Source organism: Haemaphysalis longicornis, unplaced genomic scaffold, assembly GCF_048455015.1.
Source record: "Haemaphysalis longicornis isolate Haplotype H1 unplaced genomic scaffold, Haemaphysalis longicornis Haplotype H1 scaffold_7, whole genome shotgun sequence".
NCBI lineage: Eukaryota > Metazoa > Arthropoda > Arachnida > Ixodida > Ixodidae > Haemaphysalis > Haemaphysalis longicornis.
In genome coordinates this window covers 70,586,096-70,657,212 of record NW_027526422.1, presented here as the reverse complement: position 1 = coordinate 70,657,212, position 71,117 = coordinate 70,586,096, and the positions used below count along the sequence as shown (strand labels likewise).

The 71,117-nt window shown below is 46.4% G+C and overlaps 3 protein-coding genes across 5 annotated transcripts; all 3 read right to left on the bottom strand.

The window, feature by feature from the left end:
• Positions 1-1,096: 1,096 nt before the first annotated feature.
• LOC144145905 (uncharacterized) lies at positions 1,097-27,453 on the bottom strand. Its single transcript, XM_077677738.1, has 6 exons — positions 27,029-27,453; positions 26,441-26,632; positions 22,582-22,815; positions 11,719-11,823; positions 11,574-11,651; positions 1,097-6,141 (listed from the first exon to the last, which is right to left on the bottom strand). Exons 1-4 carry the CDS (start codon positions 27,330-27,332, stop codon positions 11,783-11,785), a joined length of 771 nt encoding a protein of 256 aa, XP_077533864.1. The 5' UTR covers positions 27,333-27,453; the 3' UTR covers positions 1,097-6,141; positions 11,574-11,651; positions 11,719-11,782.
• Positions 27,454-30,095: 2,642 nt separating this feature from the next.
• On the bottom strand, positions 30,096-43,601 carry LOC144145904 (uncharacterized). 3 transcript variants are annotated; one of them, XM_077677737.1, is made up of 8 exons: positions 43,254-43,601; positions 41,900-42,109; positions 37,946-38,140; positions 35,726-35,779; positions 35,602-35,655; positions 34,688-34,782; positions 34,523-34,624; positions 30,096-32,134 (listed from the first exon to the last, which is right to left on the bottom strand). In XM_077677737.1, exons 1-6 carry the CDS (start codon positions 43,468-43,470, stop codon positions 34,742-34,744), a joined length of 771 nt encoding a protein of 256 aa, XP_077533863.1. In that variant the 5' UTR covers positions 43,471-43,601; the 3' UTR covers positions 30,096-32,134; positions 34,523-34,624; positions 34,688-34,741. The 3 variants fall into 3 exon arrangements, with proteins under 3 accessions (XP_077533863.1, XP_077533861.1, XP_077533862.1); XM_077677735.1 differs by lacking the exon at positions 43,254-43,601 and adding an exon at positions 42,502-43,163; XM_077677736.1 differs by lacking the exons at positions 35,726-35,779; positions 43,254-43,601 and adding an exon at positions 42,502-43,167.
• A 2,212-nt stretch (positions 43,602-45,813) lies between these two features.
• LOC144145901 (uncharacterized) lies at positions 45,814-67,491 on the bottom strand. The gene is made up of 5 exons (XM_077677732.1): positions 66,688-67,491; positions 64,834-65,016; positions 60,868-61,059; positions 58,041-58,232; positions 45,814-55,619 (listed from the first exon to the last, which is right to left on the bottom strand). The coding sequence occupies exons 1-5, from the start codon at positions 66,953-66,955 to the stop codon at positions 55,579-55,581; spliced, it is 876 nt and encodes a 291-aa protein (XP_077533858.1). The 5' UTR covers positions 66,956-67,491; the 3' UTR covers positions 45,814-55,578.
• Between the last annotated feature and the right edge of the window lie 3,626 nt (positions 67,492-71,117).

Sequence of the window (71,117 nt, the reverse complement as noted above, 5' to 3'; positions counted from 1 at the left end):
GTAATTACCTCCTTCAAGAATTTTGTCAAAGCGACGAGTATTAGTGGAGTTATTGCAAATCGAAACATCGCAGTTTCTCCCTCGTCACAATTGTCCATCGTTTCACCCACGTCCTCGCACCGCGCAAGCGTGATTGCCCATGATGCCTCGCTTCCCGGTGATGTCTGCAAGAACATCCGGTTGCCGACGTCGTCTGCTGCTGTGATATTCTGCGCCGCAGCATCGCTCAGGGACGGGGCCGTCTGACTTCTGCGTTCCGTTTGGGCCATTCTGTTACCATATTGCTTATTAATCATGCACCGAACTCACGGCAGGAAAAGTTAATAGAAGAAATGGGGACGGGATTTTTACACTTCCAAACCACGCCAAAAGATCACGTGAAAAGAGAACGACCATGTCACCGCGCGTTCGCAGTGACGACATGTCTTGGCACATGTGGGAGTCCAAAATATGTGAGCGAATGACTATGGCCTCAAAATTTGTTGGAGTGAGCACGTACATGCGTTACGAACCGACATCGGTTTATATATCGCCGAACTGTCCCCTCGTTCGTTTCAAGGTTGAGCTTGGCCGTGTTATGGCGCTCAGAACAAATCAGCAGCAGAATGGATGGCGGATGCCCTTAATAGGAATGTCAACAAAATGAAGGAATGAATTACTTTATTCAGAAGCGGATGCCTTATGTTGGGGAATAGGAGGGGGAGGGAGGAGAAACAAACAAACAAACAAAACAAACAAACAAAAAACGCTATAAGATCACTTGACACTTGAAACGGTATAAGATCACTTGACACATCCCAAACCAGCCAGCGGGTCTCTTGGTGATGTCCTTATGTCCACCCCGCACGTGGATTATCTCAAGTCAACTCAAGAACAGGGCTAGCATCGTTTAACAGCAGATCCGTTTTGCAAATCGTTCAAGTTACGAGTCCGTAATTAGAAATAGCAAGAGAATGCCGAGCACACGTGAACAGGTGCCCTGCGGCGAACGCCGGCAGCTAGAAAAAACAAAAAAATGCTCAGCACTTATGTGTGCGTGCCATGTGGCGGCTGCCCAGCGTCCCCGGCGCACGTGTGTCAAGCCAAACATACCCACTTAGGGACATTCAGTTTCAGTTTATTGTTTCAGTTGAAATGGTATACAGCGCATAAATAACTCTAGGAGGTCCCATAGTCATAGACTGGGGAGGGAGCTCCTACCAACAAGTACAAACAAAAAGTACACGTAATGCGGTTAACAGCAGTAACAATCTTAAAAAACGCAAAGAAAGAACATGTTTACACAGGCCAAATATTGTTATTAACAATCAAAAGTATTACACAAAAAAGGCACTTAAAGGGGATATTCGTCCACATACCACATCATCATCCATCATCATCACCGGCCTATCTACGCCCACTACTGCAGGGCAAAGGCCTCTCCCATTAATCTCCAATTGTGTCCCGGCCCTGTGCTAACTGCGACCAATTTATTCCCGCGAACTTCTTGATCTCATCTGCCCATCTAACTTTCTGCCGCCCTCTGCCACGCTTGCCTTCTCTAGGGATCCACTCTGACCAGCGTTTATCTTGCCTTCGCATTACATGCCCTGCCCACGTCCATTTCTTTTTCTTAATTTCTACTAATATGTCCTTAACACGTGTTTGTTCCCTGACCCACTCCGCTCTCTTCTTGTCCCTTAATGTTACACCTATCATTTTCCGCTCCATTGCACGCTGAGTCATTCTCAATTTAAGTTGAACCCTCTTAGTGAGCCTCCCCCCGTAGGTGAGTACCGGTAAGACGCAGCTGTCATACACTTTCTTCTTCAGCGACAATGGTAGGCTGCCATTCATTACCTGAGAATGCCTGCCGAATGCACTCCACCCCATTCTTATCCTTCTAATTATCTCTGCCTCATGTTTGGGATCCGGGGTCATAACTTGGCCTAAGTAGATATATTTGCTTACCACTTCCACTGCCTCGCCACCTATCTCAAATCACTGTGCTGTCCCGAGGTTATTGATCATTACTTTAGTTTTCAGCATATTAATTTTCAGGCCCACGGTTCTACTCTGTCCAGTGTGGTAAGCATGCTTTGCAATTCCCCCCCCCCCCCGAGTTACTTAGCAAGGCAACGTCATGAGTAAATCTGAGGTTACTGAGGTATTCTCTATTAACCCTTACTCCCATCCGTTCCAATCCAATGTTCTGAATACCTCTTGTAAACATGCTGTGAATAACATTGAAGAGATTGTGTCCCCTTGTGTGACGCCCTTCCTCATAGGTATGTTATGGCTCTCCTTATGGAGGATAGCTGAGGACCCATTGTAAATATCCTCCAGTATTCTTACGTAATGATCGTCTACACCCTGGTTCCGTAATGCCTGAATGACTGCTGAGGTTTCGACCGAGTCCAGCGCTTTCCCATAATCTATGAAGGCTACATATAGGAGTTCAGTATACTCCGCACACTTCTCTATCACCTGACTGATCGTATGAATATGGTCCATTGTCGAATAGCCTTTACGGAACCCTGCTTGTTCTTTAGGTTGACGGTTAATCTAAGGTGGCAGAAATTCTGTTACCGATTACCTTGGTAAGTACCTTGTAGACGACTGACAGTAAGCTGATTGGCCTGTAATCTTCAAGTCCTTCATGTCACCTTTCTTATGGGTTAGGATGATGTTCGTGTTCTTCCAAGATTCCGGTACACTCGCAGTCATTAGGCATTGCGTGTACAGGTTTGCCAGTTTTACTAGCACAATTTGCCCGCCATCCTTCAAGAGGTCTGCTAAGTACATAATAACACTCGTTAGGCCAAAATGATCCGATGAAGCTGCCTCTTAAAAGAATGAATTGAAGGAGATGATTTAATGGTTGGGAGTATTGAATTCCAGAATGATGTCACAAAAAGTTTGCAGTTAATTTGCCGCAGTTAGTCTCAGATTTTGGCAAAAGATAGTTATTGTGGTGTCAGAAGAGTGGCGTCGAAATGTTGGATTTGGTCTTTAGATATTAACTAAACAGGTAAAGTTCCTTGATGGAATTTATAGGTTAAGACGCAAAGAGAATATGCTTAAATCACCAATTGACAAAATATTAGAACGTGCAGAGTAATGTCAACACATTACATGAAAAATGGCTGTAAGTGATTATCCTTAAAGCTTGGTTTTGTGTTTGCTGTAAATGTGCCAAGTGAATTTGATATGTGTTGCCCCATGAAGAAATGCAATACGAGATATGGCTGTGAAGGAATGCATAGTAAAGTGAAACTAATACGTGCTCATTAAAATGTGGATAGACTCTAATTAGTATTCTCAGGCCATGGGCCGTTTTAAGGGTTAATAAGGATATGTGACCGGTAAATTTCAAAAGTGGTAAATTAGCCACTGGTAAATTGGCCACAATTGTTAAAAAAAAAATAACTCCAGCGTTTGCCGTAGTTGTGGCAACACTTTTGCTATCACAATTACACTGCTCACATCACTCGCTAGTTATGGCTCCACCCACCCATAATATGTCCAATGATTTAACTTTAAAAAAAATGAAGGAAGCTCACACTTATAGCAACAAAGATGAAGTAAATGTCATTGCCGCAGCGAAGAAGAAGCAAATAGTCTCCAATCGGGGACTTAACCGTCGTGATGGTCGTGAAGGTTGCATACACCTTTGATATCTTCAAGTCTTACGCGTAACTGTGAGCTTCCTCCATTTTTTGCGAAAGTCCAGAAGGACATTTGTATGCTTCCTTTTGGTTCTGTTGTGGTTAAATTCAATTATCGTATGTGCGAACATAGCGCGGTTTGTATCTTCTCCTTTCTTCGTCCAGCACATAGTCAGCCAATTATAGCATTCACCTACGTGGAGTTTCCATAGTAAGTTAATCAGCAAAGCAGGGTGCTTTCAAGCTGCAAGCCAAATCGATGATCTTGCTACATTTTTACTCCGCCGAATACTAGTAAGGTATGCAAAGAACAATTTAAAATCACAATCAGTTTCATATTACAGCACATACTCTGTTATACAAAAAGACAGCAAAGAAGACTGTAGGAAGAGGGAGGAGGCTAGGGAAGGGATCTTGGGCATTATCAGCTGATTGGGAAGTGGAACTGCTTGGCCCATACAGAAGGCTGGAGCCAGAACGGACCCATTTTTGGAGGGGTTCCGCATCAGTAGATGGATTACACATCATTTCAAAGAAAAATTCTAGGGGTCTAGCTTAGGGATAAGAGAACAGCTGCGTGGATTAGGGAACAGATTTGTCTGGAGGACATTCTAGCGCAAACTACCCGGCGAAAATGGGTGGGACACGTCAAGTGCAATAGGGACAACAGGTGGAACATACTGCACTCAAAATTTCGACCTCTCGGAAACACCATTTCCGTATAGTCGGCTGAAAAAGAAAGCAAGATGCAAAATACAACAGCTGAAACATGCGCGTGGACACCGCAAGCGGTCAGCAAAAATCGGCGATTTTAAAGGCCAACTGCACTCAAAATTTCGACCTCTTGAAAACCCTATTTTCGTATAGTCTGCTTAAAAAGAAAGCAACATGCAAAATACAACAGCTGAAATATGCGCGTGGACGCCGCAAGCGGCCAGCAAAAATCGGCGATTTTGAAACCGAAACCGAGCAGAGCGCGGCCATCGCAGTGACGTTGCAGCCGTCCAGCGAGCGGCTGGACGGTCACCAGCTCGGGAGAAGGTCTGCGCGCAAGCTCTACGCGCGCACGTGCGCAGCCGAGCTCGACCGGTTCTCCGGCTGCGTGGCTGAGCAGAGGAAAAAGCCCCCGTCGGCTGGAACGTCACAGGCGCGTCATGGCTGTTTACGCGATCCGCCGGCAGGTGCAGCGTGGTCTGCGGCGGAGCTTTTTTAAACGCTTACGGCTGATTAACGAGGCGTTTTACGGGGCTGCCACTTGTGTCACAGCTGATTTGGGGGTACTTACTACACATTAAAAATAAATTTGGTCGAGGTGAAATTTGAGTGCAGTTGGCCTTTAAAACCGAAATCGAGACGAGCGCGGCCACTGAAGTGACGTTGCAGCCGACCAGCGAGCGGCGGGATGGTCAGCAGCTTGGGAGCAAGACAGCGCGCAAGCTCTACGTGCGCACGGGGCAGCAAATGGGTGAAACATTCGCAGCACAGTTCGACCGGTTCTCCAGCTGCATGGCTGGCCAGAGGAAGAAGCCCTCGCCGGTCGGAGCGTCACAGGCGCGTCACAGCTGTTTACGTGATCCGCCGGCAGGTGCAGTGTGGTCTGCGGCGGAGCTTTTTTAAACGCTTCTGACTGATTAACGAAGCGTTTCACGGGGCTACCACTCGTGTCCCAGGTGATTTGGTGGTACTTACTACACATTAAAAATAAATCTGGTTAAAGGTGAAATTTGAGTGCAGTTGGCCGTTAAAATGGAGTGGCTGCCTTATGAGCCAGCCAAGGACTAGATGCTGGGATGAACTACGAAAATTTGGGGGCAAGAGGTGGACTCAGCTAGCACTCGACAGACGTAGCTGGAGATCCTTGGGAGAGGCCTTCATCCGGCAGTGGACACAACCAGGCTGATGATGGTGATGATGATGACACATCAGACCACACTGAATGTTGTTGTATGCACGCACGGGCATGACGGTGTCCACACAGTCCTCATTTCCTCGTCTCAGGCTCTCCAAGGTTGGTAGTCCAGTTTGCTCTCACCTAGAGCCGTCCCAATCACACATTTAGGTCCTCCGTTGCGATGAAAGCAGCCCGCGCCTTCGTGACGAGCACTTGGCTGCCTTGTTGGGAGTATCCGACAGTACGGGTGGGCTGACCAGCAGCCACTCAATCGGCAGGAACCAGTATATGGACAGTCAGTTCGACCAAGGTTGGTGGGACCCGGCAATGATTTCTGCCGACCTCGGTCAGTTGGCCGACTGACTCCCCCTCATCACCGCTCTGCCTCAGATCCCTCGTGCCGTGGTGTCCACCCCAACCAAATCCAAGCGAGAAACGGTCCTGCAGCCACTACCTCAGGGCTGAAATGTCATTGATTGATTGATTGATTGTATGGTTTAACGCGCCAATGCAATGCAGGCGATGAGGCGCGCCGTAGTGGAGGGCTCCGGATTAATTTTGTCCACCTGGGAGGGCTGAAATGTCGCGAACTGGTTCGTCATGCTGCAAGAGAGAGAGAGAGAGAGAGAGAGAGAGAGGAAATGCATGGAAATTTTCTTACTCTCCACTTGCAACCGCAGATAAAGTTCTGTGTGCATGCCTGTGCTTCTGCCCTGCAGTTAAACATTCACGTTCTGTGCTCATTCACCAACAGCAGGAAAACAGGGCAGATTAACCATTATGTGTGCATACTTCTACATGAAAATGGCAATATGGTATAACCTCATTACAATGGCCATTAAAGTGATCAAAATTCCAGCCTGCAGTAAAATAAGTATGAAAAATACAAATACTGTCACTACAGACTTTGATGGAATAATGGATGGGGTCTGTTATGACAAGAGTGCAGACTTTTCAACTACTCAGAACAAAACAGAGACACTAAAAGTATGGTGGTCATTTTTGAAGATTCAGTTACAACTGATACACATAAGTATTTAAGGCAATGAACCCTCAGGACGACTTGAGTTTTTCACCAGTTTCATTTTCCTGTGAAGCCATGAAGCTTGTCACAAAATCACATGCACGAATTTTTTTGTTTGTTGTGCTTGTATTGAATCCCACCTTAACCATGTTTTCATTAAACTCCTACTATTTTTGCTAGTCTTTCACTTCTTAAACCTCTTACACTTGCGTTGCTACTGATTCACATGGACAAAAGCAAAGTGCAGGCAAAGGTCTTGTTGCTAAGCCTGGAGATAAGGAAAAGCTTCCTTTCCACTAATTCACAATTATTTTCAGTTGTTTCAAATTGTTTTCATTTCATCACCACTGTAAATCGGAAGCACAAATCATTTCATTTCATTTCATGCACCAAATGTATGAAATGAAAGGTTATCTGAACTCTGAAGTCTACTGCAGAGGTGCAAAAATGGACTCGCTAACCATTTAAAGAGGCCAATGCAGACAAAATGCAAGCTTTTTTTATTCGAAAGATTTGATGTTTCATAGTGCCCCCAGCACCTGTTTGGTCAAAAAATATCAATTCTCCCGCTAAATCGTACATTTTGATTGATTGACTGTAGGGTTTAAAGCGCCGAAGGAACGTAAGTGATGAGGTGCGCCATAGTGGAGGGCTCCGGATTAATTTTGACCACCTGGGAATCTTTAAGCGTGCGCTGAAATCTCATACACACGGGCGTTTTTGCTTTTCGCCTCCATCAGAAAAGCGGCCTCGGTGGTTGGGAATTGAGCCCACGTCCTCGTGTTAAGCAGTGCAACACCTTAGCCACTGAGCCACCGCGGTGGGTAAAATCGTACATTTTGGGAAATCAGCGATGGCATACCCAGGGAAAATGTTAAGAAGCTGCTGCAGACGTTGAATTGTACGTCTTTTTGCTTGCCGTCTCCTTTCCCAAATGGCGCCACAATACACACAGAGAGGCCACCGTTCACACATGAAAAAATTCACTGAGATTGTGTAATAGCCCATGAATTATTGCGTATCGCCCACAAATAGGACTTCTTATGGCCTTTTTGATGTAATGGAAGGCATCGGGAGTTGCGCAAAACCGACCTCTAAAGGGGCAGGGGAGCAGCCGTTGACTCATTACCGGACTTAAAATAACAATTTTATTGCCTATAATGTGAGAACTATTATTGCTTTAATACATTTATCTAATACAAAATTATCCGAATTAAATACCACTATGAGGCCACTGTTCACACATGCCCCGTTTCAGACCGCACTGTACTTAGTTTACTCTTGTTATGGTTGAAAGTAATTGCCTGTGAAATTTTGGGCATGCTCGACAAATAGGGTCACGCAAGTAGCAATGTCACTTATGTCAGTTAGCCAGTGTCAGACAAGCCCAACGCCTGTGCAGCTTCGACTGTAAAAGTGCACGCCGTACGCACCAGTGCTTTTATGCTTACACGTTCGTAAGTTCCCTTGTTCACTCAACCATTCTGACTAGTATGAAAAGAATGTGCCCTAAATTTAAGCACAAACAGCTCGTTTTGCAAGCTTATATAAGCCCTGCTTAGCTTGCGTGTGCTTTTGCCGGCCCCAGCCAATCACACAGCTGTCTAAATACGTTACAGGTTCTAGTGCGGGTGATGACCTAGTGGATCACATGGCCATTCTATTTTTTTCATAATTATATGGCTTATTTGAGGGAGGTTTGCGCTGCAAGTGGTGTCAGTACGATTCTAGCGAGGCAATATTTCGAATGAACCAAACTTGCATTTCATTGGCATGGCCCCTTTCGAATGCATTTTGCAACAGAATCTGCAGTAAATGAAGTTTGATCAATGCCACAGATAGGAATACGAACAAAAAAAATATGCTGTATGTACCTAAGTATATGTTGTAATCAGATTCGTTGCAACAAGGTTACACTGTACCACATTTGTAAAAAAAAAAGAAAAAAAAAAAAAGAAAGATGTGCATCCCTAACAAGTCACGAAAGCGGCTCCTTAGCACGTGTAAAGCCTGGCATCTTTTTGTTATCTCAATAAAGTGAGCAAACGTATCATGCCGAAAGCCCCGTTCGTCTCTTTATTCCCAATCTGATTGTTCCCGCCCACTTGGTCACCCTCGCTCTGCCAAGTTGCAGTCCCAAAAGGCTATTCTCTCCCCGTGCGTTTCAGCCATGACTGGCTTTATAGACATCGACCTGCCCATGCTTGCTGATTCAGCATGCCGAACTCATTATTGCTTGTTTGTTTTCTTTTTTCAGTTCTTTCCGACGCCACTGCACCAGCTGGCGCTGCATTCGATCTACATTTCGCCGCTGCATACACATTTCATTAGAATGCCATCGTTAGTTCATCCTTTTCTCAGCCTGTTCTGCTCAAGCTTTGCTGATTCACACTGGGGGAAGTGCACACATTCTGCAAGATTGGCGGTGCACCCAAATAAGTTTTTCAATGCGGAATTCACACTTGGCTAGAGAGGCGAAATCACGCTCCTGGCCGGACTCCACCGAACGCACACCCACCCGGATATCGTCCACAACAAAGAGTCCACAGCTGCTAACCCTTTGCTGACGTGTTCCATGGCACTCCGCGCGTTTGATAGTGTGGATGCATCCAAAAGAATGAAGCCTCAAAAAATATTCAGCGCATTTTGTTCTGTAGCATTGATCAGAAGAAAATGAATAGGAAGAAGCACTCGGCACGCACTGTTTGATATCTTGCGTCAAAAGAAAAAAGAAAAACAGGAAGAAACACTCGGTGTGCAGTCAGTTCCTACTGGCTTACTAGGCATAGCACAAGTATAACTAAAAATACAAACGTGCATAACAAATTTCCTGTACAGCCTTGATCGGCACTCAGCTTCTGTGGAGGCAGTGTAGCAGCAGCACAAATAGTGATTCTTGAAAAAAAAAAAAAAAAACCTGCAGTGAGCCTGATGCTGAGGTTGTAGATTATAGTCGACTTACACCGCAGGCTCGGCGTAAAAATTTGCGAAAAGAAATGCTTTTCTGAAGGAATATGTTGAAAGATCCTGCAACATTTTTACCTCACAGTTTCAGTGAACATACTGTGCGCAGTGGCATTTGTTGTGTACAACTGAGCAAGACTGGCAGCCACACGGTAAAGGCAGTTTCTTTTGACTAAGTTTCCATTGCTTTGGTAGGGGGGCAGTGGCTCAAAAAGATATTTTGAAGATAACTGTGGTCGTTACCGCAAGCACTGGCCGGGGACGGCTCTCACGCCGAACTTTGCAATTTGTTCAACTTGCAAGCCACCCCGACGGAGCTCCTACAAGTGCGGTTCCAGTAAAAGCCATATCAGTTATGAAAGTTCCAGGCGATAAGTGCTCCACGCTAGAAAAACATTGTTTTCGCGCAAGAATAGCAGCACTTCTACACACACAGAGTGGCCCTGTTGGAGCTTCTTTACACAAATTCAAGCCCACCCTTTGAACTTTCTCAGCGCAGAGGACCTTCACGTCAAAAGACGTGAAGCGAAAGACAACAAAGTTGTTTAAACCAACGAGAATGCTCAAAAATAAAGAATGCAAGTAGTGCAGGCAGTGTGGTTCACTTGTTGGTGTATTTAAGAAACAGGTCTAGACTTCAACGTGAATTTCCCTAGCAAGCCGGTATTACAGTCTAATCCCGCTACAACGAAGTCCGCTTCAACGAAATATTTCCAATTCCCAGTCAGCTGGCCATAGGAGTCAATGCAACAAAGTCCTCGAACCATTTGTCTGGCTTGCTTTCGCTTTAACGAAATTTTCGACGATTTCGGCTGGATTTGAACAATATTTTACAATAAAATAAGCATAGCGCTAGCTATCTGTAACTTTTTATACATTCAGGACGCTTAGTTTCACTGAAAACAAGCGTGGTGCAGCCACACTGCCATCCAAAACAAAAACTCATAGGTGGACGCCATTTTTTGATGGTGATAACGATGTGGCAGGCCATTTTTACATGAGGCACAAGCCAGGTTCGTCAAGCCGGAGCTATAGCCAATCCGTATCCAGTTGAAATCGTGCGAATGTGCTCTGCTGCTGGCGCAGCACCGTCATGCATGTGTTGTGAGCAGCTGTCCTTGCAGTTTTCCTTCTACAATTCTTCAAAGTCCAAAAAGTAATTTTTTCGTGTTTCGTCTTGAACCCGCGTCATCCTATCTGAGTCGTGAGCGCGCGGAAGCTTTAAATGCAAGCGCGGGCGGCTTGCCTGCCAAGGTTAGTTGCTGCAGTTGCCTAGTCAAAAGTAAGATAACAGCGCTGTTCCTGCCACAAGCGAGAGGGGGGGCTTCCAACAGCCTAGCAGCTATCTGCAAGTAATCAGCTCGGTGGAAACGCCTTGTTGTACAGCAATATGCTTTGCGCCTGCATTTCTTAATTTTTTTCCCCTCAGTATCGTGTTGTTTGCATGCTGGTAAAAAAAAAAAACAGATAACCATTGGTATGTTTGTTATCTGAATAAACGCGGCGTTACTGTGCATCACTCTTTTTTCTAAACATTGTATTATGCTGCCAATAATGCGGAAATATACGGTGCTATTTTTCTTGCCCTTCCGTGCTGTGTTGGGGCAGATTTCGCCTCAGCGAATTTTCCCTTCAACGAAATTGTTTGCACGTCCCATCAATTTTGTTGTAGCGGGATTCGACTGTATAGGTACTAATCGCTACAATTGGCATTGACTGGTACGACCACTACTTCTTATGGGAGCAGCCGCAAGCCCCACTGGAAGCGAAGCTGGCGAGTTTTGGGATTAAACTTAGCTCCACCTGACAGAGCGCAGCGTCCCTACGCGGAAAGTCTTTGGCACGCCGGCTCCCACTGTCGGCGGCTGAAACGGGCAGGTCGCTATCTATAAAGCCGGTCACGGTTTCAGCATCCTGTTTCCACGAAGAAAGCAACCCCCACTGGGAACTTCGTTCTGTCTCCCATTTTCCTGTGCTGCTTGCAGCTATGCTGTGCTATTTCTGGGTACGAAAGCAAGAATATGAAGAGAATCAAAATCTCAAAAACCTTCTTTGTGGTCGTGGCGGGGGTGTCTTGGCAGATGCGATGGAGTCCTCGCTAGGAGCCAGCGTCTTGACAGAGCAGCTGCATAGAAAAAGAGTCGGAATGAGTTATCTTTCCGCATTTTTTCCAGAGAAGAGAGTGGACAAACCTTTGTGAGGTCCTGCTGCTGGCATTTTGTCTCTCCACGGTAGAAGTCTGGGTCCGTGAGTCGTTCACGGCACCCCAAAATGGTGGCCACCAGATGCCTGGTCACCTGCACACGGAGAAAATGCAATGCACCGACATTCTGTGCAAATAGTCAACCTTACACACTGGCACTAAAATAGGCAAAAAAAAAAAAAAATCTATGACGAAAGTGCATTCTCATTGCAAAAAAGCATCTAGTACAAGGGACATGTCAGGGAAGCCGGCAGCCTACTCCTCGACAAGAGTTGCAGGAGGAGGGGGAATAAACGTTCATTGCTCCCAGAAAATGTGCTCAACAAGAGAAAATAGGAATAGAAAATTACAAGGACACCCAGGCATTCATCACAATGTATTGAATGCAAAAACATCAAGTCCAATTAGCGAGTCCTCTCATCATCACCATTATAATTTTTCCTGTTTTTTTTATTTTATTCTGCGTTACTACCATATTTACTCAAATCTAGGCCAGTCCCGATTCTGAACTGACCCACGATACTTTGAAGATCAGAAAATGGACAAGAACTTTCCTCGAATGAAAGTTGGCCAATATAGGCAAGGACGACAACAGCAACGAAACCAAAAGGACACTTATTAGCAACAAACAAGCTTGAATTTCCTCAAGACAGTCATTGTCACTAACTTTGTCCTCTTTGTAGCTCTCACCATCATACCGTAAAATCCCGAGCAAGCGCCCCTACCCGGACAAGCGCCCCCCCTCCATTCTCGAGCGATTTGAAATTTGCGCCAAATCCCGAGCAAGCGCCCCCTGCCTTTTTTTAACCTTGTCCGGCGCTTCACCCATTTTCACAAAACCTCTTACCTAGTTGTTTAGTATTTTCTTTTCTTTTTTTGCTAAACATTTGCATGTTAAATTATAGAATGATGCAATTTTTTGGTAAATGGCAGCGTCTTCTGCCACGCGCGTGGCAGCAGCCACGCCCCCCTGGCAACGGCTGCTGCCACGCGTGACGTCAGAATGACGTCATAACATTATTAATTGTCATTATTTTGTGTAGTGTAGTCCGAAATACACATTTTTTTTATTTGCAGTACAAAATAACGCACCATTGAACTGCTAAAACTTTTCTAAACAAATAATTTTTGTTCTTGCGGGAGCAGCCGGCGATGCTGCTGCTGCTGCCAGCTGCCGTATCGCGTACATGGAGTCGCCTATCCGAAAGCGGGACGAAGCTCCGATTTTCTCGGGCCGACAACGTAGATAAACCGGAGTTCATATTGTTGGAAGCACTATCTGAAAACGTGAGAAAGTTGCTTGTGATTATGTATTGCGTGGGGACCCAGCCAGCCTTTCCAGACCGCAGCAAAATAGCCGCTCTCGAGTAATGTTGACCTGTGACCGCTTGGTTATGCTTGGTGTACGCCGATGGTACCTGCGTACAGTTTCAGCGTACGTGAGACGACATCGCACAGCCGACTGGCCCCGTTCGAACAAGCTACGTTCCACACAAGAAAAGACATCGTCCGAGCGTAATTCTGTGAACCTTCCGACGCATGCCGGCGCGGCGGCATCTGCTATCAACAGTTTGCACCACGGCAAGTTCAGAATGCTTAAATGGGCGACCTGAAATCGCGGTGTGTGTTCTCGAAATGAAGACAACTTAGCAGCTCCAAAAGATAATCAGAATGTACAGTGCCGAGAACGAAGGGTAGTGGCGGCAACTGTTTTTTACAAGGCACATGTGCGCATTACAATTACAGACAATTGCGTCAAGAATAGGAAAGGTAATATTTGGTGTCCCCACACATGTACCACGTACGTACGTACCACTACAGTAGATCTCCTCTTCTGAAATATTAGCAAGGAAAACTTCCGAAAATCGGGAAGTTCTTATTTTCTAGTTTGCGAAATTGTAGCTTAAATTTTGTTTTACACCCACGATACGTTTTATGAGCAGAAAAGTCTTGTGAGCATGCGCCACAAGCATCATAATTGCGTGATATTCAGCGCTTAAAAAGATTTCCTAGTAGAAACCAAAGATTTCGTAGTAGAATACATGATTCTACGACAGTTTAGGACCTGCGACCTTCAAAAGGTAGACTAGCTAGACGCTTCATCTCATAGCTACTGCACTGGTATAACTTTCACGTCTCACTGTACCGTGGTGTACGCTATGTTGGCCAGACTTGACTGAGTGCCTCATGCAAAGGAAGTTAATACAGGACACCCAGATGATAGGGTCAGAGAAGAGGCTGTACAGACGGTAATAGGAAGGGTGTACGCTTGGCCGGCCATCATGTCTAATACACCTACATGCACTCCAGCATATGAAAACCTATGGGTTCTGCAGAGGCTCAATAAGCAACGTCAAAGAGAATCTTAAGATGTGCCTGGAACGTGAAAGCATCTGCGGATTGTTTGTGTAAACAGGTATAAGCAGCGAGCATGCTGCAAATGTAATTGATAGGCAAACGTCAAGGCTGTCATGGGGCGAATTTAACAAAAAGAAATGGTGAAAAAGATCCCAATTTCAAACTACATTGATGTTATATGTGCATGCACTATAAACACAGTCATCAATATGTTAACTGTACGTAAACACTAAAGTGATATGATCAAACGGAACTAGAGGCCCCACTACAATCGCCCAGTTATGTTTCTTTGCAGTGGAATAGGTCGGTATCTTAGTCGCACAAACAAGATTCTCTGATGGCATGGAGAAATAGCTGGAAAGTGGCTATGGAGCTCCAGCTGCTTTACACATTTTCTGTAATACCAGTTATTTGTTTGAAGTTTGCAATAAAATTGATGTCATTTGTTAGTCTTTTTAATGAACGAAACTTTTCGTGGCCACAAAACAGTGGTCGATAAACAAATGCTCACTTTCTTTGGTGGCCTGTAACGATTCACTAGAATTTCACACGGCCAACCCAAGGAATCCATGGCTCGTACACTGCAGGGTAGTGCTAGTCTCCAAAAACATTTGACAGGACGACTGGAAACTAGCGCGGCCCACACGCTCCATAGGTGGAAACCAGTAGCCCACCCACACAGTGCCATAAAATAGCTAATGAACGGAGTGTCTCTGCTAAATATTAAGCAGGTTCAAAGGGTAGGTTCGCATTGATAGATTTTATGCCATCGTTCACTGTGGGTAGATTAACTATTTAACGGGCACAATAGTCATTTTTGTTATTTCGGACAGTTCTTGAAGGGTTGCCTAAATGTTCTTTAACAAAACAAGAAGTGAAAGCTCTCAGTTAGGGATTTTAAAAACATTGCTTAGCCTCTCCAGCAATTGTCCCAGCCTGAAGGAACTCGGCTGATAGTTGGTGCCGACTGTCGTCCTCGCTTGCTAGCTCCCTGACCAAACACATGAATGCAATGACTAAGAAAGATGGTGACCAAAGTGAGAAGAGAAGGTGGATCCCGTACAACAGCCCTTGATCATCTAAACACCATAAAAAAGCACCGATGATTCACAGGCCACGACTAGGGCATTAAAATACCTTTTGACATACATTTACAGGGCATTTACAACCTTTTATAAAAAAAAATCTTATAATTACACACAGTCCCTCCATAGAAGGGGTTTGTTTCGGACAAGGTCGTTGAAATTTGTTATTAGTAACAACATAAACTCATCATTGGTCCCTTTCATTCTGCACACTTACGGGCTTCGTTTTAAAAACCCTGCTGTTTCTATTTCACGTATAAATGAACTGCTTATGCAATATTCTCTTATTTACCTATGTTCGAAGTAAACTGTGTTATACCGTAAAATGTGATGTGCCGAGTGCATGCAGGTGTAACATTCTTCAATGGGGGACATGCAGAACATGAAGCTCAGTGCTGATAAACTTAAATCAGGGAAAATAAAGCTTCCCATGTTGCTTCTTTATTTTTGTAACTATTCTCTCTACCAAATACCTTGGTGGTAACTCAACTAAGCTCACCTTTACCCTAGGCCTTTATAATTATTTTGCTCTGCAATTATACATTCTCAGCTGGAGCATGCCTGCTGAATTCAGGCCCCAACCACGCTTTGCTATTTCACTTTTGCAGCTGTATGAAATGTTGCTCTTTAGGTTTTGCCAATGATTTCCAACAGGCCACTTAACTAGTGTAAAAACCATTTTATACATCTAATTGCTATTTATAGCAAACAGTATTATATCATTTTTCATAACACATTTTGTTGTAACCTCATTCAATGATTTTGTTACCCCGCCAGCCTGGTTTATAAATCTTTGCATGAACATGCTTGTCTTGCAGCTAATCTGCAGTAACAGACACCACACATTTTGGCTTTTCAGCGTAGCTTTGGTGTCCGCAAAAAGGAATCTTTTTCTTGGCTCGTCTGCAGCGCTTTGTAGAAAAAGATCACTTGCTGGTTTGGCTTTCCCGCAGGACTTTAGTAGTGCAAGAGAGTATCGCTTGCTTATTCCTTTTTTGTTGAGGTTGTAATGCTGTGCATCTTCCAGAAGAACCCTGACATTTTGTTTAGAAATGGAGCTTCACACCACAAACAGTGCACAGAAAGTAGAGCTACTCACTTTTTGAATAGACACGGAAGTTTGGCAGATCACTTGTCATTGACAAGCAAGTGTTTGATTTCTGGCTTAAGATGCAACGCTGGGATAGTTTACTAGTTGGGGGGAGAAAACGCAGCACTGATAAACGGTACTGAAGTACTAGGAAAGGTGCCGTGATCAACATGGTTTCTATGTGTTGGCAGCTTTTTGGACCAGTGTTTTTCATGAATATTTGCCAGGGGGCCTTAACATGGCCTGATTTTGTATAACAAAAATGTCAACAGTGAAGCACTTATCAATGCTCACATGCTGCTCATTGATACCAGAGCCAAAGTACGTGCAGCAGTCATTTTATTGTTAAAGCCACCCATGATCCATACACCTTCCAGCTGTACTGAAACTTTCGCAAACACCGACAGGCATTCACATCCACGCACGTGGCCTTGGCTCCAGTTCTTGCACAAGGTATTAAGAAGTACTCTCGGTAGTGGGCAATGTCACGCTCGACACCAACCATTACCCCGAAGTTGTACTTGATAAACTATCTTTTAAGCCTGTTGGCTTAAAGGATTGTTTAAGTGCCCGTTTTGTGGAAGAAAAAGAAACAGCTAATGGACACACAACACACAACCCGTGAATGTGTTTTCTAGCAGCTGGCTTCTGACGAGACTTGCATCATTGTGAACGAAATGTGGGACATTTTATAATGCCCCTTACCACTAAGTAAATTCACTTGAGCAATTTTACAAAACAGTTTACACAGTGCGGAGTTAAAAAGCAATAGAATGTGAAACGTCCCCTCACAATTGGAAACTCTTCCTGTTCACTACCCCAAAGGCTTGGACAGTAGACGCTTAAGCACGCTTCATCAGTTGCGAATACAAGCATTAGTGTCAAGTTGGACTCCGCAGAGTGCTTGAGATGAACATATAGATGTCACAGCCACTTGGAATTTGTGCATAGACTGCAAGCCACAGAGAAAAGCTCTCATCATCATTAGCCCATCCTGCTGAGAGTGAATGGAAGTATTGTGGCTGGTTATGTTCAATTCCAACCAAGCCAAACACAAGAGTAAAGAGGGAACGAGCCTATCAAAATACATACTCAAAGCAGATGCAGGAGGCAGTTTTGTTGCCTAACCACGTTAGAGGAGGCGAAAGGTACTGGAGCAAAGGAAAGGGAAATAAAAGCCAAGCAGCAATTTTAAGCCTTGCCTATCATTTCATTAAGACTTCCTAAGTTGAAAGCACAATGGTACTCTAAGCAACAAATCTGAGCATAGATGAACAATAACTGAACTGTCACTTGATAACCTAGCGCACACCAGACTTTTAAAGGACTATTAGCAGAAGTTCCAAACTTGGCTCACACGGCGATCTTATCGGCTGCACTTCTCCCATGCTTGCACAGTTGGAGCTTGAGCCTCCTTGCACAAGAAGCCAGCCAGTCAGCGAATGGTTTCAGTGGTATCTTCAGTAGATATATCTTTGGACGGGCAGTTGGGCTCTACCCACGGAAGTGAAGCTGCGCTCCCTGCACGGATTCTGCAGCGCCGCGTGCACAGATCGTTTCTGCGGAATAGTCAGGATACATTTCTCGGCGATAGTACAACTGCCCCGGGGGAAAAATTGCAGAAGCTACATGCGAGGTCGGATTGCGTTCGATGATGCCGTGCGCTACCTGACGACACTCGATTCGTGCACACGCTGACACTACGTCGCTCTCGTTGGCATGTCATCAAAGACAGCTACCTCGTTAGACACGGCGCGACGCGATGGAAAATACTGATCCCCACGTTTTATAATTGAGCCACCACTCTAGAATTACAACACAAGGCTTGGCATGGAAGAAGCGAGGCACAAGTAGACAACGAATGCAGGCGCTTAAAGCCGATAGCACGCGAACTGCAAGACAACGTGAAGCTTACAAAATATTAATCGACAACACTACAGTTCTAGGAGCATGTAAAAAGCGGGGCGAAGGAGCGTGCAGAAAACAATGCGTTAGGCTTACCAAGACGTGCAACAGCAAGTTCGCAAAAAATACCCAATCTAAATAATTACAAGCACACCTCCCAACAAGAAAAAAGCGCCCCGCGGCAGCCGCTGTACAGGGGGGATTAAAAGAAATGCGAACAACGGAGCGCACAGCCTCCGACGCATGTCGCACCGTCTGGCTGCACCGTCAGTAAACTGCGCGCATGCGTAGTTGTTTGGGAGCGTTTGAGAGTGTGTTCTACATTTATGGGGGATGCTTGATCAAGAAGCGACGCCGATCATTTATTTGAGGGGCCTTTTCACGCTGTGTCGCCACTGAGCAGGATGATCGTTGAATGGCATCTGCTATATGCAATCAGCTTGCTGCGGGCTCGGCTAGCGAATGTAGTAGATAACAGTATGCCCAGTGGCGACAGATCATAAAAAGATGCCTCAAAATAAATGACCCGCGTCCCTTCTTGATCAAGCGTTTCCCCAAACAGTAGGCCACAGTCTCAAACGCCCCGAAAGAGCTACGCATGCGCGCAGTTTACTGACAGTGCAGCCAGACGGTGCGGCATGCTTCGGAGGCTGTGTGCTCCGTTGTTCGTATTTCTTTTAATCCCCCCTGTACAGGGAGATAAGGACGTAACAATGCGTCAGGCCTGCCATTCGGACCACGGGCGGAGAACATCGGGACACAAGACGTGAACACCCGGCTGCCGTCGTCGTTAACACAAAAAAAAGCGGCATGATCAAATATCAAATGACGTAAACGTTTGTGACGTCACAGGAAGTCACGTGATTAGTTTAGCTTGACGTCACTTCTGCGTGGCAGCAGCCGTTACCAGGGGGGCGCAGCTCGTGCCACGCGCGTGGCAGGAGACTCAACCAAAAATAAACTGTTTGGGCTTATGTATGTCACGTGCAGTATCCCTTCCCCGTGCGTAGCCAGCACACGGCCGAAGCCGAAGCTGGCCGAAACGTGAGCCAGCGGGAGCCAGCATCGCTGCTGTCAGTCGCCATTTGCCATTATCGAAAAGCGTGTGGACCGTCCCACGTGTGCGGGACGTAAGCAAGAAGGACGCATTCGTACAGAGTGAAAAAAAAGGTTGAGGTTGTAGAGTGGCATCGACAAACCGGCAGAAACGTGCACGCGACTGCGCGGCATTTTGGGATCGACCGGAAGAGAGTGCGCGAATGGGACAAGAACTTTGAAACCCTGCTACAGCGCAGCTATGGAAAAGGAAAGGCACAATGCAAGCTAAGCAGCGGTGTGCCTGTATTCAGTGAAGAACTAGACGACGCTCTTTTTGAATTTTTCGAGAGTGAGAGGAGCGCCGGTCGTGCCGTCAGCAACAGGCTGTTGGCTGAAGAGGCCAGAAAAATCGCGGACAACCTGAAGTCGGGAACTTCGCAGCATCGTCGCAATACATCATGAGGTGGAAAGCGCGGTTTGGCGTCACAATGCGCCAAGCGACAAATGACAGTCAAAAGACCCCTGATGATCTCGCCGAAGCTGCGAGTGCTTTTCGATCAGCTGTCAACGCTCTGCGACTTCGTCACGACTTCACACCGGCCAACATTGCCAACATGGATCAAATTATGGTCCGTATCGACAATCCTGCCTGCAGAACGAACAACGTTGCCGGTGAAGCAACAGTGCGCATAGCGAACACTGGTTGTGCGAGACGCGGCTTTACAGTTGCTTTGGCAGCATGTGCGAATGGAGACAAGCTACCAGCGTTTGTGATTTTAAAGGAACCGAGCGGCAAGATACCAGCGAAGGCATTCATGAAACTTCGCATTCCAGGTAAGTGTCAAACAAATTACGTGTTTGTTTATTATGGCCTTCAAATCAATACACTTGTTTACAACTAGCATTTTGCATTGTTCTTTTATCTGTAGGAAATGTTCGCCTCACTGCATCAAGAAATGGCTGGATGACCTCGGAGAAATTCCAGGAGTGGCTGTCGAGGGTCTGGGGCCCGAATAGTGACGACGTGCGGCGACTTCTCGTAATTGATCAGGCACCCATCCACAAAACTCCGGCAGCGAAGGACGCGCTACAGGCATGCGACACAGACGTCGTGTATGTGCCTGCCGGATGCACAGGCCTGCTGCAGCCCGCCGACGTCTACTGGAACCGGCCATCCAAGGCTCGGCTTCGCGCTTCGTGGGAAGCCTTCGTCAGGAAGGGCGAAAAAACGACGAAGGGCAATCTCAGCAAGCCATCGCGGCAAGAAGTACTGTGTTTTGTTTCGGAGGCATGAGCAGCCGTTTCCGAAGAAACTGTTGCCCGGTCTTTTAAAGGGTGCGGTATTTCTAACGCCCTTGACGGGTCGGGTGACGGGGACCTACATGACCGGCTTTCAAGTGTTGGTGCTGTAGACCCAGAAGATCGCGGACCCCTCCAGGCCGAGTGCATGGAGATGATTTTTGCGACGGACTCGGATGAGTCATTTGATGGATTCGCGTGACGATGACTGAGAATACGGCACTTTGAACTCCCTTGACTGGTCAAAAGACTGCAAGCAAACTGTGCGACCAGTCTCTTAGTGTTGATCGGCAGTCATTTGCTGAATTTGGGAGGGGTGAATAAAAACAGCATGCATGTAAATAAAGTTATTTCTTTTCTCAGCGAGTGTTTTGCGTCCATATTGAGTTCCGGTCCGCTACCGTACAAACTTTCGCGGGATAGGTATTGGGGGGGGGGGGGGCGCTAGCTCGGGATAATACGCCGCCATTTTGAATTTCGGTCGATGACCGAGCAAGGGCCCCCCTCAAAAATTCCTCAAATTATCTGTTACCACAGGGGGGGCGCTTGCTCGGGATTTTACGGTAGTGTGCTCAGTGCTGTCAGTGCATCTATGCTGTCAACACTTATTGAACGAGCCTGCAGTCAGCAAAACAGGGAATTATCCCAATTTCGTCTTAAAGGGACCCTGCAGCACTTACCATCGACTACTTGGAATGCATTTTGGGTTACTGTCTATTGTCCCACCAATCTCCTCTCTCAAGAATGATGAATGTCTGTTCACTATCACCGAAACTATGCACGATGAGAATTTGCTCATAATTGTTCCCTCTCAACTCAACCGCGGACAACATCTGCGTGCTCTCTCTCGGAGAGGGGGATGGCTCGCGGCGTTCTCTTTGGTGGCCTTCGATATATCACATGCCGGGGAGTTTTATCCTTTTCTCTGCAATGATGAGGGGTCTATTTCGGGTCTGGTGCTACAAAAATGCAGGCATGGCTGCCTCGCTATGCATGTAGCGAATCAGAATAGGAAAAATGAGGGTCTCGTTGAAATAACACAGAGTTAAAGGTTGGCAGCCAAGAAGACCGCTTTTTTTTCTCCGTTTTCTTTCTTTCTTTCCAAATTCTTTATCTGTTTCAATGACCTACCACAACCTCCCCTTTGCTTTCCGAGGTCTTCTTGGCTGCCAACCCTTATTTCTGTGTTATTTCAACGAGACCCTCATTTTTCCTATTCTGATTCGCTACATGCATAGCGAGGGCCTCTGTTCTAGCAGTCTTGGTGCCATAGGGAGCTTAAGAGGGTTTAACGCTGGTTGACCACTCTCGACATGTCGTAGACACTTGAGTCACGGCGCGGGGATTAAAAAGAAGGTCCCCTTCATCCCGAGAAGTCAGAGTGGCGCTGGCTATCACCCCCAAGCACAGGAAAAAAAATTACATTGACATAAATACCCCAGAAAGCGGGGGGGAAAATCGCCCCGCCGGTAGCGTAGTGGTTATCGCACCAGACCGGTAATAATAATAATAATAAATAATAATAATAATAATAATAATAATCTTTATTACAAGAAAAGTACACATTATACATTCCAGCCCACATAAGCAGTATTCTGGAGGTCGTGGGTTCGGATCCTACCTGGCGGGCATTTTTTCTCCGCTTTCTTTCTTTCTTTCCAAATTCTTTACCTGTTTCAATGACCTACCACAACCTCCCCTTTGCTTTCCGATGTCTGCTTGGCTGCCAACCCTTATTTCTGTGTTATTTCAACGAGACCCTCATTTTTCCTATTCTGATTCGCTATATATATATATATATATATATATATATATATATATATATATATATATATATATATATATATAGATAGATAGATAGATAGATAGATAGATAGATAGAGAGAGAGAGAGAGAGAGAGAGAGAGAGGTTTATTACATATGATTTAGCCAGGCAATTCTGTTAAGCAAAGGAACCAAACTCTGTAATATTAACTCTGAAAACCATTGTCAGTACACCTATTAAGCCCCAGAACAGCCTCCCTGCCATGACTTTTGACAGTCTTCTGATGGCAACCAAAAATCCAAACCCACACACCTGAACCTCCTGTTGAGGACTCCTTTGAAGATTCTTTTGAACGAATCTTCCGAATCTTCCTCCTGGTAAACTCCGTCTGCACTCGGACACTTTTTAGTTTGGCCCTTGAGTTTGCCTCGCAAGACTTGAACATCAACGGCACCACGCACTGGGCCTGGAAATCGCATTTCCCGGCCAGCAGGGACGCCCGAGGTGTGCTGCTTCCGCAGTCGGGGGCGGAAACAGACGGTGGACCTGGCAACAGAAACAGAACTCATGCAGCAACAGGCGTGCCCTATTCGCAATAACCTTCATCAGTTAATTGAATGCGCACGTCTTCTTTTCTTTGCATCCTCATCCATTTGGGTAATGTACTGCTAAGATACGTTACCGTCAATTTATTCTTAAAGGGGCCATGCGGACAAACTACAGATTTGCTTTATTCGAAAGATTTGGTGCTTTGTGGTGCTTCCGACGCTTGTCTGGCACCAAAGGACACTTTATACCCTTTCAGCCCTGATTTTTTTTTATTTCAAGCAAAACAATGTTTTCTGCGTGTTTTCCTAAAGTTCAGGGTCCCATAAGCCCACAAATGCAAAAAAGAGCTGGAAGTGCAAATCTTAACCGATTTATTAATGAGGCAATTAATTGAGACTTTTGGCAATTAAAAATTTTATGTTGAGCAGAGACATCACTTTTTCATATTTTCCTAAGCCTTATGACTACATGAACCTACCAACAAAAAATGAGTTTCGTAGTGTACGTATTTAGAGATTCACAAGCTTGAGAATAAAACTCAGGCCGCCATTTTTTTTCACCCTCAATGTCGTAATTTCGTCTTCCCCGGAGCTGCTGCTTTTTTGCAGCGTCGAGCTCCACTAAAATGAAACAACAGTGATATCTAATGCAACAGGCATCATTGAAGAACAATTCCCAAAAAAACTAGCAGGTTTGGTTTCGCTCTCTTATGCACTAGAAGAACTTTAAAGTGATGGCATCAACTGACAATACCAGCGCCGAAAGGGTTATTCACTGAGAAATAAAACAATTTAAGCCATAATTATGATTTTTCAGCAAATCGTGTGTTTCGCGACGTTTGCAGTGTGGCTGCTGCAATGTTGCACCTCTCTTCCCGAGATGCAAGCTGCTGTCATCCAACTGGCAGAGGACGCCGCCAGGGACCACAGGTTCCTGACCGCCGTCTGATGGGACGGAGATACCGGACTTTTCCGCACGGTGCATTCGTCTTAAAAGGGATGACAATAAAGTCTGTCCTCTCTCTCTCACGACGTTTGCGATGACTTGTCCAGGAAAAGTGCTGAAGGAAACGTAAGTATGCGGACTAGGGCTGCATCAAACGAGGGAACGCCTTGTTTGCTGTCAGTCCTCCTAGATGGCGCCACCATACCGCTCGGGACCGCTGTCCACCCCCACTTTGTTTTTTGACCGGATTTGTGCCTGGTTTGTTACGGTTGATAGTACTCGTTTCACAAAACATTAGGTATGCTCGACAGACAGAGTCCCAAAAGACAATGTCGCTTATGCCAGTTGGCCAGTGTAAGCTCAACACGCCGCACGACTGTGAAGCTATAACCGGCATAGTGCGCAGTGCGCACTGGTGCTTCGATACGTGTGTGTGCATTCTTAAGTTCTATTGTTCACCCCACTATTCTTACTGCTGTAAAAAGAATAGCATTTCCAGGCGCAAATAGCTTTTTCTGCAAGCTTATAACCCTTTTATTTTGCATTGGATTTTACCGGCCGCAGCCAATCGCATAGCTTCCCATAATACATCATAGGTTCTGGTGTGGGCAATGAGCTAGTGGGTTGCATGAATAAATTTTGCGTTAAAAGTGGCGTCACTACTGTTACTCTAACGAGGCAATCTTTCGAACAAACCAAACTTGCATTTTGTCTGCACAGCCCCTTTAAGACAATGCACAGCGAATGTGCACTGTATGCTTTTGAAAGTCAAGAACTTGCCTAAGGTCCTAGAAATGGTCTCGATGTTTTGTGCCATCATAGACGGGCGGAAAATAATAGGAACCGTAGTTATTTTTCCCGCAGATACCTCTTTCCACAAACACTTATCATACAGTTTAAGATCAGTTCTGCGACACACATTCAACGACACACTGTACCAACAGCAATCGGTACACCACCTCCATACATCTGTCTACGTAGTTAAAGCCTGGTAGTGCTCATCCCAGAACCCAACAGAGCCAGGCATAAAACAGCGGAAATGAATTTGCAATGTCCATCTGTACCTTAACGAAGCACACGATACAAAAAAAATATGTTAGCAAACGATAGAGAGAAGCTCATTAGTATTTTTTTTCGTTTGCCTGCAGACACTTTGGCAGTAAACAACCCAGTCAGGCATATTGGCTGCGCTGCATGTCTCTTGTGACACCACCACAGGCTACGAGTGTGCTCCACTAAATACACGAGTCTCCTGAAGCCAAACTCAGAAAACCTGTTGAGTCCGTGCGGCTCAGCTGAATGTGCAAAACGTTTGAATAAAAACTTTCTAGAACATAAGACAATCGGGTCAAAAATCGGGTCAAAACGCTTAAGTTTAGAAACAATAGCTCAGTGGTACTGTACAAAAGAAATACATAAAAGAATACCATTTTTAAAAACACCGTACGAGGCACTTGTTATGGCCTGCTCTTTGGACATCGGCCAATTTAGGTATTTATTGGGAAGCCGGAAGGGCTGGATTACAAGGAAGACGCTTACAAACAGAAGCAGCTATAAAATATTTTTTAGCAATTTACGGCGCCACAACTTCGTTGTGAGAAGGCAAGCATGCATGGAGCAGACTCGTTGGGACAAGCTTTCAAATTTGACATTTGGTGGTTCTTTGAGGTTCTTATGTCCAGATTTTCTGATGGATGCAAACAAAAACATCTCTGTGTGACGGTTTCAGGGCACGTTATATGCTCTCAGGTGGTCTAAATTAACTCACAGCACTCCGAGAAATGCCATTCGAACAATTACTACGTATTATTCTAAACTAACCACGCAAGAAAACACATGCCTTGAAATCCCAGACATCTGTTCAGCACTTCAGGTGCAGGTTCAGCCAGCAGTAACTGGAACACGGGAGCTGTATCTGAGCTGCCATGTAGATGCCGTGTAGATGCACCAGTGGCAAACGAAAGGAGCAGAGCATGCATGCGCGCCTGCCGATGGTAAACCCAATTATACTTCTCAACCCACTTCTGTTAATGCGGCCAGGAGCATTCTTCGCAGCCCGCCAGTCTCAGCAATGGCGCTGATAGCAGAGACACATCCGGCAGCGTCTTCTGCACACTTCTATTGTAGGGTTCTTCACTGACAATTCTTCTTTTCCAAGTGTTTTTATGTAAGTCTGCTATTGGCACCATTGCCGAGACCAGTATGCTCAGAACAATTCTTGGAGTGGTTTTAGATATCTAGATGGGCTATCGCCGTCGTGTTCAACTCCACTTGGGTACCGCCGGTGCAGCTACACTACGCTTCGATATGGTTCGGACACCCCTCCCACACTCCGTTACTTTTGAGGGAACCTGTAAATAATAACACCTAACGAAATGTGTCTGAAACAAAATTATCCGTCAAAACACTGATTCTGACCTGCTGTAACACCAAAAGAGAACATTGTTATCAGTAAGACCCTATCTTGGCCTGAAAACATGGCACCCAGAGTGATTCTATGGTGCCCTAACATAAGCTTGCAATGATTAGGTACGACTAGAGCCACTAAATAAGCTAGTGGCTTTAGGTACGACGACTTGTGGTAGTAGAAGTGTTGTACGGAACAGAGAAACTGTGGAAAGAAAACAGGGAAACAAAAAGTGTTTTGTTTGTCCTACCAAGGAATTTCACCACCCACCTGTAATAATCTTCTCAGCAGCTCGTGTCTGCACTTGGAAACTTCTTAACGGAGTCTTCAACGTTGCCTGCGACGATTTGAACATCAGCGGCACCACGCACTGCGTCTGCGAATCGCATTTCCCGTCCGAAAGCGATGGCCAGGTTTTGCTGCTCGCACAATCCGCAGCAGAAACAGATTTCTCTTGTATGACTGGAATGAGGAATGCAAAGAAGTCCTATTAGGTGGATATTATCTAAGAAACCATGGAAGTATGTACCGACCAGTATCTGACGTTCAGATTATTAGAAGTCTGATTAACGACTATTGTGCGAAAGCTGGCTGATAGTAGATTTCTTTCACTTGTTATTTTGGTCAGCTCAGAACTGCCTCATAGCAGCTCCGTTATTTCATAAACCCATAAAATTTCTATTGCGAGAGCGAGTTTGGGTTGTGTAAGCACTGCTCAGGACTGGCAAATGAAAGAGCCCAAATATATTACAAGCAAATTCTGCTCGACGTTAAATCCGGATGTCGCATTAAAATGCACGCAGGAAACAAAAGCTAAGCCATCGTAACTGAGAGAGCTGGTTGCTTGCGTCAACGTACACGGCTCGATTCGGTGACGCGAGCCGCCTCTGACGTCGATCTTTTCCTTCGTGGGATCGCAGCGTGCAGCCCAGCTTGGGTACACTTCGCGGCCAGCCTGCAGATTGAGCCGCTTTCGGATTGCCTCCCTTGCGCGAGCTTCGCGTTCCCGAAGCTCGCGGTCAGCCTGCCTTTTGAGGCGCTTCCGCTCGGCGTCCCGGGCGCGAAACTCGGGGTCCCTCCGACGCTGGCGCAGCCGCTCCAGCCGCTGCTGCTTAAACTCGCGCTCCTCCGAATCGGAACGAACTATGCGCGGGCGAGCCATTATTGATACACGCACCGAAAGACTACCACAGAGGAATCAAACTAATCAAATTGGATAACACGCACTGCCATGAATTTCCTCTGGGCGTTTTGGCTTTGTTTCTCTGTTGTCTTGTCTTGGCCTGGCCCTGGCCAGCTCGCGGCATTTCATTTGGTGATGATGATGGTAGCCGATTGTTCCACAACGGCGAACCACCAGGAGGCAATGCGGCGAACCAACGCGCTCACAATAGGTGGACAACAAGGGCAACCGAATGAGCACCTAGGGACGAGACTAGAAGAGAAGGAGGCCATTAACTTGATGGAGTGACGAAATAAGATAATTCGGAGGCAAAGAATGGACTCGGACAACGCAGCTAGGACAGTAGCGGGTGGAGGTCGATGGGAGGACCTTCATCCTGCTAGAAGACTTGCAGCCATGCCTGCAGTGGACCTAAACAGGCTGTTGATGAAGGTGGCCCTCATAGAAAAGGCTAGGGTCAGGGCAAAAAACGAAAAAGAGAACGCTACTGCTTTGTATGCGGAACATATTGGGAATGTTCTCCGACTGTTGATTGTTGACTGATACCAGAGTTACTGGATTTATATTGAGTAACTCTGGACTGATACGTACCTTTTAGCAAAGACCCTTTGCACATGCTACAGATGATAGAGACCTTGAAGTCTTCCACAATGGCGGCTTTTGGAAAGCCGTCTGCCAGCGCGCCGACTCTGGCATTCGCGCCTCACTCGTGGTCGGTCCACGCCAAGTCTTCATTGAACCAGTCACAACTAGCTCTGAAGTAGGGCTTGGCGTTCGTGCCTCTTAGTTTAATTCCCCCGTCGTAACCATCTGCATTTAGGTTCTTCTTTATGCTCTTTTTCTGTACGGGCCTCCCGACGGTGATGCTTTAATGTTATTCTCTACATTCCACCAACACAAGGGTAAGGATACCAGAGACAATGCGCCGAGCGATTATCAGTCCCGAACCGTCGCGGATTGCTCGGAACTCGATGCGGAGCTCGATTTTTTTCATGTATTCCTATGGAGTCCCTGGTCAAAGGGCGGTCCTCGGACTGCTCGCGGACTATCCGGGACTGTTTGAGAATACCTAATGAGGCCTGGGAAATCCATCACCCGTGATAGGTACAGCGAACGCCGTGCGAGCGCGGCGCTTGCACCTTTGCTTAGCGGTCAACCATCACCCACTGACACGACAATGACACAGTTTACGGGACCCCGATATCCTAGCCATAGGTCTCTAGATCTTTCGTCATTTCGGACTGCTGAAAAATAACTCTATACGGTGGTAGTTTTGCACTGCCCTGGAACTTTTCTCGACAGGCAGAGACCACACGTACAAATTTGCAGTAAAAAAAAGTGCGCTACGATCGTGCAGTGTGATGCGAAAATGGCAGTTTGTTTGCCACACCCCAAATTTGCACGAAATTTCTACCATTTCCATGAATGGGTCAGTTGAGCTGTTTCCCATCACTGCGTTTTCCCGTTGTCGTTCGTGGTACAGCTTGCCGGTGTTTTGCTGGTTCATGCCCTGCAGGATCTGCTAGGCGCTGTTGCATTTTCAAAGTGCCATGTTTCACAACGTTTGCATCCATAAGATTATTCTTGCCTTCTGTTGAAGGTGCTCAAGTGTTCAGCATGTGGCCACTTCCCCAGCCGTTTCGGGAGCACAGGGGAGAGGACGGCGGCACGTACTACTTTTTCACCTTTCACCTCTATGTGCTCATCGCCTCCAGTTAGTACCCACTGTCCTCTCGGAGGTTGGCAAGGTGCAGCCAGAGCAAAGTCATTGCGGGGTTGGCACTTGCCTCTCCCCAACCTCCAAAACAGCAACTTCACAACGTGTCGGATCTCACCCGCAGCACAGAACACACTTGGAACTTTCACAAAGTCGGCACTCAGAAGGGCCCAAACTATATGGTCACCAGCCCTCTTGGCCGTATTCGGATAATAACAAGCTCACGCGACAACTCGAGGTCTCACGAGGTCTCAAAGATGTTTTGAACTGAGGTGTAGGGAACGCCTGTGACCAACGAGGATATAACTGCACACTACCAACTGGGCCGCCCCATATATATGGCAGCAAGGCGACTACTGGGGTTTAACACCTTACTTAACCCCGTGAACAGAGTTCTATATGATGGCAAGTGTAAATGGTGCTCTGTGAAAAACAATACTCTCCATAGCAACGAGAGGCTGTCTTCCTCAGCTCTGACCCGGAGGCTCACCTAAACACCGTCCAAATTCTCCAGAGCTCAAGGGTTCCTGACCACCATCTAAGAAGGAAGTACTGGCAAAGACTCCCAGTAAAGTTCATTTCTCCTCCATAACCTGTTATACTCCCTATCTACAGTTACTGTGCTGGAAAAGTCGAGGGGCTCCAGGACCCAGTATGGCACAGACACCTTCCTTTGACTTGAGGCAAAAGGGTGTATGCAACGTGTTGCCCTGCCTTTGCGTTCCAAAATATAACGTCCCACCTTTACCACCCTTACGTTTCTTTGGTGTCTGTGTAGAAACACATCGACCCAGACGCCATCTTTTTCTGGCATTCACTACACGACACCACAAAATTAGCCACTTCTTGAGCTTTGTTTTCTCGGTGTTTAGTTTTCCGTTTTGAATTGGGTAAATTATGTGAGCGCCCTGGATAAGATGCATGTTTGCAGTTTCGTTAGTAACATCATTAGAACTAACTTACGTCAAAATTTAACACTTCTAGGCAGAAACTGCGAGTGCATTAGTAGGGCCAGGTTGACATGGCTAAGACCCATACTGAGATAAGCAACTTGCCACCTACAAGGCATTTGCACCTCTCAAATTCTTCAATTAATTTTTAATGGCTGTCAGTTACAAGGCCGATCGAAAAACAGTATGACTGGCATTCAGGGAGGTGTGTGCACTAGATGTATGTGCATACTGAAGCAATGGACCCGGTCTTTGAATGACCAAGACAAGCCTAGCAGGGGACCACAGGTAGCAAGTGGTTTGACAGCGTTGCGGTGAGACCAGGAATAAATTTATTTTTGGGCTGAAAAGGGCGACAGAAATGGCAGAGAGGCACTCTGTGAGCTTCTCCTAAACTTCACAGGAGAACAGACAAAAGTGAGAAAGGGTAAGGCAGAAATTTATTGCAATAAGGGAATCGCCCTTGCTGCGTAAAGGATAATGATGATGAATAACCTTTATTTGAGTTGAGCTGCTGATGTTAGGGCACCCGCCCGGTGGGAGGCTTCCTTAGTCCGCAGCGGTGGCTCAGAGGTACAGCACTCGCCTCGTATGCGGAAGGTACTGGGTTCGAATCCTGGTGCCGCTGGACACCCACCGGTTTCTTTAATGGGTACAGGCGTCCCTGGTCGAGTGCGGACCCTTGAAAGGGGAATACACGTCTGGAAAGCTGCCTTTACCCTATCGAGGGGCCCCTGACCCTTGTCCATCTGGCGGGGCCCCCGGCCATCATGCCGTGTTGCGCCATTGCCGGGGGTGAAAGAGTCTGGCGGCTTGTCCTGCCACAGGCGGTTGCGAGTTGAGCGTCCATCGTGGCTGTGGAAGGCACCCTGTGAATTCGTGTTCCTTGGTGGCACTGGGCACCTACCGGTAAAATAGGTACAAGCGACTCCCCGGCCTGGCGCTCGGTCCTTGTGTGGGACTACAACGCTTGGGAAGTTCACCCGGCTCGCACGGGAAATCGCCCCTATGGAAAGGGGCGGCTGCAAAAACGCAGGAACTTTTGACCGCAGTGGTGGCTCAGAGGTACAGCACTCGCCTCGTACGCGGAAGGTACTGGGTTCGAATCCTGGTGCCGCTGGACACCCACCGGTTTCTTTAATGGGTACAGGCGTCCCTGGTCGAGTGCGGACCCTTGAAAGGGGAATACACGTCTGGAAAGCTGCCTTTACCCTATCGAGGGGCCCCTGACCCTTGTCCATCTGGCGGGGCCCCCGGCCATCATGCCGCGTTTCAGCATTGCCGGGGTTGACAGAGTCTGGCGGCATGTCCTGCCACAGGCGGTTGCGAGTTGAGCGTCCATCGTGGCTCCGGAAGGCACCGTGTGAATTCGTTGTCATACCTGGCAACGTCGGCAGTCTCCCTCCATGTACTCTCTCCACTCCGTTGTTTTCTGCCCTTCTATCACTTACTCCATCAACAGATTGATGCAGCTCTGCACAGTGATGCGATAAGTTTGCTGACCCGCCGCATTCATTGCTTATGTGATAACAAAGAAAGGAGTGGCTAGGTCAATCTAGAAAAGATTAGTAGCACTCGCAAAGTTTAGCAGACACCTCCTCCATCAGTTGGCTTGGGTAAATCCGTACTTGGAAGGCTCACACATCAGTGCTCATACAGCAGGCTTTGGGGTGCCGGTGTCTTGCATTCCAACTTAAAGCGAGCATGAGCAGTCTGCATGCACCTATTTGCGTTGGGTTCTCTTTCCATGGTGGCCCAGCCTCCAACCCCTGGGCTGTTCTCATCACACTTTTAGATCATCCGTTGCCACGAAGCCTTTGTGACAAGGACGTCGGACGCTCTGCGGAGCATATCTGACTGCGCTGGTCCGCAGCTGCTTACTGTGCGCCTGGTTTCTTCATCAGTGAGAATCAGTAGGGATTGTCAGCTCCGTGGAATGTGGCTGACCAGAGCCCCAGCAATGATTTCTGTCGACCTCAGCTGTTCGGATGTGTGTGCAATCCCATCAGCCCTGGCTTCCTCAAGCCTTGGTGTCCACTCGAATTGAATCCAGGCAAGAAACAGTCCTGTAGTCGCTGCCTTGTTGTCGCAACTTTGTAGACTGAATCGCCATTCTGCAAAAAAAGAAAAAAAAAAAAGGAAGAAAGAAACAAATGAGAAATCTTTTCCCCTGCTCCATGGGCAGCCATAGCCCAAGCCTTACTAAGCCTTACTAACATGCCTTGTGTTCTGTTTTCCCCAATCGGAGGCACAAAAAAAGGCCAGATTGGCCCTAATATGTGTATATTTCTTTGTTCTTTGTAGTGGGCTGCTACATTGGCCAGTCTGTCAGCTTCTGTGCTCAACACTTGCAGAACGATGCGGTCTCAACACAAATGATTTGCAGCAAGGTAAAAACCGTAAATGTCCTACCTCCTGTAGCTTTACATATATATTTGCTGACCAGTGCTTACCATTTGTAGTTTTATAGAAAGTTCTCATGAATTGTATCCTTCGTGAGATTTGTTTTTCCTAAAATGTTTCATTCAAACTGGCGGGAAGCTTTAATCGGATCGTTAGTCCTTCAGCGACGCCATGGACTGCCTCGTTTCCCCTAAGGCTAGCGTGGGCCGGGGTCCATATCAACTCCACCGGGGAGGCTGAAGGATTTTGTGATACAATGCTGAGGATTACTTTGCATTCATTACTTGCCGCGAAGAAGATGACGACCTCTTGGATGCATATGATTACTAGCACTGCAACTACGCAAATAAACAGTGATAGTGAAACTTAACTATGTGTCTGACAATGTTCACCAACAACAGCTTCGCCATTCAAGTCTTGCATGGGAGTGCAAGCTCTCCTGAATTTTTTTCTTTTTTGCTGTTCCTGCTCACTTGTCTACTCTAGATTTATATTGTTATTATATTATTGCCTCGCTGTGAAATCACGCATATGCAGTGCTAAACAAACGCGCTGAAAGGCTGGTTTTGTTTAGCGAAATATTTGGTGAGCGCTGCAGGTCACCAAGGCTATACATTGCTTTAATTCCGGCGCTAGTTAACTCGTATCACCTAGGTGGCAAATCAAAGACTAGCCAAAAACCGCAAACACCAAATGTCCACCCTCCCAAAGCGAAAACGTAGCCTTGCCTGCCATAACCAACAAACGCGGCCGCAACATGCCTTTGTAACACACGTTGCCTTGCCTCTCTCTCGCAGCTAAGCTACACGACAATAACTGGCGCAAATATGTATGGTTTGCTCATGGTTTTACTGGCGGAAATGAAGAGCAGAAGAATGTAGGGATGTTGCTGATGAAGAAATAGCCGGCCAGCAGGCGTCACGGAGGACCGGCGCAGCCTAGTCATGGAAAGAAGCGATCACAGCAGCAGCTTTTGTCTCTGAATGAAACTTCGGACCGAATTTCGTGACCAGACAACCATTGAAGAATTCTGGTGGGGCCAATGGCATTCTGTCAAAAAATTCTGGTGGGACCAATGGCATTCTGTCAAAAAACTAACGCATTTCCCCACAGACTGGTTGCTCACCTTAAAAGCTCGGGTAAGATCGCTGGACACAAGGCGTATGCGTGAAACTCGCTTTGATTGTGGGGGTTTGACGCGCCAACGCTACACAGGCGATAAGGCACGCCGTAGTGGAGGTCTCCGGATCAATTTTGACCACCTGGGGATCTCTAACGTGTGCCAAACTCTCAAACACACAGGCGTTCTTGCTTTTCGCCTCCATCAGAAAAGCGGCCGCCGAAACCAGGAATCGAACCCGTGTCCTTGTGATGAGCAGCACAACGCCTTAGCCACTGAGCCACCACAACGGGTGTGCGTGAAACTCAGGCTTCCCACCGAGTCAGAACGGTTACTTGAACTAGGTAAGACAATACACGCATCAACCATGAAGAAGGAGTACAATAGTATACCTCCATCTCACAAACCATGTGTCAGTAAACATTCAGATCATTCGTAGATGTGTTTACTTAGTGCATGAAAAATCGTGCATGGGTTCATTCTTCTTGCAATTTGTGTCTTTGAAGATTCGACGATCGACTGGACGCGCTTTCAGCAAATGTTGGACGCACCTCTCTCGGCTTTTTACAGGGAGGGATGGTAAATTTTTGTACGAAGTCTGCGATACAATTGGCATTATTGTATCGCGACAAAGCGGTCTTCTTTATGGGCCGAACCTTTATTTTGTCTCTATAACACGTCACAAAAGCCAATGCTTGACACGTGTAAAGCCTAGTATTCCTTTGTTTTAATAAAAATGAGCAGCTGCAGACGATAGCAGCCACCTACCGCGCAAAGTCTCCCAACCAGACAGTTCCTGGTCTCTCAAATGTCCTTGCTCTCGCGTGAAGATGCACCCTGCGAGCGTCCCTTTCTGCATGCACTTTAGAATTTTTTTTCCATGGTAAGTAATTCATTCCTTTACTTCCTTTGCTGCTAGCAGTTATTCCGAGCTGTCTGCGGGCACGAGAATCAGAAAGAAATAGTAAGTCTTAAGAACCTTTTTGTGACCATGGCACCCCGATGTCTTGATAGGTGCGATCGATGTCGTTCCCGCAAGCCAGTGTCGCGGTCCCACGGGTGCACCGTTCGGACAAAGATGCTGCATAGGATGAGAAACGACTGTCAAGTTTCTGTAGGCTTCCACACAAGAGAGTAGACAAACCTTTGCAAGGGTCCAATGCTGGCATTTCGGTCTCGCCACATGTCCCTGAATCGATCACGGCCATGCAAAGTGGAACCCGCCTGACCGCTGGTCACCTGCGCATAGACAAAATGCGGTGAACTGATATTCCACGCAAATGGCCAATCTGAAACTGCACTACTACAACAGGCTAGAACAACTGGTGACCGGATAGCGATCCACACTGTCAAATGGCATCTGCAAGGGACCTGTCGGGCAAGGCTTGCTGCTCTAGGGGACAAAATAAAAACAAAGAAAAACTCACTACGAGGAAGGGTGTGGCTTCGCCAGCGCTGTGGGAATGCCATGACCGAAATCGGCTGATAACGAACAGAACAGCAGGCAGAGGTTTCAGGCTGGACAAGCATCAGCTTGGTAACCCAGATCCAGATCCGACAGGGTATTGCAGGCTGCCTTTAGAAGGCTACCCTTAGGCTACCGAGAATGCATTTACCACTACAGTCGCCCCCCGCCCAGCAGTGAATTCTCTTTCAGCACTATAACAGCACACCCTTGCAATCAATAGCACGACAAAAAAGAAGTGCCTGGAGCGGTGTCAGTTCCTTTGAATTATAGGCGACTGAAAGATAATACAACTCGCCATTGTGCCTTTACTTTGAAGCAACTTAACAAGATGAAAATTATCTCCAAACTGCTTTCTCCTCACAAGTGCTCCATTGGGACTGCCTATCTCGTTTTTGCCCACTTCAGTATTACGCACACTCTTTGGAAATAAATTCAATTCAATTCAAATCAAAACTAATTATGTATCTGCTCAGGTGAATTGAAAAAAAAAAAAAAAAAAACCTCAATGCTACCTGCCTTCAGTGACATTTCAGAAAGGTTAAAACACCTCAAAACTCCACAGAAAACAATGCTGAAACATTGTTTACTACCTTTCTTGCCAGCAGAAGAGGGGAGAGATTGTGGGTGACGCATGGGCTGAGCATCTGGAAAGAAGTAAAAGAAAAAAATACATTAAAACTACCCAGAAAACAATGTTGCAACGTTGTTTACTACCTTTCTCACCAGCAGAAGAGGGAAGAGATTGCGACTGACACGCAGGCCGGGCACCTGGAAGGAAGTAAGAGTAATGCTCGGGAGAAAAAGAAGCCTCGGGAGAAAAAGGGGAGGGGCTTGCACAATGAAGTCGATTCTGGGGAACGGGAGAGGTGGTGGGAAAGGCGGCGAAGTAAAAGAATGAACACTTCGAAGAAGCACACGTCTCGTTGGGTTCAAACACGCATTGATGAAACGGGCGTAACTACAAAAGACATAGGTACTTAGCACCTTCAATTTTTTTGCCTATTCACTGCTTTGCGGCCACAATCTTGCTCAGCAGCGTTTTTGCCTATCTCCTACTTTTGCAAGGTATTTTGTATGGGCCCTGCACCTTGGTGAAGTGGTGTATTCAAAATTAAACTGCAGTAAAGAAGAGCGCAGAGAGTAGAGGAAAATCGAGATAAAGGTAAAAGACAAAAAGCCTGTAAAAAAACTTTATGAAAAATCTCCTGGTTATTTTTCATTCTTTTCCCCTTGGAGGAATTTAAAATTGGTTGTGGCGACAGCAGTGGCAAAAACAGTAAGCTCAATGCATTGCTTGCACCAGAAGAATTGCCTGCAGTCGCTATTGAATGAACGGCGGCTCTGTGTAAAGCCATCATGAAGAAGATTATGCAGTTTCCAATTTTCTTCTGAAAAAAAAAAAAAAAAAATACTACGCCCAAGATACGCCGACGGTGGCCAAAGGGCGCAGCATACTGTTAAAGGGACACTAAAGGGCGGAAACATCAGGTGGAAAAGGTGGCCTGTATCGATGGATTAACGTTGTCGAGAATCCAAAAACACCATTCTCGCAACCAGATGTTAAATAAGGGAGAAAATGCCAGAAACTTGAAAACAGGCGACGGCGCCCCGTACGCATTCGGGTACTACGGGTTTGTGATGTCACAATAATTCTGCACGGTGAGAGCTCATTGGAGAAGCATCTATAAATGTTTTCCTCAAATAAACAGTTCCTAAGTGGTTGAGAACAAAAGATAAATATAAATCAACATTTTAGTGAGCTGATCTAATTAAAACAAGAAAAAAAAAAAACAGACTACAACTCTTGTACATTATGAGACAGGCCGCTTTCCTCAAGTTTCAGGGTCAGCTATCATGCTTTCAGTTTCGTTTCGGAAAAGCGTTGGTGCGCAATTAACGAAGTCAACCTGCCACAACGAACACCCAAGCTTCCGCAAGCAATATCCCCGGCAGGAAGCGTGCCCGCATCCGGTTTGAACCTTATCGCCCGCGAAAGCTTTGGGTACTTACTGCCGGCGGTCACCTGAACGATCCGAACTTGTGCTTTTCCGTTCACTGCGAGCTGCTGTTGATAAATAATCCAAAATCGTGTGTGCGTAGCTCTACCCTTGTTATGTTTGGGACTCGTGAAGCCTCGGCCACGAAAACTCTCGAGACGGATGCGGGAAGCGAGTGTGTATTTCACGCCAGGTTGGCGCGTCGCATGAGAGAAGAGAATATAAGATGGACATGATCGCTTGAGCAACGCTTTGAGCAACGCCTAGCTTGAGCAACGCTTGAGCAATGCCTAGCCAGCAGCCGCAGCTGCACGACATTTAAAATGGCGCTTTTCGCTGCTTTGGCGGCTAGTGTGTTGCGGCCTGGGTGTCCACTGGAGCGGTAAAAAGCATTTCTCGTTCCATCGGTGACAAATAATGAAAGTGAAAGCCAGCAAACATTCTTGGCAGTTGGCCATGACTTGGCGACGTCAAAGCTATTGTTGCCTAGCGACAACCGTTTATGCTCTAGACTGCCCCGTGCCTTGCTCTTTTTTGTGACACGACGTCTATGTCACGAAAAAATGGAACGGAAGCGGAAGAGAGAAATGCCAGCTTTTTTTTAGAGATTTCTCAGGAAATAAAGCATCGTTGCTTGTCGAACAAAAGCTGAGTGCTACAAAACATATGATCTTTCAGTTAAAACAAAATTTCATTCAGCCTTTAGTGTTCCTTTAACAGCTCTCACCATGGTCTCCTGTAGGAAGGCTGGTGGCCAAAATAATTCCCTCCAAGTGGGCAGCGAGCTGCACCAACAGCACTCGCCATCTTCCTTCTAGAAAATCTTTGCCCAGTGAGGCACTCAATCCGATTTTTTTTACACTGGAACAGGTTCGGACCGCCCCGGTGTAGCTATAGTGTAACAAAAGTCCTTGTGGCTACCAAAAAGTCCACCCACCTGAAGGTCTCTCCCCTGTGCGCTCTGTCTGCACCCTGACAGTTCTCAATAGGGGCCTAACGTCCACCTGGGAAGACTTGAACATGAAGGGCACCACACACTGGGTCTGGGCGTCCCACCGCCCAGCCGATGACTGTGACGGCCGAGTTTTGCTGCTTCCACATTCGGAAGCAGAAACTGACTCCTTACACGTTCCTGCGAACAGAAGCAGAGCCAATGCGGCAACTGGGGCAATCGTCATTGCGTTATCGAATGCACTGATATTGCCTTTGTGCCCTTGTTAGGTCTTATGCCACTGAAATATTTTATCCAATTTTTTCTTACAGCATCGCCCCGTGAATGAGCATGGTATGTCTCGTGAAGTCAAGAACTTGTTCAAGGTGGTAGGAATGGTCTCCAAATTTTGTCACCATAAAGGGGTGGGAACTACAGTATGTACTGTAAACATTTCTGAGAGGTGCCTCCGTCTATAAACATTCACTGTAACAAAGGAGCGCGACACAGGTACAAACTCATTCATTGTACTGATTGGTGGCCGTGATGACTCAGGGCACACACACACACTTATTGCATTGTCTCTCTGGTTTCAGATATGCATGGACAACTACCGCTGCCCCAAGGAGCAAAGTGAAACTAAACAGGCAAGCCATTTCGGGGGCCCACCACCCGGGCACATCAAAGACAGCCCAGGTGGCACTCTTTTTCGGCAATTGGCACGGAGTGTAAGGGCAGGGCATAGACAGTACGAGGGCTTTTAGGGGCTGGTGGGTCATTTGCAGAAGCAAGAATATGCGAATTCAGGACAGAACTGGATGAGATGGTGGTAATTGGTTTTGGTGGCATTGAGGCAGTGAGGGCATCTAGGGGTTGATGTAGGGGCGGACATCTTCTGAATGTTATAGGGGCACAGCTGGCATTTGCGACGTACAGTACTCCCTCGTTAACTCAAACTCGGATATCTCAAAATATCGGTTAAGTCGAAACTTTTACGCCGTGCCTCCCATAGGTGCCACGTATGTCCCCTTTATCTCAAAACTCCACTTATCTCAAAATTTTCGGTGGATTTTAGGACTTCGAGTTGACAAGGGATTGCTGTACTCATTGAGGAGCTCAGGCAGATTGAGGAAGTCAGGATAAGATGCGAGGAAGCTGGGCAGAGCGAGGTTGTTTTAAATTGAATGATTTGCACTACTACCTGAAGAGGCTACAAAGGGGGTAGAGGGGAGAAGGGGGGGGGGGGGGTGTCAGCAGTTGTCGCTGTTGCTGGCCAATCCACGGTAGTGGCAGGGTTGTCGCGCTCATATTCAGCCAGAACATTACGTAACCTGGGCACTGCCAAGGAGCATTGAACTCATTGTGCATCAAGCTATGCGTACCACCTGATAACAGACCTAAAAGCGTTAACGTTATGCCTAATGTCAAGAAGTGGCAAATCCCAATGCAGACATCAAGCTGATTTAAACCCACATACACACCCACACGACGTGCTGAAGCCTATTGGATGAGAATTTTAGGTGAGTATGGCATTTGCCCGATTCTAATGCGCACCTTTTTTTGCAAGTAGTAGCCATCAAATTTGTGTGCGTGTTACAAATGGGCTCAAAACCGAAATCAGCTTCAAATCGGCCAGCAGCGCTGCCATGGCACGAACTTCCCCCAAAATCCAACTCAAGACAATCCCTCAAGTTCGCACTCATAAATTTTGTTGCTTGAACTCCCCCCAATGCGCATACCTCAGCCAATAGTTGCACACAGTTCTGCTGCTGCTATAATTAGCACCTCATGTCAGTCTTTATGGCTCTGAAAAGGTACCACTATGAAGTGGACTTCAAGCACACGGAAAGTTTTTCTTGCTGACTGCGAGAAGAACCGAGCAGCATAATGTACAGTGGGCATCCTGAAGATATGATAGTGCGGCTGACGTGAACAAAGACGAGTCATATTTTCGTGTAAGGCTTCATCATCTCTGACCATGGACGTTTTTGTGAACTTGGACTCCCAGGTTCAGTTCACAAATTAGCACCGAATGAAACACAAGCTTATCACGCCTAAAATCGCAGTGCTCAAGGCACTTGACATTGCAAATACTTTCAGCGATCCCCGCACCAGTTTTAATTCCAGCACGAGTTGGATCAGCAAGTTTATAAAGCACAAAAAATTTTTTCTGCCGCATTTGCGCACATCAAATAAAATGTCTTCTCCCAGGGACATGGTGTCACGCTGTCATGTCCTTTACATCTGTGCGGTAAAATCGGCTTCAAATTTTTTCACGTAAACTGCAAACTTACCAGTGAGCTACAATTGGGAACACGTTAGAATCGATTGATTGTGGGGTTTAACGCACCAATGCAACGCAGACGATGAGGCACGCCGTAGTGGAAGACTCCGGATTAATTTTGAACACCTGGGGATCTTTAACGTGTGCCGAAATCTCGTACACACGGGCGTTTCTTTCTGCTTTTCGCCTCCATCAGAAAAGCGGCCGCCGCGGCCGGGAATTCAACCCCGACCTCGTGCTACGTTAAAATCGTGGAAATACAGTATATATAGGCACTTCAGCCAATAATGTTTTTGGTGCCATTGTAACTACATTGAGAACACTGACGTGCAGCACACAACTTTTTCGTTTGGCAGACAGTGGCCTTCATCGCTGCCTGGGCTACACCGTAGCCCAGACTAGAGCACTGCACGGGCCGCGATTTCTAGGCGTGGCCCGACCCGGCCCGATAAAGACACGGCCCAGGCCCGGCCCGGGCCGGGCCTGACGGCACTTCATTTGCCACAGCCTTTGAAATCAAGGCACACTGAAGATACCTTAAATGATTCAGAGAAAAGTAAATAATTTGTTTTATTATTGCAACTCTCGAACAAATATTGCATCTTTAACTGTTTCATTCCTTGCTGAAATTTGAAGCAGACGATGCATCTGGTTTCACTGCTTCCTTTTTGTCTTTTCCTATAGTTATAGTTGCAGCATTATTTTATCTGCGCTTACTTTTTTTCTTGCCTTTAATCATTGTTTTAAAAAATTCCTGCCCGAAAAAATCACAGGCTCTGCTTCGAAAATTGGCCCTACAAACTCTGCAACTCTGCACACAGTGCGCAGTCTTGGTCACGTTTGTTCTGATGGGGCCCAGGCATTTTTTCTTTGTTGATGTGAAGGCTTTGCAAGTGCAACTGTCTTTTTATCATGTCTTTTAATGTTGCAGTAGTGACTTTGCACTTTGCTTTTTTTTTTCGCTTAATTTGACAGGCCAATAGAAAAACTTTGTAGTCAACACTTTAAAATTTAGTGCAAAAAAAAATTTTAGTTCAAGCCCGAGTACGGCCTGGGCCTGAGAAAATGAGGGCTACCCGGCCCGAGCAGTGCACTAGCCCAGACTCCACCGCCTAATGAACCAAACCAAACTTTTGACTCAGACACGAATCATGTGAAATAAAGTTATTCCCCCTTCATTAACACTTACCAACTTATGCCAACCCATTGTTCAGCACTAGCACTTTGTTCGTACGTTGCCTGATATTGCATTTTCCAGGATTTTATGTTCCGAAAGCTTTGACTCTTCTAGTTCAACCATGTGTATTCATAGTCACACATTTTTATTCCGCTGTATCCAGGAAAACTCTACTAGAATCACAGAAGTCCGCTCGGCATTTAGGATATAGAACCTAACCGACCAAATTGTATTCAAGTAATGCAACAATCATCACAATATCAACCATGACAAAAACAGCTGTACAGCAGTCATGATAGATAAACCAACCTAACAAACTGCTATTCAAATAATACAATGTTTTTCGATCTACCATGATAAAAAACTATAATATTAGTAAGGTGCTAACTTTGTCACATGCTAGCACCCTCACTGATTGGGTGATGCCTCAAACGGTATTTCTCTCCTGTGGAAAGAAGAGAAAAGTGTCTGCTCTTGCCACCAAAAGCTCACAACCCACCTGCAACAATCTTCACTGCAGCTGGTGTCTGCACTTGGACACTTATTAACGCAGTCTTCAACGCTGCCTGCGACGATTTGAACATCAGCGGCACCACGCACTGCGTTTGCGAATCGCACTTCCCGGCCGAAAGTGACGGCCTAGTTTTGCTGCTTGCACACTCCGCAGCAGAAGCAGATCCCCCACGCGCAGATATGGCTTGCGAAACACCTGGAACAAGGAAAGCACAAACTCAAATAAACATTAAAACGTGTGGAGATTATTAAAGGACACCAATGTAAAGCAAACTCAGATCGACAGCCCATCAGGACGCAGCAACGAAGTAGACAGGCAGAAAGCAATACTAAACGCTAACAGCCGATGTGAACTCCGGAGAGGAGGCAGGAGTGGCTGAGTGATTTGAACAGAAAGTGGAAAAGAAGTGGACTGGGGATAGTTTAAACTCATCTGGGAGTTCACCAGCATACAACTCAGTCCGGGGGAAGGGGAGAGGGGGAATGAAAGGGGATGGGCGAGTAGAACGCTGGTGTGAAGAATCCACTACTTATCGCGCGCTTGAACGGGTTGCCCTAGAGTTACTCTTGCTTGTTAAGTCAACGTACAAAGTTCACTCGAATTCGCCCGCGAACTGCCTCTTCTTCTGACCCGGATAGTCCGCTTCGTGGGTTCGTAGCTCGGGTCCGCTTTTCGTCTGGCCCGAAGCTCGTCGTCAGCCGGCCTTTTGTCGCGCCGCCTGGCTCTCTTTGCGCGAGCTTCGCGATTCCGAAGCTCGCGGTCAGCCTGCCTCTTGAGGCGCTTCCGCTCGGCGTCTCGAGCGCGAACTTGAGGGTCCTTTCGGTACTGCCGCGACCGTTCGAGGCGCTGCCTCTGGAACTCACGCTCCTGCGAATCGGACCGAACTATGCGCGGTGGAGCCATAGCGACGCACGTATTTTATCACCGATCTCGGACTATGCGTGACGGTGCCAACTGACGCACTCAGTCACTAGACAATCAATGATCTGCTGACAACGCAAGTTTTTCTTTCGCTACACTAGAATAGACTACAGTGAACTAGAAAGCCTCCCGTTAGCTGCCCTGCCCGTTAAAATGGTATCTTTTTTTTTCCTCCATGCTAAGGAGGCTAGAATGGAAGGCTGACTGAAAGGTTTTAAATGTTTTAAATGAGAGGACCAGCGAAAGAGTAGTCTCTCAACAAGTCGCTAGATTCTGGGTGGAGCTTCGACGTCATGCATGCGTGTGACGTCGAACACAAATAAAAAAAAAATTGGCGCAACTTGCAACGCTGGAGCAACGCCTCCTAGATTAAGAGGCGTTGGCTTGAGAAACAGCAGAACTGGGGGGTCAACCTCACCCTCCACATCACGGGTGCGGTACTGGTAGTACTTGCAGTACCAATACGCAGGATCGTCCGCCACTTCCGCTCTTCTCTGCCGTTTACGCGCGGCGGCTTCGGCGCGATAGTCGGGGTCGGATCGTAGCCGCCTCATATGTTCTCGAGAAGCGACACGACGGCGTTCGCGCTGCTCTGCTTCTTCCTCGGGGGTCACGTACTTCTTCGGCCGACCCATGTTTCGCGTAGTTTCCCGGGAGTGCAATGCCTAGCTCACAAGGCACTGTGTCACAGAACAGGGAGGATTTAGACAACGCCGTCGGCCGGTTTGGCTGCTTGACCGCCGACCGGCTTGGCCGGCTTGGCTCCGTGACGGCACCGCCTAGAGCCAAATAAGCCGCGCGAAGGTCGCTCCGTAGTTCCGTACGCTTCGGGCCGGATAAGTTTTTTTTTTTTTTTTTGTTAACGCCACCGGGCCAAATTCAAGTTTGAACCCGCCATTCCGCCTTACGAAAGTGGATGTCTAGCATATGATATCCAGCCACGGCCGGACTCCACTCTCCTCCCGCTTTTTCTTCGGGCGTGGGCCAGCCGCGGCTGCTGGACCGGCTGGACTTGAATCTCCTCCCGCGCTAGGGGAGAGTCGAGGAGGAGGAGGAGGAAATGCTTTTATTGAGCATTCTAAACGGGCCAGGGGGCCTACGGTAGTCGTTCCTTCTTCACTGTAGCCCGAATGCACTCCACGCCGCCTGTCCTCTGGCCACCAGGCACTGGCTAAGCAGAGTGGGGCTGGACAGCAAGATCTCCCATAGAGGAGAGTTGAATCCGGCCATGGTCCAACGATTCTGTTGTAATCCACTACTCATGCTGATGGGGGAGGGTATGAAATGCTTTGGTTGTAGTGATAATCGCTTTGCGGTCACTGTGGCAGACCGTGGTTGGTTACAAGACTATTTTCGTTACATTCTTGCCGTAGTTTCGACATGGTCTGGCACGTTGATGACTTCTCCGTGCGTTAGGCCCCTATGTGCAACGGGAGTCGCAGTGCAACGAGCCGCTCTGGGAGCTGGTAAACAGTGAAGTGGTAGAAAGCTTTAGCATAACGGCTAGCATACGCTACGCTAAGGTCAGCAGGTATTGGGACCCAACTGTGCACGTGCAGGCAAGGCGAGAAGGGCCACCTCTCACCAAAACGGATGCGCGGCCTCGGCGAGGTGGGCCGCTCAGCCCTGTGAAACAAATGCGTGCTCGCACAGTTGGGTCCCGGTACCCACCCACCGTAGCGTAGCGTATGCTAGCTGCTAGGCTAACTATCTCATATACGTGTTGGACAGGAGGGGCACTCTACCTCGCAGAAGAAAGTCCTTACACGCTCTGAAGGTTTTAACGTCCTCATTGGGGAAAGCATCCGCGAGCACGGGGAGGGCCACTTCTTTCTTCGACGTGACCTTCACACTCACAATTTGTGTGAAATCTCCATCACACCGCAAGCGGTCACACACACTGCTCAATACACCATATTCGTGATCCAGGAACTGCCACTTGAATTTGGAATTGGCCCCCTTGAAATTGGCCAACTGATCCGCATGTGACTTGCGTCATTTTGCAGCGTTCCCTGCTTGACGGCGCTCCTCGTTGTCTTGGCGGGCTTGTTGCCTGCGCTCGTCTTCTCTGGCGGCAAATGCAGGGTCCTGCCTAGCCTGACTCCTGTGCTCGGCATCTTGGGCGAGAGCTGCTGGGTTTTGCCTATGACGCTGCTGAGCTAGACGATTTTGCTCCCTTCGTCACTCATTATATTCGCACTGCTCTTCAGGAGTCTTTACGTGGCCTACCCATGGCAGTCTTGGAATGAACCGAAACGAGTTGCTAGTTGCACTTTACACGAGGGCTTCGAATGACTTCAACCTCCCTTTTTGAGGGCAGCTGAAAACCTAATCTTTACCAGGAACACATGGGGGAAGAAGAGGGACCCATTGTTCACAGGCACCTAATCAGCCATCATGCAGTTTCAATTCTCATTCTGTGCAGTTTTTTTTTTTTTAAATGAATACTGAGCTCAGTGCTGTATGCCTGATTGCACAGAAACATCCGCCGTTTAGCTTCAATTGTTAGCAAGGTTTTTTGCATACGACGCGAAATTTTCCAACCAACGGCAGGCTAACAGCTGTTCCCTGGTCTTCCCTTTCTTCCAATCGTCAATGCAATCCGTCGAACTAGGGTAAATTTTGTTTTACGATACTTTAACCAGTTTCTAACGGGCTGCTTCACGGCCATGGTCGATAAACTTCCTTCCAGTTGTTTGCCTTGGTGCACAAGCAGAGCCTAAAACTTCATGCGCATGAATATAAAAGCCATCGCCCTTACGACTGCCAGCAGCAGAAAGTTGTGGGATTTGTTGCCTTGAAACCGACCATCAGCAGTACTGATCACTACTACAGTCAACTACATGCGTATTTTCGAAACTATATCCAAGGTGCTGGCAGCTTACAGGCTTTTTTATGGTTTATTCGCACTTGTTCGGTACTGGTCATCGCACTGTATGGTGCACTCTTTCACATCATGGAAAAAATTTGACGGAAAACAGGAGAGAGAAATGCCAGTTGTGTTTATTCATTGGTAATCAAGCGAAGCATTGTTGGTCATTAAGAGAAAAGTCGGAGGAGATGTAAGGTTTTCCCATCACAGTGGGATACAGAAATGCACAAAAAGTGACACAGCCTGGGACAGATGTGGAATATGGTGGATTTGGATAAAATTACACCAAGTAAGGCGGGCAGCAAGTAACACAGAGAAACATGGGAGACATTCTGATGGCAGAGGCCTCTTCAAAAGCGAGTTGAGTTGAGAAGGTCCGATGGCAGGGTAGAGGTACTGTGCATATGCCTTGCCTTGTCCTTTCCCTAGTGTTTCTGCACTATTTTCATAGGATAGGCGAATTGCAAGTTGCTCTGACGCACCAGCCAAGAGGTGGGGCCATGGCCGACCAAAGTAACCACCACGAAACATCAATTGTTGTGGGGCATCTAGTTCCGTTTGGTCGTATCATTTGAATGCTAACGTGCAGTTAGCACAAGATAACTGTTGTTAGTGCTCGCCTCTATTGCATCAGTGCTGACGTCGTGTAGAATGAATTTGACAGTTTATTGATATTTTAACGTTTTTTTAGTTAAAAAACATCTTTCATGGCTAGAATAGAGCTGAACGAGTTACCAAATTGAACAATGCAGTATTTTGCCTTAATGGTTTCTTTAAGGCATAGTGGCTCATCCATATGCACACCAAAGCCTCTTACTGATAACCCTCAAACAATGGGATTAACACACACTCTACGCAAAATATAAACAGCAACCTTCCAATGATAATATGAAGTTACAAGTGCCTTAAATGGCTCGATGCAGAGCCCATTTGCGAAAAGCAATAGAAGACAAAGTTATTGTCAAGCTGAAGAAAACAACATTACCCACAGGCCTAAAGATCAACGTCAGCACCAAACAGGAGCATTCAAGAGCTGCACGGGCGGCGCTAACTCATAATAAAAATGGATAACAACACACAGCCCAGGTTGCTTCCCTAGGCTTGCCTGTGTTTTACCTGTGTTTGCCTGCGTTGTGTGTTTTGTAATGTTTGCCTGTGTTTGCAAGCTACTGACAGTTCGACTTCTAAAAAAAAGGTGGATGGTAAAAGAAGACACGTCGCAGAAATGACTGCCAGACCACCTTTTTATAAAGGCGGGCAAAAAGAAGACAGAGACGGGAGGCTGTACAGAGTGTAGTGTTTATTTCTCGTCTTGCCCATTGGCCCAAGCTTGGGAGTGTTCCAAAAATTAAAGAAAGCCAAACTAAAGGAACTCAAAATGGCTGAGCTTATTTTCTCAAAAGAATAATATGGGTTGGCTTGAATGCTTCCTGCTGCCTAAAAAAATGAACAACAAACAGTCCTTTGTTTTTGTTTGTAAGAGTGCTGAAACTGGCCACAGATGACAGAATAAACACAGGAAAAACAGGCAGCCGAGATATTTTTGTTTGAACAAAACGCACTTGAATTCCTCTTTATTGTAAAAAAAAAAAAAGTCGTCCACACACAACTGAGACATTCAATGTTCACGACTCACGACCAATGAATAATAGACATTTGCCTAAAAATTACAAAACTTCTCAGCTGTAAAGTTATTGCAGGCAATAACTTTACAGGCAATAACAATTTGGGAAAATGAAAATGCGCGCCAAGAGGGAGAAATGGTTCGCTTGCACCCTATATAAGAGTATGCATAGCCTAGTGGCTGCTTACAAGCATGCTTTGAGGGCAGCCAGCACATTCCGACATTTGACCAGTGATGCCACCGGTTAGGTTTTGTTGTAATCTACATATTATGTGCACTCATCCGACGAGCGTTTAAGCGTTTTGTAGTTCATGGACTGCAATGTGGCTGGTGGGTTAAATTGTGAAATACTCCTCCGCACCATGTAAAGGCTCAGGGGCCTCGCCTATTTGCCACGGCAAGACGTTTTTCTTGAGGCACCCTGGTTTAAAGGCCCTATTTACTTATGCACACAACTGTTTTTATAGCCACTTTTAACGACTAACCATTCGCCCTGTACAATCATATATAGACAAGCACGTCTAACCCAAGCACACTGCTCTTTTACCGTTCTGTTGTACCAGTAGCTCTAGCGTCATTAAAAACCATCGTCATCATCAATGCATAAAGGCAGTGTACAAGTGTTGTGACTGGTATAATCGGAAGGCAGTCACAATATGTCCGCCCACTTCATGGTAATGGGCCGTGACATTTCAAAGGCACATATTCAGGGATAAAATCTGTGACACACTTTGTGACGATCTTCAGAAACAACTAAAGCATGTGCCAACACATGGAGGATACACAAGCGTTGTGTGCACGGTGCTTCAGCATGCCAGCCTCCATTTTTCGTGATAGTGCGAGCTTAACAGATTCACTTTGCCGACAAGATACAAGCATATTGCGACCAGCTGTGTCCGTGTCTTGTGACAAGGACTTGTGACAAGGCATTTAAAAAAGCAAAGAACAGACAAACCAAGACGGGTAGAATTGTGCACAGGCATGCTGAATGCAATGCTAATTAAACGCAAGACCCTAGAGGTAACAGAACCCACTAATGATGAGCAGACAGTGCTTCCTTTCACCAGAAGTGCAAGAAAAAGCTGCCCAGTAATAGGAACCTCTGCTCTGTGACACATGAATGCAGCACTGAAGCTGAAATTACATGGAGCGATGGCAGCTGTTCAAAAAGGAAGGAAAGCGGTTTAAAAATTACATTACAGTGAAACTTGCGAGCCTTCGTGGTATGCGAAACATGTTATACTAGGCACAGATGCCGTTGACCATGTAGCCTAACAAGTGCCCTATTTGTCTTGGTAGTGACTACAGTGACGGGGCCTGTCACTTTAAAATCTTCACTCCAGTGAGGGGGCCCCCTGCCTTACCTATAATTTTCTGATCTAAGTTGTACTACCCCCCCCCCACTGTAATGCCTCAGGCGCTGTGGGTACTGTGTAAATAAATAAATAAATTTAATAACAGCACCATAGTGACGAGTCAACAGCAATAAGCCTCTTCATGCACTACACTTGTTTTGCCAGCCAGTCATTCGCACGTGCTGTCTGGCGCTTGTTCATGGAAAACCATGTTGTTTTGCCGAATGGCCCGTTTGACGTGGGAGTGACGTTTTCGTCGCATGAAGACTTGCAGGCTGCCGTCTGGCAATATGAAGACGACAATTACGTGCAGTTTTGGGTGCATTCTTCAAGAACAATTGCAGCGGCGAAAAAAAAAAGGAGTGAGATGTGGACCCGGCTCTCAAGTTTGCTGAGATCGGGTACGTTTGTATTAATGTTGGTCGGAAATTCACTTCAAGATCAACAGGTGAACGACCAAATCAAAAGTGAGTTTCTTCCCAAATGTGAAGCCCATACTACATGGTTCGGTTTTTCTTGGCAAACCCAGTGCTACCGCTGTTCCGAAATTTGCACGCTCTACTACATGGAATGCTTGCTAACAGCAAAGTTTTTGCATTTGCGAAGCACGTTGTTTCAAGCCTTTCATCCCCGCCGCACGTGATGAAATCGCACGGAAGTTTGTACGTGGCAAACATTCTGCCGCAGCTGCGAAAAGTGATTGCTCTGCTGCAAGAGCGGCGTCGCAACACCGAATTCGCACCATGTAACGCAGAAACATTTTCTCATTTGCAATTTTCATTATTACAGGACGTCGAAGATTGGCTGCAAAGCCAGAATAAAGTTTCTGACATTCCAGGACGGCCACACCTTTCAAGTTACAGCAATCGAGATAGCGCATAGCCACATTGTTAGCAAGGTCAGTAGCGTGATATCACACATTGTTTTATTGCTAGGACATGTAACAAATGAACATAACTAACAATTTTAAATGCTGTAGCGCACCTACTGCAAAGTCGCGACCAATCCTAAAGTACATAAGACGCCTCAATTTTCATTGCTTACAGGGATGCTACGAACAGCTGCCACGGCAACGTAAGCTAACTGGGCAACAGCTCAATGACACTGAGAAGATCCTCTTCCCTGAAGGGAACAAAAAGCTTATCCAGGCTAACCTGCAGTGCAGTGGCAAGGTCGTGCTGCTTCGACATCTCCGTCATGTGCAGGCAGCAGCAGCGAGCAGAGAAATTTATGCAAGTGGAACACTGGAGTCGATAGCAGCTACTGCCAAGCAAGCTGGAGGGACATTTGATATTTTGGCCAGAGAGGAAGACAACGAGCTCGTTTGGCTATTTTATCAAGATGAAGACATGAGAAATGCATTTAAAAATTACCCCTAGATAGTATTCATGGATGCTATTCACAAGACTAATGACAGGAGGTTGCCGCTGTACTTTATCTGTGTAGAGGATTCAAATGGGTACACAGAGGTGGCCGGATTCTTCCTGTGTCTCGGAAGACGAGGATACAATAACTTTTAACCGATTTTAATCTTTAACCGATTTGTTGTGCACTCCGGAAGCGAACACATTCTCAGAACGTCTTCAGTGATGACAGACAAGGATTTCACAGAGAGAAAGGTTCTTAGAGAAATATTTTCCACTGCAAATTTCTACATTTGCCTGTTTCATGTCCTGCGTACCTTCAAGAGGGAAATCACACCGCAGAAAATGTCCGTAACACCAGCTCTTAGAATCGCGATCTTGGAAAAGCTACAGTCAATTTGTTATGCAAGGACCGACGAAGAGTACTCACAACTGCTGCAGAGCATTCAGGATATGGCATGTCCTCTGGTTATGGTGTACTTCATGAAAAATTGGTGCCCAATCGGCCACGAGTGGGTGTCAGGACTGCAAGGGTCACTGACCTTAGATAATAGGACAAACAATAGGGTTGAATCTATTAACCAGAAAAGTAGTGTAAATTGCTTCAAAATACGAAAGTCTGCCTCGGCTTTTCAGTGATCTCATGGCACTGACAACCAGCTTTCGTATTGAAAGGGACCAGCGTGCTGTGGAGTCTTTGCTGAAAGCATCTGCAATCTTGAACCTAACAGAAGATGAGAGCAAGTTTGCACAGCTTCTCACACCATAGTGCTTTTAACAGGGTGTGTGAACAACTGAGAGAGTCTGAAAACATGAAAAAGGTTTTCCCTTCAGTGACATCACGTATTGACTACCGCACATGCCCCACATATAGCGCTCTTGGAATTCCCTACAAACATATGTTCCACATGCAAAAATTGGAAGGTCTGCGGGCATTTTCAGTGTCAGGTACCGCTGAATGCTGGACAAAGGCATACTATGCTAAGGCCTGCAGAGTTGCAGCATCATCTGAAGACCCACCTGGGACTACAGCTGTCTATGGCTTGCAGAGTAGTGCAAGACCAAAAATCTTGTCCGAGATTCAAAAATACAGGAAAAGCAGTGAAGCATTGCAGCAATTGGCATCACGCATTGGAGAGCAGCTAATGTCTAGGTTTGAAATTTCGATGACTGCTGTAAAGCAGTTCATCACTGCTTTCGAAAATGGGTCAGCAGTTGTCGTTCCCGAATACCTAGAGCAAGACGCATCAAAATCAGTTCCTGCTACATGTACCCAACACGACACGACACGTTTGCTCAACCTCCTTCGCCTGCGGGTGAGCCATTGGCAGGTACCTTCATCTTCCCATGAGAGGTTTCACACTGTTATACACGTACCCATTTTTCTTCAGTTGTGCTTGAAGGCGTTATTCTGCCCACAGGAATAAAACATCGTGGTTGACCAATAGAGGTCAGACAGTTGTTGGCCTTCCAAAGAAGAGAAAGCGTCCGAGACCAACTCCGTTTTTAATGAAGGCCCACCTTGAACGTCCAATGATGCTGCTACAATGGTTTGTCGAAGTACATGTAGCAGAAAAAGCTATCGAGGGACACAAGATTGGTGAAGCAGAAATTAAAGTCATCCCTGAAAAAGTTCCTTCAGCTGTTCTGGATGACAGAATTAAGATGGATGACATCCGCACCTCTTTCACCACTGATGGCTGGGCTCCGCTAACTGCAATAGTAGTTACTCAGAAGCGTAATCTTAGCTTGTGGGTATGTAGTGCCCGTCAGCAAAAGGTCCGCGACAATGCCATTGGGTGTGACGTGTGCCTGGAAGGGCCGCACTTTAAATGTGCATCTGTGACATGCACGCCAAGTAGTAAGGTGTAATTTTGTCGAAACTGTTATGCGTAAAATTTTTATGTGAAAATATGAAGACGCTTCCTCTGAAATATATGTTCATATTTTTGTCATGTCAAATACAGCAGAATTTTAATGCACTGTATTTAAACTCTAGTTGTGTGTAATGTCCTAGAAACGTGGTGAGGTTTCCATCATGATTGCAATTAAATTTCTCAGTTGCAATTGGCTTCTTTGCACGAAAGGAGGAGGGAGCCGAAAATGATTCTCTGCCCTTTGGACTCTGCATGGCTTGAAGCCTTCAATTGCTAAACATATGAGGTCTGCCATCTGTGACATGTAACACCAAGAGCTAAGGTGAGGTTTTGTCGTAATTTTTATGTGAAAATATGCAGACGTTTCCTCTGATGTATATATATGTTTGTATGTTTGTCACATCTAGTGCAACAAAATTTTCATGTTGTAACTGTATTTCAACTCGAGTCATGTGCAATGTCCTAGTAATGTGGTGCAGTTTCGACCATGATCCACCATGATTGCAATCGAATTTCTCGATCAAGATTGTCTCCTTTGCGCAAAAGGAGAAGGGAGCCGATCACGTTCAACAATTTATCCAGATCGGGCTCGATCACCATCGTACTGTGTTGATGTATAAACTGGAAGCATGCCAGCTTTGTTCCCTTATACAGTGAATGTTCCAAAATATTGAAATGTAACTGTGTACTTGCTGTATCTTCATGTCATCGATAACCTGTTTAAATGAATTGCTGTAAATCATTCCTTCTCCTTTGGACTCTGCGTGACTTGAAGCACTCATTAGTCAAGCATATTAGGGGTGCTCTTGAAACATCCTATCAAGGCAAGAGATTAAAAGCAAACAAGGATGCATGAACTTGAGCTTGAATCAAGCATGAAAAGTCCCAATCGGGCCACTAGCATGCGTTAGAAAATGATGCAGGTAAAATAACCATATAGTTGTGTCGAACGTGCGCCCTTCCTGGGGCTACTGCTAGAAGGTAAAACACACCACACCTTCGCTAGTCACTCTTCTTCACAGAGTGAAAGGACCCGGTTTTTTTCTATTTCTTTTTTGTCAGCTCGTGGGAACGACTGACTGGCAAAACACGTGTAGTACATGAACAGGCTTATTGGTGTTGACCCGTCACTACAGTGCTGTTATTAAACTGAGGGGGCCCGTCACTGTAGTCACTACCATTTGTTTTATTATCTTTGGAACATGTCTCGTATGCCCTTTAACATGCCACAAAAGAATACGTAAAGTCAACTTCGTTGAAGTGACACTGAAGTGAATTTTTCAAACTTGTGTTTGTGCTTGCATTGCATAGATTGGCCCAGGTAAACACACTTTTCACCATTTATCTAGTCGATAAAACAGTATAATTTATAAAGCCCGAAAGAATAAAAAAATACAATGCGATGTTTACAGCGGCTCCAACAACTACAGCAGTGACGTGAAATGACACGCAATCGTCTTGCAATGCGATCGGACGATGTCTAAAAATTTAAAGTTTGTGGTATTTTTTCTGGTATGGCATTTTTTTTTAGAAAACACTTTAGTACTATATATGCAACAAGCATATGTGAAGGAATGTAGTAGTTGTGGTTCATTTTTTGAGAATAGTTCAAACCGGTTACGGTTCCATGCAACACGTATATGGCTAATGACGTAATCTGTGATTGCACATTAGCAATACTTTATTATGAGCTGCTATTCCAACGTTGGCTGCAGAAATTGGCCGGATGAGCCTCTTAGCGCTGATTCTAGCCAGCAAGTATCATTCCATGGAGTGACGAAGGACAAGCCAGGGTGTATGCAGAGCTAAATGACCTTCACGCCACCGGAGGTGCTCAACTGGGAGGTGTTTTCCTTGCACTTTTGCGGCTTGCCTGTCTCTTCTCTGTAGCACCCACCAGATCGAAAAAGGCGTGCACACAAGGCTGACAGTTGGCCAATTAAGAATAAAACCCCCTGGCATACAAGCCGCACATTGGAAGAAAACTCGCGTAGTGCTCCACAACGTTGAACTACGCCAACATACAGAGCTGGCCAGAATGAGTAACAAATACGCATGGTATGCTCAGGCATATCCAATCACATGCACACTGCTGCTTACTTGGATTGTAGCATTCTGAGCTGCTAATCGGAGCATTCCTTAAATAACGCTTGTGCAGTAGGCTTCACCCTTGCCCTCCTAAATATCTGATTACCAGCGACTGCATTCCTTCTGGCAGGAAAAGCGATCACCAATGCGTGGTCATACTGCAGTCCGGCATGCTAGTTCACACCGGGAAAAAAGGCTTCTAGTACCTTTGTTTAATGCCTTACGATAAAAGCTTCGGTTGTCTTTATTTCTTTATTAGTTAAAGTAACTTGATGACTCTTTTCCTGCTTTTAATTGGCCTTAGATTTTCTACTAGCATACTAGTCGCCCAGGGGTATGCAGCTCACAGCTCCAGTGAAGCGAAGTCAGCGAAGCGTCGTAAGCGAATATGGTTTACATGTGCACTGGTGTGGCGCTACTTTGACTTAATCGACTTTACTAAGCTTGATACAGTCTACAAACAAAATGAAGCCACATTCTTGCGGGCGCAAATCTTGTTGGGGCTCAATTTTAACCACTGAGCAAGAATATATATATGTAAGAGGGGAAGGGCGAGGGACCAGATAATGTAACCATGAAAACCAAGGGGACTAAAAAGCTTTGTAGCTGCAACAGCGAAGGAGAGAATGGCGCATTTTGGAATGCCGATCGTGGTGGCAGCACAGTTTGTTCTACCATGAGAGGGACCGGTAGCTCAACCTAGTCCAAGTGCTTGTGACGTTATCCGTCCGAACCAGGAAGATCGCTTCCACTCCTGTCTTGTTCTTGCTTTGTGGTTTTAACTTAGCGACCGAATTGCGACGACTCGCTGGTGGCCGACCGGCTAACTGTTAAAGGGTAGGCGAGCCGCACAGTAGGCTCAGTCAAGCCAAGCCTGCAAGGTTAAGTGTCATTTGCAACATCATAGGAAATTGGCAAGGAGGATGCGTAAAGGAAGACAGCACCTTTGAATTGATTGTTCTATCAAATGAAGTCGCGTAAGCACACCCAGAGTAGTTGAAACATGGCCTAGGGATTCCAGACTGTAATTTGCACAAGCAGTCACTTCAGTGTCCCGTGGAATGTAAATGAACAGCTGCACACAATAGCTGTCACTTTACAGACCGAAACTAAATTCCCATTTATTTCTCCCCCAACTGAAATACGCACCAACCAAACTATTCCTGGCATTTCCACTGCTTTTGTTCTACCATAAAGTTGCAGCCCCTGGGTGTTTTCTTCTACAGGCATCGTGAATTTTTCTCAACACCAGCAAAGAAAATTTTACTGGGTGGATTCTTCCTTCGTTTCATTATCTCATTTGTTGCTTGCCGTCATGCTGGGCTGTTTGCAAGCATGAAAATCCGAACAAGGGGTGGAAACCTCGGAAACCTTTAAGGTGACCGCAGCCTGGATGTCTCGGTACGGTCTGAGTGTCACGGCAGACACAGCTGTTGTGGAAGAAGAGAATCACCGCAGGCATCGAGCTTCCACGGCTTTCCAGCGAAGAGTATTGCCAAACTTTTCCAAGGGCTTCTTGCCGGCATTTCACTTTGGTACATGGTGTGTCTCCGAAGCAATCAATCATGGCACTCCAAAGTGATGGCCGCTAGAGAGCTGGTCCCCTGCACATGAAGACAGGCCAGTGAACCAACAGCGCTATTCCATTCTCAGACAGGTATGAGCCAGGCCCTTTCAGTGCAATGCAGATGGTTAATAAAATGTGTAAATATGCCGTCTCCACCATAAACTGACCCAAAAGAAAAGAATGCACAGAATTGAGCGAAGAGAGCATTTTACAGTAAATAAAAATCATGGGTCCTGCAAGAAATTTGCGCTGCTGGGGCTGACATGCAGTCGTTCACAAAACTGTAGTTCTACCCATTAGGCTAATGAGGCTTACGTGAAGCGAAAGTCGCGTCATGCAGCGAGACATAGAGGGCAGACCACATATAGCAACACTACCATACCACGTTCACAGCCGCTTTGTCCTGCAGTGGCTTCCTTCACAGTGCAGGCGAGACAAAGGCATGACAGCACACCTTTGTAGGGGTGTACAAATATCTAAAACTTTTGAACATTGAAGCAAACACTGACTTGGCTTCGAATGAACTTCCGAAGTATTTCAAAATTCGAAAGCATGCACCAACGCTCTCTATGTCTGGCGACAGGCTTTCCCGCGCCGCTCTGGTGATGTGCAGGTAAACGGCAAGAGAAAGGTGCCTTTAGAGCAGTGCCTCTTATGTCCTTAGCATCGAGCCAATCCATAGTTCTGCTTCTCTTTCAGCACCGTGACAACGTGGTCGCACTCAAGTTGCCCCAGTCAATGCTTTCTAGATAAGACTGCCCAACTGCACACTGTCAGAGTCCCCCGTCGTCGGTTTCCTGATCAAATGATATATCCCTGTGCCTTTTTCTTGTTAGTTGACGCTTCCTGCAGGTATTGTACAGGAGGATTAAAAGAAATACAAACAACAGAGCGCACAGCCTCCGACACTTGCTGCACCCTCTGGCTGCAAATCCGGCTGCACGCATGCACTGTTCTGCCAGAGCGTTTGGGAGAGTGGCCCACTCTTACGGGAAATGCTTGATCAAGAAGCGACGCCAGTCATTTGTTCTGGGGCACCTTTTTGCGCTCTGTTGCCACTGAGCAGGATAATGGTTGGAGGGAATCGTGCAAACTGCAATAAGCCTGCTGCGTGCTTGGCTACTGAATTTAGCAGATAACGGTCATGCTGGCAAGGGGCAGGCTTGTTGGTGCACGTGCATTAAAAAGTAAGAAGACGGGAATAGGGTGACCACTCCGCCTTTATTCCTTTGAGAACACGCAACAAGAACACTATAGACGCACAGAATTTATCAGGTGTGCAACTGACCTGAACAAGCGAAAAGCTGTTCACACAATCAATCTGGGACACCTTAGTACTCGGTACTTTTGTCCAGGCAAAAACGGCTACTCACAGCAGGATTTCCGTCAAGAGATGGTACCTTTGTTCAAGATTCCATGTCACCAGATCTTCGCTGGTCATAATGTTCTGCCTGTTGCGAGTTCAGTGGCCCTCCAAACATACAACTAACACTACAAAACCCAGAGGTCGTTTAACAACACCCCCATCCATCTTGGCCAATGTAACCCAATCACCACCAAAAGCACAGTATGGATACACTTCTGGTCGGGTACGGCCAAGAAAAAAACTGATTCAATATTCCAGAAACCATGAAAGTCAACATGACGGCAAGATCAAGTAACCTGACTCGTCACAACTCTGCTTCGCTAAGGCAGTGCGTGAGTAAACTCTAGTGCACGAGTTGGTCTAGCCTGTATTGCCAACTGGAAGAAGAGCAGACTAGCTGAAGCCACTCAAATGAGCAGAGGGCTCTCCGTATTGAAGTTTTCCTTCCTCGGGCAAGCACTTCAACTTTAAATGCACGTGTGTCACCAAGCAAGCCCCACGCCAGCGTGTCTGCTACCTACTATATTTGGGAGCCAAGTGCGCAGCATGCTAATCGCAGCACGCATGTCGCCCTTCAACTTGTATCCTGCTCAGTGGCGACACAGCATAATAAGAACGCGCCTCAAAATAAATCAGCGCTGTAGCTTCCTGATCCAGCATTTCCCCTAGAGTAAGCCACACCCTCAAACGTTCTGGAAGAACGACGCATGCGCGCAGTTTACTGAATTCGCAGCCAGACGGTGCAGCATGCGGCGGAGGCTCCATTGTTTGTATTTCTTTTAATCCCCCCTGTACGTACAATAGTGTACATTCAATATCTCAATCACGGGTGTCGGCAGGCGGGGTGCAAATGGGGCACTTGCCCTCCCCCTCCTCCGCAAGCCACTCCCTCTCCCTGTACAATACGACGAATTTGCCTACAAGACAAAATCCTGCAGCCGACACCCATGATCTCAATTTACCGACTGGGGAAAAAGAACTCTACGAAAATAAAAGACCTCAACTTTGCTTATTCAAATTCTCAACTCTGCAGCCATAGCCTCGTTTTTTCCGGTTTGCGACAAGTGTTACCAAAAATCCAAGTTCACACACCTGAGGATCTCTTCTTGGTGGTTTCTGTCTGCACTTCGACGCTCATGAACTTGGTCCTCAAGTTAGTCTGCGAAGGCTTGAACATGAATGGCACCACGCACTGCGTTTGGGAATCTCGTTTTCCGGCCGAAAGTGACGGCCGAGTTCGGCAGGTTCCACAGTCGGCCAAGGAGAGAGATCCCATTCGTGTACCTGGGAACAGAGACGCGACAAAGGCAGCAATTGTGGAGTATCATTTATATTACATTCGCCGTACTATTCACTGAGTGTAGTCTCTTTGTCTATGCATCCTCGTTTAAGAGCTGTAGAGTTAGTAAATTCAAGGGTGGAAGTGGGCCTAGTGGGACCATGAACACAATCCAACTTTGCTCACGATACAACAAAACAGTACATGAACAAAAATACAACTTTGCAGAACTAGTCTTTGGTAAACCACTCAGTTCCAAAATGCAAGAAAGATTAAAAAGCTTTCAGACGTTGTGCTACCGTGATATAATGCGGGCACAAATGATGTAGGTAATACAAACCAGCACTAAAAACATTTACAGTGAAAGCTCGTTAATTCGAACTTCAATATTTTGAAATTCTGGATAATTTGAACTGTACGAAATTTAGCCCGGCCAAGCCCCCATATACAAGCCTATGTATAAAAAAGCCCGTTACTTCGAATACGAGTGGGCCTTGCTACAGATAATTCGGACTATGCGCCACCACGATGGCGGCTTGGCACCTCACAAACGACCAAAGGAACACACTCGCTGACTGCACACGAAGCATTGCCACCTACAGAACGTGTAAAAGAACAACGAAAGAAGGCAAAATCCGGTAAAAACAAACTGAAATCCCCATTGTGCATGTTATGGAAGACGTATTCTTTGCAGACTACGTCACCGTGGACGCGAGTGCAGTTATGTGGTGCTCTGACAGATGAAGACATCATTTCTCAGGTCAGAAGCACAGAGCCAGTCTCTGCAAGTGAAAACGTAAAGGAAGAGGGCAAAGTGCCAGTGCGGCCATCCACCCAGAAGTGATTGCCTGATGGAATGTCGGTCGTCTTTTGTTTAGTTTTGAAGAAGGCGAAGAGTTGGACTTCCACTACATTCGCTCGTTCGAGCAAGAAGTGCTGGCTGACTTCTTGAAGGATGAAAGGCAGACAGCAAAATTATGGAACTATTCAAGAATGAAATTGTCGACATGCCTACTGCTTCCCTGTCCCAGTGTACTGTTCCTATTCTCCACTTTTATTTGTTCGAACTTTGATTAATTTGAACTGAGATTAACGTGAGGGTTTGGGCAAGTTCGTACTCCGTTGAAGTGCTTGTCCATGTAGCCACTCTCTTTCGTTCTTCGTCTAATTGTTCGCGCTGTAAGCATTAATTCAATTAACTGAGATGGCGTCCGCTTGCGATTCAAATTAATGAGCTTTCACTGTATCCGTGCGTTAACTGCAAGTTAGCACTCAAATGATGCGATCAAACAGAACCAGGGGCCCCACACAAACACCCATTCATTTCCTGGCAGCAACTTAGGTCTGCAGCCGCCAATCGCACAAACAAGATTCTGTGACGACATTGAGAAATTATTGGAAAGTGGCTCGGGAATTGCCACTGCTTTGTACGTTTTCTTTATTATCTGGATTATTTGCTTGAAGTTCGCGATAAAATTGGAACCATTGTTATCAGGACAAAGCAGTCTTTTGCATACGAAACTTGAATTTGTCATTGTCATTTTAGAGCAGCTCAGGCAGTGGGAATTATGCCATTTTAGAGCAGCTCTGGAGTATTTAAAAGGGAAGTTGTGGAGCAGTACAATCATATTTTGGAGCCCATTTCTAGAGTCATTGTTACAGACCCGCTGTTTTAATGGCAATTTTTATTTATTCTATGTACACAAAAACTACAACATAAATTCTTTTGCCAACTTTGATGTTTAGGCAACCTAATACGTAGGTGTTTGTATTGGATTTGTGTTCTTACAGTAATTCAGAATGCAAGAGTTATTTGCCGCCCCACAACATCGATATAAAGCTGGCATTGGCGGGTTATTGTTCCGCACCCCACGTGCATGCAGAAAATACAGCACAAGTATCACAACACATTCGTTATGAAGTGGATGCCACACTAAACTCTAGCATCTTTAACAACGTCACCCTTCTAATTCACTTAGCCCTGCATTTTGCAACCACGGGCTACCCCCGACTGGTCGGGTATCACGTCTGTAGTTCTACCCTCATAGCCATCATTAGCTACCATCCTAATGTGGCTGAAACTGAACATCTCTCTATTGTCTACGGTATAACACAGCAGCTTACAACGTCCAGCAAAAAGCTGTGTTTTGCTGAATTCGGTGGCGCACACTGCAGCATAGTTTTGGAACAGAATGTGGATTGGTGCAGAACAGTGCAAGTGGCCCAATGCTTCCACACCAGTACGCGCCTGTCTATCTTACTGAACAGCCACAACCTGCCATCTGCCTGCTGTCCAGTCAGTCCAGTCAGATTAACAGTTCTTACAGATGTTCACACTATGTTTAATCAACAAGATGACAACTTGCCCAGGACCAGGGAAACGGCTTATAAATTTTGTGTCACCATAAGAGGGTAGAAACTATTAAGAGCCAAATAAGCTGTCACCACCTCTGGCAGACCTCTAAACCTCAAGCATTCACCATATAGTAGTAGTTCGAGATTGTATTGACAGTACAGTGGTTAAAAATGCGTTTTGCAATGCTTTCATACAGCGCTCTAATGATGAGAAGTATCAGATGACACCCAGGATTTAAAAGACGTCTGTATTGTTTGTGAAACCAACTTGTTAAACATACGCACCTGCATTTATTTTCCTTGTAACTCGTGTCTGCACTTCGACGTTTTTAAACACAATCTTCAACGTTGCCTGTGAAGACTTGAACATCAGTGGCACCACACACTGTGTTTGTGAATCGCATTTCTGAACCGAAGATGATGGCCAAGTTTTGCTTCTCGCACACTCCGCAGCAGAAGCAGATTTCACTGGTAAATCTGGAACGAGAAGCGCAATAAAATGCCGTTAGGCACAAAGTTGAAGGAACTGCTAGAATTATCGCAGACTGTGCGACGTTCAGCTTATTAACCCTTTGAGGGTTTTTGCCGTACGTGTACTGCGGCGGTTTTCCGTCCCGCAAGGTCTTTGCCGTACGGGCACGATTTCGAGCATCCCTTTGAAATTTCGCGCCATATTAACGATGCATGCTCCCTGGGAGGTGCTGCCACCTCCTGGGACTTACAAGAAGTGTTTGAAATTTGATTGTGCTACCTTCTTGTGGTGAAAAACAGAACTCTCTGGCTTCGGCGCGTTACGGCGTCTGTACGTGTCAACGCGTTTCGTGGTTTCAGTTTCGCCACGTGATCGCATTGGAGGCGCGCGAAATTTGATCGGCGCTCGCTACCAGGGGCGGCGGAAGTTGATTTCGATCTATATTGGCGCTGCTCTTATCTTGTTTATTACCCACGCTCACTAGGTATTCTTGCCCTCCTTGCTTGGAGCTGAAGTAACCTAATCGGAGACTCCGTTGCGGGGGCGACGGAAGTTGATTTCTATCTATATTGGCGCTGCTATTAGCTTGTTTATCACCGACGCGCATGAGTTATTCTCGCTCTCCTCGTTTACTGGGTTGCCTTCGAGTTCTTCAGATGCACGGCAAAGCGGCGATATGGCCCAACGAACTGCCCGCTCTGATGACACCGACCGCGATGACTCTTCTGACTCTGAGTTTGCTCCTTTCACCGAGTCTGAATCGGAAGACAGTCTTTCTTCGGAAGAAGTCAGCTCATTTCCTGACATGCGCTTTATGCGTGCAGACTGCGATAAGGCACTGTGCGTAGACCCGTGTTTCAAGGAATACCGCACTCTGAAATACTATTGAACATTTTTCAGTTCTAAGTGATGCTGACCCCAAAATACTGTTCCTGATAATTCTTTACCATTTAATCCTGACTTTAGACATTTTGTACATTCCAAATCCGCAATAAACTAATTTGACCACTAGGGAAAGTTTTTTTCAAAAAAATTCGACCCTCAAAGGGTTAATAAGGCTGAGTCTAATCTCCCGGCAGCCGCAAGAATTATCTCCAGGAGATTCTCACAGCATTTTCTTAAAAAGTGGCTGGCCTAAAATTCACTGAATAGAATTAGCTCCCAATGTAACCTAAAATAACCTAACCTCACCGAACCTAACATAACATAACTGAACGTATCATAACCTACCCCAATCCAGCCCAACTGCAGCAAACCTAACCTAACCCAGCCCAGCGACACAGAACAAAACCTATATTATACCCCTGTCACACGGGCACTTTCAATCGCGATTGAGTCGATCCGTTTCGAGCTCAATCCGCATCGGGCTTCTGCTACACGGCAGTTTCAATAGCAATCGAGCTCGATACCGCTCGAACTCAATCCTGGTTTCTCAAGCGCGATCGAACGAAAGCGGCGATACTCTCGTCCCCGCTGAGTAATGGCACAGAATAATGTGACAACTTCAACTAACGCCACAAATTGCGACAAATAACTTGACCGAAATAAGCGTGAGATAATATTTACATAGTTACGTATGCCTACGACTGCGCAAAGTTACCAGACGCCGGCTGCAAGTACATTGTTAGCGCCATCTAGCGTACACGAGTGCAACCCGTGCAACTTCTCGATCGCGATTGAAACGTGCCGTGTAGCAGCGGCAGTGCGTCGAGCGTGCTCGAAAACTCGATCGCGATTCACTTCAATCGCGATTGAAAGTGCCCGTGTGACAGGGGATTAAACCTGATCTAAACCATTCTAGAAGCCATGTGCGTCGATCTCTTGGTATAGTAATAACCAGAATTAAAAAAAAAAGCAAAATCACGATGAGCAAAATTCCAGAAGCTTTAAAAAAAAAATCTTCATCAATGCCGGACTCGAACCTGGGCCTTCGTGTTAAAAAACATACCACAGCGCCAGAGGAGCCGCTATAGGAACGAGATTTTAGGGAATATTTGTTCCAGAGAATCTTCGGGTGGCATGTTTAGCCAATCAGAGGCGACTGCCGTTATAAATTTCTGATGGTAATTCTCACGGTTGCCGTGATAATAGACACTACCCATATTAATCATATATCGCCAATGCGAAACGAGAGGCAGTCAGAACAGTAAATTAAAATGCAATGCAAGAACTTGCATTCGATTTGACAGTGCCGCAAGATTGCACAGCTTCACAGTCAATCCAACAACGGTGCGATGATAAAGGTATCCCGTGGGAATGTTTCAATGACACTGCATCAATGTTCTGAAAACTGACTTTCCAAATACTCTCGCGTGATACTGGCAGTGACTTTGAATCCTCCCGGAAAGGAGAGGCCATCTCAACTGCAGCACCGCCACAGCCAGCTTGCACTTTCCACAGCTCACTGTCTAATGGTATGCAATAGTGAACCTTTTCATTCTCTTTCCCGACTTTGCAGGTGGTACCTCGACAGCAGCACTGTCGTGTTATTCACTGAAAACGAGTTGAAATTTTCATTTTTCTTTTCTTGTAGAGAATGCACGATCATGCATAGTGCAGGTTCGCACTGTCCAATAATGTTTGTGAGCTTCTTTCCCACCAGCGACAGGAGGGAGGGCTCCACAAGTCGGCACAGAGCAAACGAGCGGCACGACAAGGCGGATACGTGCGTATTTTTACAAGATTCACCCACATCTTACAAGATTCACCCAAAAGAGATGTATCGTGATGAATAAACTACCAATGCTAACTGGTATCAACGACACCCACTGATGGTGAGCAAACATCTCAAAGACAACGCATTCCCTTACTGGAAATGCACGCTACATGACACATAGTAGTGGTGACGACGCAAAAAGCAAAGAATGAGGGTTAAAAACGTTGCAGTGAAACTGCAAGCTTTCCACTGTCGGTAAATGGAGTTATATTCGGAAGATGCTGCTAACCGCTGAGTCTGATGACTGGGCTAGTTCTTCCACTATGTTCATAATGTGTTTCAGGAACTTTTTAATCATTTAGATATTATTTCTTAGAACTTCAGAGTTAGCAGGGTCTAACTGAATGAGAAAGTGCCAGACACGCCACTGGTTTTTGTTGTTCTAACCACTGAAGTCAACGGACACTCTAATTTTTGGTCATACCCTAGAAGTGTGTTGGCTGGGAAATTACCGTAGCTGCAGAAGATAAGAACCCCTATGGCATCTTAGCCAGTATTAGGTCGGCTCATCCGCACAATACTAAAGCTGCGCATGCAAAATGAGAGCTAAAAAGCACACACATGACAGGCTGAATGTACAAAAGAAACATCACTTGGAGGTTTCGAAAATTCTTATCCTCTTGCTCCTAACATCACCACGCCATTCCAGCTAAGATTCTTATTTGTGCCACTTCACAAACCGGGAAAGGTTATGCTCGTAGAGTGCACCCCAAACTTTGCTATGGTCACGGAGTAGGAACAAGGCAGGAGGGGAAATGGCGCTTCCTTTGGTGGCCAGACAGCGTCACAAGCACTTGGCCTAGGCTAAGCTGGCGGCATCTGTAATGTGGGAAGAAACTGTACAGCCTTCCAACGAATTGTGGCTGCTATAATTTCGTTCGTCAGGTGCTGCTAGCCTCTCCTTCACTGTCACAGCTATGAAGCCTCGTAATCTGCGTTGGTTTTCCATTGTGACATTTTCTGGTCGCTCTCCCGCGCCAGTCGCAATGGGCCGTTTCCCCTACTATATATTCTTGCTGCATGGCTCCCTATAAATAGTAGGTGCTAAAAGAGACATCCTCACCATGAAATGCTTTGGCAAATGCACTGAACATCCTGTTGCCAACACCGTGATTTGTTAGAAACCGGCGCTTGGAGTGGTCAGCGGTTGAACAGTTCTCCAAGTGTGGTGACGTCAAGCCGGGGTCGCTTCGTGGCCCAGCAACTTCTCGTCTTTGATGCTCCCGGCCCACTCCCCGGGAACGATCTGCATGAATGGATGGATGGGGTCACTAAAAGATAAAGACTGCACGAAGCGATGCACCGTCTCTCTGATGAGAAAAAGTCTACTCAACAAGCACTGGGAGGAGAATCAGCAGCAGTAAGCAAGAATTAGTCAAGAAAAAGTTTGCACTAAAACCAGAGCAATGAGAAGACAGGTCCACTATGGCCAAGATAGTCGCGCACGACACAGCACACATGCCGCTAGTGTTCTACTGCGACATCCACGGCGATTCCGGCCACTTCAAAATTCTTGAACCAAGCAAGATCTGTATCAACTGCCCACGCAGTATGACCTCACACTTTTGTGGAACGCACGACCTTCTTTTACTCCTACACGTATCAACTGCTTTTTGTCTTGACAATTTGAGATCGACGTCACTCTACTTCTACTGTTCTTTAGCTTGATTACGGGTTATTTGAAAGACACACTCTAATTAATCATTCGTTTTCTACCTACTGTGGTTTCCTTTGCGACGCGTTTGGGCTAATACTGCAATTCGAGGACTGCCCCCACATTGGAGGTCTCGGAAAATGCACAGGAATACATGAAAAAAATCGAGCACCGCTTAATTTTGCCTGGCTTCTTACTACAAGCCATACCAGACGCTATAATCGCACTGAACAAAGTAACATCATCAAGGTACCCCTTCTTCAGAAACTTGAGGTTCGGCTTAATGCGCTGGCTATGCCCCAGCTTTCCACTTTACCACTCTAACCATCTCAGTGGTTACATTTTCTCACTGTAGCAGCGACATTGGCCGCCACTCGCTTCATTTGTTGCTCACCAGTATTGGCCGTCTCCCATCCCAATTTGGTCACGCGTGCAGTCCTCGATCAGTCCTCAATCACGATTCTACAAAGCGGTCAGGCAGTGGCGGGAGCGGTCAGGCAGTGGCGGGAGTTATGATTAAGACCCTTCCAGGCACAAATGGAGCCACTAGTTCAGGTTTTATATAGTGGGTCCAGGCACAAGCAGCTGGTGGTGGTGGCCCATACAGTGGCGCATACCCACTCAGGGGGATTGGCCAAGAAGAGTGTATTTTTTTAACTAAAAAACCAAATAGGCGAAAAGGTGCAGTCGAATAAAGAATTTAGACTATAGGTTGAAGACAGAAATAGAAGAAGAAAGAGGAGTGAGAGAGCCTGAACAGAATCATTTTAACAAGGCAGACGAGCTGTCTCTGAAATGAAGGAATGAATGGCTTGACAGACATCCCCATGGCAGTGACCTAGCTGTGTGCCTCCAAACGACAAAAGCACTGGCAAGGTTAGTGGCATTCCAAGACGCCGCAGGGGAGCCTCCAGCAGTCTTCTCCGGTGATGCGAGAATCGGCGGCAAAAAAGGAAGAAATGCTCATCCGATTCAATTTCATGGCAGAAGTGGCACAAGGGTGAGGTTGCTAGATCTGCGCGGTAAAGATCTGGTGCGCCGCGCCTCTCCTTGTCTCCATGGCAACGGCGCAAGCGTAGCGAAGGCAGCTCTTCCACACAGCCGCTAGGCTCTTCTATCGCTCCATCGCTCTGCCGATGCTGACAAGCGACGCAAGCGTTATTCGCCGTGGCCCTCCCATTTATTACAATCGCAATGAAATCAAGAACCATTATCGCGGAACAACACTCATCGCCTGCGCAGTGCTTCGTGAAGTATACTTGCCCGCTCTGGACGATTTGTTCGCTGCACGCTGACGCGCAGCTTCTCGCTTCCGCTGGAGTCTGACCTTGCGTTCCTCCGGCGTTTCTTGGAGAACTCGCTGATGCATAACCTCACGCATTCGCTGAAGTCGGTGCTGCCGAGCGTCTTCCGATTGATTCGCATAGCGGCGACGTGCCGCTGCTGCGCGGCGACGCTTCCTCGCTAGGATCTCTTCTTCCGTCGGAGGAGGTCTCTTGGGACGCGGCATTTCGACTGCATAGAGACTCATGCTAGGATAGTAATGTGATGCTAGCGTTCAGGCGACAGCATCGATAAATAACCGTTGAAGTTGGCCCGGAAGAATCAACCGACTGCTGCGGCGGGAAAGGGTGAGCTCTTGGCGGATATGACGTTCCGTCGTTCAGTTGTCATCGCCTCCTGGAGGCGCGATGATTCAGTTTTGTTTGTTTAGCGCCTCTAGTGCTCGAAAGGCTCAAAAGCAAGCAGGTCCCGACTACGCGCGGCAACGCAGTGGTCGTCGAACAAGCAATCGTCGTTCAAGAGTACCAGCATAGAGAAGTATTTCAGCGTCTTCTGGTGTGAACCCGCCCACTCCCTGTACTGCTCGAGTTCACTGTTGAACGTCGGACGTACCCCTATCCCAGGTTCGTCGGACGTATCCCGACCCCAGCGGCCAAAGATACGTCGGACGTACGCCGACCCCGAAAATATTACGGTACGGCGGACTAAAGTCCGTTCTCCGATGAAGGGACTTCGCGTCGGACGTGCCCGATATTCAGAGGTGGACTATCCGGTGGATGACAGTGCAGGCCAGACGGACGCACCCGCAGGCCGCAGACAACCGCAGATGTATTCTGAGGTTGTGGTTTCCTCTGGAAATGCAAATGCGGTGCTACGCAGGAAGAGCTTCCCGTGTGGTCTGCTCCAGTCTATTACAGGGGGAACTAGGAACAAAGAAAAGGATGTAACAGAGAAAAAGACACCAACTCTGCATTGTCAAAGCTTAAAGGCATGCTTGGGAAAGTGAACCGGAGACAGGAAGGCAAAGAAGAATGTGGCGTGAAACACAGCTGAAAATTTGTTGATTGTCAGACTGCGTGTAGTATACAAAATACTATACTGCTAACATGTAGGGAAGCTGATATCGGACAAAGCAGAAGGTGCGTCCACGAACGCCTCGGAGAACACCGATACACATGTCAGCAAACATAGGCAACGAGCAATCTGTCACTCCATTGCAAAACTTGCAAACCGCGCAATTGCACACCACAGTTTCAGAACATGCACGAGATCATAGAAGCCTATCACATCACAGAAGCGGATGGATGCATTAGCACTCCGTCAATCCTGCTTACTAATGAGGAGCGAAAATTCATTCAGAGAGAGCCACCATGATGAGAAAGATAGCATATTGCAAGCATTCATTCCCACATTTTCCTGCCAGTGTTCTTGTCCACTGTTGTCGCCCGAGTAGATCTGTTTCTACACTTTCATGTTTTTGTTTATAAGTTTTTTCGGTTTTTACCGCGCAAGTGCAGAGTGTCGCTCTTGCGTGTACATTTAGGTTTCCCCTGTTTCTGTTGTCTTTTTTAGCAAACAGTCGCAAGTTTGTGCCTCAACCCAGTCCTGTTAGCGTCCTATTTGTCTTTGTATGCATAGCACAATTCAATATAAAACATCAACTAGCCCCATTGCACGTCCTTTTGAATAATAGCGAAGCCAGTTGGCGTTAAATAATCGATGAAAATACAAGACTGCAGAAGGACTGCTTTCATGGTCATCTCTGTCATTTCCGTGCTCTTCATCTATTGTTCAATTTCGTCTGGAAGCATCTCCTGACCACAGTTATTCACCCGGCCACTCCTGCTTTAATGCGCGCAGCACTGGTTGCAGCCTGAAGGGGTAACCATATGTAGTGATTTAGGTGAACAACGCAAAAAAAGTAACTCAATAGGTACAGTAAACAGGCAGTGTGGGCGACAGTGATGAGCGGAAACATTGTTACACTGCCGCAGATGGCAATGAGAGTGACGAGTAGTCGCCGTCGCTCGGCTGGCAAATAGCAGCCCACATATGGGCAACGGTGGTGGAGGGCCCCAGCGGCAGTGTATCAATTTTTTTGTGCATCGCTGTCACCCACACTACCAATTTACTTTACCCATTGAGTTACATCTTTTGCGTCACTCATCAAAATAGCAGCACGTTGTTACCCTTTTATTGATGTTTTTGCAGTACCGGTCCTCCTGGTAGCCGCCACAGGGAACTAAATAACAAACAGCCATAAGGCATTCCCCCCTCTTAAATGTTTATGCACAAAACATTCTCGTCATTCAGTCTGCCTCGCAGCCCCACCTGTCGCACGTACCTCTCAAATGAATACCATGGAAGCACATTGCTGAGACTAATCTGCAGTTAGCGGGGTCCCTTTTTCTTAATTTTTTTTTTTTTCATAGTTACTCCCTCACTGCCGTCTGCTTTCAGTGTGGTCATCACCAAATGAGTTTTCCCCTTTCCTTTGTAAGCTTTTTTTCCCTTGTGTGCACGTATGAACTCACCACGAGATGTTGGAAGAGCAGGAATAAAAATGTGCATTAGAAAGCATGTCCGCTCTCCAGTTGGCAAGCTGATGCTGCACCCTTTTGTTTATATTGTCGGAGGCAACTGCCGAGAATGGCGGACCAACAGCGCACGCATGCGCAAATCGCTGCTGGAATAAAGGTCAATCGGTCCCCACCTATGCTTAGGCTGTAACTGACGTTGCACCTGTCCACCGTTGTGTCGTATTTCGTCGTTCTTGCTGTGTGCACATTTAAGGAACATTTCAAGAGTAGTAACACAGTGGTTAGTAGTTAGCAGTGCATGCAGAGAAAATCTGTTATGTCGAAGCAAATGTCAAAACAAAACCGACCTGATCTACATCCCTGCCTGACCTTGACATGTGTACGAGTTCTTCAGTGTGTACTGAAACAATGAAAAGATAGGGATATGCCACACGCTGTTTGCTTAGTCTTTTCAGTTTTTTTTTTTTTTCCTGTTTCTGTTGCAAGAGTAAAATTTGACGTCCGATTAATACGGCTGCAGAGGAAAACTAAACAGCTTTACCAGAAACTTTGCAGTTGAAGAAAAGCATACCTTGGTACAGGATTTCTTTAATGTATTCCCTTTACCGAAATTTGGGCCACCTTGAAATATGACAGGACAAGCGTTTGTCCTGTCTCTTTTTTTATTTTTGTTCTTTGTTGCATTGTCAAGTATTTCAATGTAATGTATGAACTAGCTCAATAGTACACGTTTCTACGTCTTGACATGCTTCCATTTTTCGCTTGCATCAGAAGGTTGCCACAGCTGGGGTGGAGTCCTCATCCCTATGCTCAATAGCACAGAGGCTTACGACAGACAGCTGCCACGGAAATGTCCATGTTCCAATTACCTTTAATGACATTTGTACAATGACTCAAGCATTCAGCCAAGCTATGTACAGGGTCCCCTATAATTTTTTTTCCGGGGGCAAAAACTTCGAGTGCTATGCACAGAAAAGCAGTCAGTGCTCCGCGACGATTGATTGGGCTGTGCCAGGCAGCACAAAGGCCAGTTGCCATTTAGCCTATGTGGCAGGGCCACAAGAACCTAACTGGGTGTCAGTGTTGAGTTTGTGTTATGATGGGGATGCCACGAACGGCAAGAGTGTGAGAATGAAGCGATGACATGCGGCGACAAACATGAACGTGGAAGATTTTGCCAGAGAGACTGGCCATAATTAGCAGGAGGCCAGGTAGGATGATGCTTGTCGTGAAGTGGAAAACGCGGCAGAGAGATGAAAGTACACTGCTGACATGGAAAACTTTAGTCAGTGTATGGAAAATTGAGGAGAGCCTTTCTGGATCAACAGTGTGGATTTACCTAACTGGAGAAAAATATGTCGGTGGGCAAGTCGATATTCATCTGTGGAACACGTAACATTGCAAAGGTTGACAAAGACTATGAGAGAACGCGAAACAAGCGCTGTCCCATTTTATCTTTTGGTCTTTGCCAACCTTTGTGGTTGGCAAAGTTGGAGTGTTGGTTTGTTCATCTTGTGAAAGCAGGTCCTCTCTCCTAGCAGGCATGTTGGAATGTACACGACATTGCAGCTCTCAACTTGCAGCATGTTTCAGCAGAAAATGCCTAGGCTTTTTGCAACGACAATTTGATTGCCTTCAACAAGTTCAGTAGTTCGAATGTTAGTGCATAACCATAGTTAGCAGCTTTGATAGCCAACCACCTTCACAGAGTGGAATGGCCTTGAATTTTCTCTGTTGTTAAGGGGTAACCACAAGGAGCTATTTTAATGAGTGACAAAGCACACGTAACTCAATGGGCGCTGGAATCGCTGTGGGTGGCCAGAAGAAAGCAAGGCAACAAAAGTCAGCAGCAAAGGAGCTCGACGGCAA

Coding starts and splice junctions, on each gene's coding strand:
- LOC144145905 (XM_077677738.1), bottom strand. CDS start 27,332: ATGGCTCGCCCGCGCATAGTTCGTTCCGATTCGGAGGAGCGCGAGTTT. Junction 22,816..26,440: donor TGCTGAGAAGATTATTACAG/GTGGGTGGTGAA, acceptor TTCTGTTGCCAG/GTCCACCGTCTGTTTCCGCC. Junction 11,824..22,581: donor GTCCTCAACAGGAGGTTCAG/GTGTGTGGGTTT, acceptor CTCCGTGTGCAG/GTGACCAGGCATCTGGTGGC.
- LOC144145904 (XM_077677735.1), bottom strand. CDS start 42,817: ATGGCTCCACCGCGCATAGTTCGGTCCGATTCGCAGGAGCGTGAGTTC. Junction 35,780..37,945: donor CACAGGGGAGAGACCTTCAG/GTGGGTGGACTT, acceptor ACTTCCTTCCAG/GTGCCCGGCCTGCGTGTCAG. Junction 34,783..35,601: donor CTCTTCTGCTGGCAAGAAAG/GTAGTAAACAAT, acceptor GTCTATGCGCAG/GTGACCAGCGGTCAGGCGGG.
- LOC144145901 (XM_077677732.1), bottom strand. CDS start 66,955: ATGAGTCTCTATGCAGTCGAAATGCCGCGTCCCAAGAGACCTCCTCCG. Junction 65,017..66,687: donor GAACAAATCGTCCAGAGCGG/GCAAGTATACTT, acceptor CCATTCATGCAG/ATCGTTCCCGGGGAGTGGGC. Junction 58,233..60,867: donor TACAAGGAAAATAAATGCAG/GTGCGTATGTTT, acceptor CTCTGTTCCCAG/GTACACGAATGGGATCTCTC.